This window comes from Seriola lalandi, unplaced genomic scaffold (genome assembly GCF_002814215.2).
Source record: "Seriola lalandi dorsalis isolate HSWRI2012SDOR001 ecotype SW California unplaced genomic scaffold, Sedor1 jcf7180002054945, whole genome shotgun sequence".
NCBI classification, from domain to species: Eukaryota; Metazoa; Chordata; class Actinopteri; order Carangiformes; family Carangidae; genus Seriola; species Seriola lalandi.
The window spans coordinates 3,619,876-3,691,541 of NW_019525496.1; the positions used below are offsets into that span (position 1 = coordinate 3,619,876).

Below are 71,666 nucleotides of genomic sequence, written 5' to 3' on the forward strand. Positions count from 1 at the left end.
TAGACAATCAAAGTCATATCACACTGAGATGGGAAGCCGAATGAGAGGATCAAGCTGCTGAATGAAGCTGTTTACCTCCTGTCCTCACACGCAGCAGCAAGTGGCTGATATCAACAGGCGACATGAACAATTAAGTACATTTCATAAATTAGTCAGTGATTGATTATGTTATTTTGAGGGGGGAAAAAAAGAGAAAAGCTTAACATTCAACAAACCTTATTCAGGGTATTACATGCTTACATCTGTGGCTGACATAGCTTAGGATGTTGCTCTGAGCAAACTGCTTTGATTTTGAGTGGGACAAGTGAAGGATGTGGCGTAATTGGGTTCACACTCTGTGGTGACTGAGTGACTCCCCCCTACCCCCCCAAAGCATTGGAGAAAAAAAACCATCCAGAATAAATAATGGGCTGTTGATGAAACAGCACAAATGTCTTACACCTGACCGAGTTCACCCATTGACATGGCACGACGGGGCAGACTGAATTTAGCTGTCTTTCAACTTAATACACAGGTGTGGCTGTGTGCCCTGCAGAGTGTGGGGGGATTTATGGCTGGGAAGACTGTAGCTGTCATGTCCCTGCAGCAGCAGCACCACCACTGCTCAGCATCTCTGCCAAGGCGCAGTTTACTCTGCCAGCACTGCCCTTGCATCCCAATGAGCTGCATGCAGGAAACGGCTAATGTTACAGCCTCTCATCATGTATCCTGGGATATGAGCTCAATTAACTCAACATAAGCACTGTCAATGGGGATCAAAACAGATACAGGCCCCGTATTCAGCTGTGTCCATAATTACAGTTTATGTAACAATCTAAGCCACAAAAACCAGTATCGGATCAATGTGATTGATAGCTTTGATGCTGAATTTCTTTGTTTCACACCTCTCATTTCTGCCTGTAATCCATCTTTTAGAGTCCGTATGCTCTGGCTGGAGCATTCGGGGTGATCTCGGGAGCCAAGAATAAAACCAGAGGATGCTCCATCAATTTTAGCTTGCTACGCTGATTTACATCTCCTTGGCAGAAGGCAGTTCATTGTGGAAATCCAGCATTTTCCCCCTATTTTTCTGCATGACTGGGAATCTATCATGGCAGATCTAATCAAGAACTTCAAGAAAGGCTGCAGAAGTATCTCATTTGATCACATTTAATCAGTGGGCTTATATATGTAATCAGAAATGAATTACAATACTAAACCTGATTAAGTAACAGGAAGATATGTTGCTATTAGAGTTCGTACTGACGAATGAGGGTTAGAGGACCTTCAGCAGAAAAAGGGTTCACTGTAACTGGCAGGGATTTCACAAAGGAATTATCTCTTTAGGTTACATACAAACATCTGGCAGAAGGGAAATCCATTAGAGAGATTTGGGTTGGATGCACAGCACGTACTCATGTACCTGAGATCAGTATCATCCTAAGCTGGGCTCTGTAAAGCTTCTGTCCCTTTGAAACCAGATCCATTTTTAAGTTCTTTGTGTATTCATAACAGGTCGATGACACGTTTCATTACTCATTCATTCAAAGATGAATAATGGATTTTACAACTATTGGATATTGCCTTTGTTGGAGTATAATTTTACTGCCACATGTTAACATTATCTAGGCTGCATAACAAAGGTCAGAATAAAAGCATTTGGAATAAAGCAATTAGGAATGGATTAAGCAACCAACATTCATCGTATTTACATTACTGCTTTTGTAATACAAAAGTGTTATACACAGCAGTAGTTTTTTTTATAAATGTGTCGTCAGCCTGCAATTAATATGTTAAGCGCTGTATGTGTAGCCAGATTCCCAATATAAATAATTTTTTCATTTCAGGATGTGAGGCTGTTTTGCACCTCATTCTCCTGTTCTTATTACATTTACTCGCTAAATTAATCTACAGCTAATCTCCTGTTTATCTATTATGTTGACGAGAGTCGCACAATTAATTTAGAATCATTTAAATATATAAAAAGGATTGTAAACCCGCAAATGTGGCTGGAAATGATTGTTTTAATTGCTGTTAAGTCTAGCCATTACAGCTATTGGTTTCATATTTTTTCAGCACCAACCCAGGAATACAAATGTCATGATGTACTGCGGAGTAGAAACTAGCCTTCCTTAAAGAGACTGTTTAATGGTTGTTTTTCTCATCTGTGTTTTGGAGCCTTTAAATGCTGGAGCATGATGTTCGTGTGTAAAGCCCAGGAGCTTCAAGTGTTCTGCAATGAACTGATTTATTGAATTGTTTGCCTCACAGCAGCCACAAATATCCCCCATATTACAGGGGAGCAGGAGACTGGTGTGATGACTGGTGCATCAGTGCCCCAAAATGATAAATCACATTAAGAGCAGCCAAGTGAGAACATGCACAATCTCTGACAGACGAACAGAAGAACTTGAATTCATGCAAGTACTCTTACATAATAGGACTTTAAGAGTTTCCTGTCAGTTAAAAGGGAAATGAATGATAAAAGGACATGTAAGTTGCAAGTGAAAGGTGATTTTTTATTCTTCATATCCGACATCTTTGGTGTCAGATGTACTTACTGTAGCTTCTGATATTTTCTGTTTTTGTGCTCAGGATGTAAATTGATACCCTCCAGATGTCGACCAAAACTTACATCAGTTCACGTTCACACATGTGAGCACCGTTAATGATGACGACTGACATTATTTCACCGCTTGACAGTATATCACTCTACATCTTTAATGGTGCTGTGAAGTGATGGCCTAAAATATTATTATACTTCTACTCCACTAGAAGTCAGAGGGAAATATTGCACCATGTAATTTGACAGCTTTAGTTACTTGTTATTTATTAGTTACAGATTTCGCATAACTAATGGGATGAGTCTTCAAAATATGATGGACTGTTGTAGATTATAGACTAGTACAAATTAGCTCCACATCCACCAGCTACAACAGAAGTAAAGTGCTATTTACACACTTATGTAGCAGTTATAATAATCCAATGATATAGTATATAACAGTATAGCAAACATAAAGGCTTTTTTTTTTTTTGTGACATTTTGCTAATAACTTATCCACTTGTACTAATGTGGCATTTTCACATTCACAGTGGAGTGTTTTGATATTGGTGCGTACTGTCACTGTTCAATGATAATGTTAATGAAAGGCTGTGGAAAATATTGATTAAATTAACATTAGGCAAATTAATTGATCATCTCTATTCAGCCAAGGACCCTCTCTGAATAAATTAAAAAGAAGAATGAAAAACAAATACACAAATAGTCATTTCTTAAAAGAGCTTTATATACACACATATATATATATATATATATATATATATATATATATATATATATATATATATATGCATTAGCTACAGTATGTGGGAAGAAGAACTGTGACGCAGCCATATGTTGGTCTTCTTTTTTGAAAAGGAAAAGGACACAAACATCTGTTTTTGATTCATCCCTCTTTCACAGGTTTCTGTGCTGCTGTATGTGAAATGCAGAAATATGGATTCTCTCATTGTGTCCCAGTTCCATACTACATACAAAATGTGTGCAGTATACAATATATACTAAGTGTCTTAGTATATATTGTTTTTGCAGTTAAATCATCATACAACATATTTAAGTGTTTCATACTAACAGGGGAGGATACAATATGTGGGCAAATTGGACAAGCAAAATGTCTTTCTGATGATTTAGCAGTAGTTTATTTTTTTGATAATAACATTATCGTTGTCATTATTATTATTATTATCTCTGGGGTGTTTCGCAAAGCAGTTTCACATCTGAGTGTTTCTTTTTTTTTAACAAGCATCCTGACTCCTGACACACATAAAACCTGCTTCGATTTACTCTGTGGTCTGGATTTAGGAGTGTGGCTGACGCTGCCTCCAAGTGAAACTTGTGACAAGTGGTAAAGTCATCAGAACATCGCTGCTTTAGGCAATGGCAACGTTAACGCTCAAAGAGTCACAAAGGCTAACACTTTAGCAAGCTAGCAGGCGGGGAACGTAGTGCAGGAAATGCAAAGGGTTTATTTATAAGATTACAAGAAAAACAATATATGACTAAAATTAAAATATATCAACTTAATGAAACACATCACTCATAAACAAGGAGTTTTCAGAAGATGAAAGATCTGAGGTCATGACTACAACAAGAGCAGACGTTCATGTGGACCCCATTCGAAGGCAGCATGAGCTTTGGTTCTGGCATCACCACAGCTGGGACTGATTTACACTAACGAGGCATTAAATCAGAGGAACATTTAAGTTTACTGTTGGATTTGACTTTGCACTTGCTTTCCCATGTTAGTGAATATTAGCATATGTAATTATCAGTGACATTTGGATACAAAATGTAAGTTTTTTTTAACATATACAGTTGATATTTCATTGATAAAGGCCAAACATGACATTAAACTCTGATAATCTGTTGCAAAATGGGTAATACTGATAATACTTTTATACATTTATTAAAGTAAGATTTTGAATGAGTTTCACTTGGTGCAATTTTAAATTGTTGTATAGCTACTACTCCTTTGACTTAGGTTTAGGATCTAAACAGTTCTTCACCACTTTATATTATTTTAACTGGTCCTTTAACCTGTATTCACGACCTGAATCCCTTCACATTTTCATTTCCTGGTGAAGACCTGGGTCATGGGCAGCAGTAGTCTCCATCTACAGAAACTCAAGCCTGGATGTGCAATACATAAACACCAGAGAAATCAGCATCCAAGATGTCGCTAAATCTCAAGGATTACCACTGTGTGTCCATACCAATAACTGCGAAATGCTTTGATGTTTGCTCAAGTGTCTGTTAAAACACTGATCTCCTCTCCAACTGGTTGAGTTTCTCTGCCAGCGTTTAGCTAAAAAGTTGGCTGTTCAATTGAGCTTTTGCACTATACTTCAGACATTTAAAAAATATGAATAGGAAATCAAATATTTTATTTATTTGAAGTGCTTTATGCATGAGGATATTAAGTGAGAAGGGATGCTTTTACAAACAAATTTTAATAATACAGGATGTTCGCTCAGAAAATGCAGCCATTTCATCTTAAAAATGAATAGATAAATAAATAAACAAACAAATAAAACATAACAAAATTCAAATCTGTTAAGTGCACATCCACACTGGTAAGAGGCATGAATGAAGAAAAATTTAGTCTTCTTTGTAAGAAGATGAAAAATCAAAATTGTTGCTCCTCTTTGAGTGCTGTTGCATTGGATTTTCTACATAAAAAATGTACCCACAACAAGCCACACAAAACCTCTCACACCTGTCAGCTCCAGAGATCACCCACACAATCTCTGTATTTGTCTGTCTGCCCTGAGTAACAGCTCATCAGCTGCCAGGCCCTGTGGACAACTGCTATGCCCCACACACACACACACACACACACACACACACACACACACTCCCACACTCCCACACAGATTCACCGCCTCCGTGCCACCCAGACCTATGCACATCCATCATAATTATGCACAGCAGGATTTCAAATAGCTCTTCGTACTTCAGAGCAGAGGAACATTGCACCAATTTTCCTCCGCATTATACAGCACAAACAAAACAAGGAATATAAAAATCTATTTTGGTTATTTTTGTTTACTGACTATGACATTGGAGATGCTTCACTTAATTCGGCAGAAATCTGGAAAAAAAAAATCTATTTGTGCTTTCTATGGTTCCTTTATCCACCTTACAAACATCGCACCAAAAAAAAGTTGCTGCACAAAACATTTCGAATACTTGCGGGTGATAGTGAGTTACTATGCAAACCCTTCTCCACCATGTTTCATAACCTGTGTTTCTATGACGTTTGTCAGTCAGGGAAGGAACGGCGTCAAGCTGCGCTTCCCTGCCAGCGTCATATCCACTTTCTCAATTGCATCTGAGACTGAGTTGACCCATGGGCAGTATACATAAATCTGCAGCAGGCCCCTCTCCCGGTGTGTGTTATGAGGCTAAAAGGTAAAGATAAAGGAGAGACAGATAAAGAAAAAAAAAAAAAGCGAATGAGACAAGAGGAAGAAATGGTGGATCAGCATTGCTGTGCAGAAAAACAGGCTGCTCTCTCTCTCTCTCTCTCTCTCTCTCTCTCTCTCTCTCTCTCTCTGCTGAAGCCAGCAAGTCTGTTTTTGTTGAACAATTTCATTTCTTTTACAATCCATTTATTTAATTATATACCCCTAAAGTAATATCGTTTGGGATGAAAATTAACAAATGATTTGATTTACAGGCTCCACAGACCACCCTTTCCAGTTCTTTTAGGACCCTTGAGGTTTGTGGGCTGTTGTGTGTATGTTTATATTTTATGTGTGTTGTACATGGCCTCTGAATATCCAGCACTGTTTAGTGCAGGGGATAACAGGATCAGTCTAGTGTAGACTAAATGCAGCTCTGTAAAATTAAATCAGGATTGTGCTGTTTATGTGTGGAGTTTGGCTACTGCAACCACAGTTCTGTCTTCAAGTCTTAGGGTGACGTACTCGGTCATGGGGCACAAAAAGACCAAGTGATGGAAAAAAATGGGATTATTTTTCTTGAAGATGGGATTATGTTCAATCTAATTTACAGCTAATCCATTTTGATTATTCTTTTATACTGCACGAGAAAATTGAAAAATTTAATAATGACGAATATGTTTGTGTTTAGACTGGGTCATCTGCTTCTGTGTTGCAGCAAGTTTGTGTATTAGGAAAATGCTCACTTAATGTCACCTCGGGGACAGGGAAGGAAATGGGGAGGAAGGAAAGATGAGAATCGTAAACGTGAATCACAAATCATAAAGTTTTAACTCCTTGAAAGTGGAAGGTTGGATGAAACTCGGGGGAGATTAAGTGAGATTAAAAATTCTTAATACCTGGCAGCTCATCATTGGGCAGCTTTCCATGAAGCAGTGACATGAAAGGTGACTTTGACACAAAGAGTAGAACTGTGGATGACACTGTCATGTGGGAGCAGGGATTTTTTTTTTTCTTTAAATAAACTGTAAAAGCTGTGGTCACTGGGTTGTTTTTGTATCCCTAAAATCTTTGGTGATTTATTTGGTTTGTGAAAACCGCTCTATATACAACCTGTGATGTAATTTTAAAGGATACTAAAAGACCAGTATATCTTATTGTCCTTTTAGGCTCCTGTTATTAACACCACTTAAAATAGTATTTATTAAAACTACGTGAACCGAGTTTTTTTTTCTTTATTCTTAGTTCTCTTGTGAATGTCCACTGGAACCTATAATACCAGCTATACATTAAAAGTGTCACTGATCACAGTGGGTCGGTCAGTGCCTCCACACACTGTAAATGTTGGCTCTATATCTTAGGGTTTCATTGACTTGAGTGCAGCCAGTCCATGTTCAATTTCCTCCCACAGTAATGTTCCCCTGAATTAAATGGGTTTCTGAAATTGGGAATATAGGAAACCATTTTGGAGAGATAAAATTATTTTTCTTACAGTGAGAGCAAAGTGTATATCCTCCTCTAAGTGATTTCAGGGGTACAAAAATCAATAGCTCTCTAGTTGCATTTCTGCCAAGTTGATGGAGGTGGTTGAGTACAGGTGCAAAGATAGATCAAGTTGGAAATCAATCAAATCCGAAACATTCCATTTGAAAGGCGAGAAATGTAGGGCACTGAAGTGAGCAGGAGTCAATTTCAGAGCACTAGAGGTTCATTCATGTTGGAGAAGCATACGCCACCTTGTCGAGGAGGATGGGGAGGTTAGTGCTAAAACATTACGGGTTAAATTAGACTAAAAAAAGTGTAATCGGCCGTGTTATTCCTTAAACTCAGCAAAATGTTTCTGTCGTCTAATCTTTGGATTACGTGCCCCTTGGAAAAATATGAAATTAAAGCACTTTTAAAACATTAATGCATTTAATCTACCTTAATCTACTTAACTGGTGGGGAAGCTAGTGCTTCAGGAGTGTGCGATTTAACATGCCCAGCACTTAAACTGTCTCAAGTGGAAATGGAAGTGTTTCAGTTTTTTTTTTTTCAGCCTCAAGTGACAAGACAGATTTTCTCTCCTGCCCCCCCCCCCCCCCCCCCCTTTGTTTTGAGATATTTCTGCAAAGAGTAATGCCTTACACTGTGCTGATTTCCTTTATCACTGGATGTGACCTTTTGGTGGGTTCAGAAAAAGACCAACACTTACCTGTGAAATGTCACAACACTCCCCTGGATATCTCTGTAATTGTATTTTTTGGGAAGAAAAAAAAGAAAAAAGAAAGGAATGAAAATGTGGTGGGGACAGAGGTGGTATCTTGCAAGGTGACAGGAAATCATCCTATCATGTGTGTGTCCAAGTGCACCGACTTACACTCACTTACAGCACATTTTCTGTTAATACCTGCAAATACACAGTTGAGCTGATGAATGACCCTAAAATTACATTCAAATTTGAATAAATTATACCTAGTTAACACAGAGTCTGTGGAGTTTACATTCATGCCTACTCTATATTTGTGTCTCCTTTATGTTATCCTAAACAAATTATGAGAGAAATACACACAATATTTTGTGTATTGAGCTTACAGCACATTTCTTTGTTTTACAGGACACTGTCAACAAATGTTTGTTTTACATGACATTGTAAAAAAAAATAAAAATAAAGTAAAAAGTAGCAATAGACTTTCAGTTTTCTTTTGGGTTTTTTCAAATCAATGCACCTCAAAGATTTACAGAGGTTATTTAACTATAAATAATAGAATGTCATTTAGATTAAATGATCCTATATTTTTTAAATGTGACATTTTTTTGCCTCCCCACCAAATGATAATCCTATACTAAGTATGAAATAAATATACACAGCATGAAAGGACCAAATTTGTTGAGGAAACATTTGGCAGCAGTAATGAACTATTATCTGCTTTATGGTGTGGATGTATAACAATAAAACATAGCAATTAGCCATATCATAGTAAATAGACATCTGCAGTCATGTAAATAGTTTATCAGATTAACTTCAATCACATCTTCAAACACTAATTACACGATCAAGAATTTAAAATTACCATATCCACTGTTGGTTGTCATTGGTGAACACTGATGAGAAAAGGCAAGATTTTTTAAAATGAGGCTTTAACTGATGCTGTTCATCTCAAAAAAATATCACACAATGACTCAACTCATTAGATACCACATTTAGTAAAAATGGAAAAGACAGTAATTGCAGGTGGAGAAAATGCTAACACTAAAAACAAATACCAGCTGGTAGCAATCCCAGTTAGGCTAAACAGTAAAAACAGGAGGTAAACATGCACCTCGAAGTACTGTTTATATGAAAATTTAAATTAGTGACTTCAAATTGAATGATTCAAAGTGTGTGGAAGGTTTTTCTTAAACTTTCTTAAAATAAGGGAAGAAATCTGACAGCATTTTGCGACTATGCCCCCATGTCTGTGCCAGATGTCAAGCATCACCACTTAGCTCCCGAGGTCAGAGAAATTGAGCAGGTATGTACATGACAAGTACGAATAGCTGTTTGTGAGAGTAGCCATAATTGCGCCGATAGGAACCATTACCTGTCCTTCCCAGGTGAGATTATCAAGTCAATGGTCTTGAACTAATGACCAGAACATTGAGCCCAGATCTCTGCGCGCTGTTCAGTGCCTGAGTGGCAAAGAGGAAATCTGTCTGAGATGAAGCATCAATCAGCCTTTTCCACAGCTTCTGGTTGGAAACTTATTGACAAATGAATGGCACCTATAACAACTGATAGTGAACAGCCAGTCCCTATAGTCAGAAGAGTAATGATTCACAGTTACACTTTGAACCGTTTAATTAAATATTGCTGATGAAAGAAATCTAATAATCTGCACAGGTCCACAGTTAAAAAATGTTGATAGAAATAAACAAATCAAAATGTTCACTTAGATGATCTAATCAACATGTCACGTTAACAATTAAGCTAATTTGTTTTGGTTTTTCAACCTGCAGCTTTAATGTTTTTGTTCGGTGTCACAGCTCTCATACATAACAGGCAACAAAAGAAGCTCTAAGGACACATTGGACTTGTAAATGTAGTTTAGCATTTTAGCTAAAGACATTTACAAACAACATTTTTTCCAGATCTTCTCCAAACATATGATTTCTGTAAACTCAGCAAAGTCAACCTGAAGATACTGTATTAATTAGCACTATTTTGCATGTTTGCATCTTTTCACAGAAATATAGAAGACTCATGTTTCCTATTCAGATGAGCCCGTACCGTAACTACAGCGATCACTGTATCGCTGCTCAGATCAGTTGTTTGGCTAAGCGTAGCTGCACTTGTGTGAAGGAATATGTTAGTTCAACAACTGACAAAAATGTAGTTCCAAAGGAAAGCGTTGTTTGACACTGAAAATATTCAAAATAGAGCAAACACTTGAACTGATATTAGCTTTTTTCTGTTGCCATTTTTAAGAGTGCCTAAAACACGTTTTTGAGGATGGTGTACTTTTTCAAGGTCACCTATTGTGCTTTTCCTCATTTTCTGCCATATATACAGTATATATATATATAATGTGACAATGTTGGATGTCCATATTAAATGTGACCAAACTTTCAAATAATACGGTAATACGGTACAGTAATCCCTGTCAGACAAAGCTCAGGTGTCAGACTGCTCTGAACACTAGGTCTCCAATGTTTTTTCTACTTTTGCGACGAGCTGACATCATCTCGTGACAGATTTCTTTATATGGTTATTCACTTAGGCTTATTCTGCCAAAACAGTGTACTTGAGCAGTATCATAAGTATTTAATGTAACAATGTGCAATCGTTTGGCAACAGCAGAATATTTTACGAGCAAAGGTAGCTTTGTTATTCCCGGACAGCAGACGTTTCCCACTTCAGTCGGCATATTAGCGCATTTCCTTACGTACAACTAGTAACAGGGACGTATATTGAAAAATCTTTATCTACGGATTGTGATTGAAAGAATAAATCCATTGTTATGTCACACCATACGCAGGTAATGGCCGTAAAATTTATCGAACAGAGACGTCCGGCTGTATTCTCATATTCCGGACTGGAGTTGGTCTTGAACATGTACAGATGGATTTGAGAAATTGCTATTTCCAATCAATCACGTTACGTTACTTTGTAGTTTCACAGTTTGCTATGAGGCGCACTGGGTTAGCCAATCAGAAGAAAGTAGAGGAAGGGGGCCTAAAGAGCCCAGAGAGCCTGTTTCAGTCAGAGGCTTATAACAGGCAGTGCCAGATAAATATGGATCTGTTTTTGAACTGTGAATCATGCAAAGCTTCTCTAGTGGAGTCCCAGTATAAAAATATAGAGCTGGAAATGAGCGTAATAAGTCCCTTTTAAGATCCATCTCAACAAAGCCGTCATCCCAGCTGCCAGAGTCCTAGACGTGATACGATGGATGATAAGAATGATACAAAAGAGCAGCTTGTGCATCTGGTAGGGCTTTAATAGCACCACATCTGCTCACCTCAAAATAAGAACAAACCATAATCTCACAGCTGCTGCTGGCTTTCTCTCAACTGCACTGGCAGATAAATCTCATGGACTGGCACACCAATGCATGCACACACACACACACACACACACACACCCAAACTGTCGGTGTGAATCCAAACATCTGAGGCCAAACATCTGGAACTAATGCTCAAGGAAAGGCTCTCTGGTTTTATTGAGTTACTCTCCTTCTGAGAAGAACTGTATTTGGTAGACACTTTACAGCGGGGGAAACTCAACTCGACATCTGCAGTACATTGCCCCGAAGCAGCAGTACATGAAGTGTGGCTTTCCTGTTTTTGAGGACTAAAATTAATATTATGTTTCCAAGGCAATCCTGTTAGCAAATGTCTAATCCGACTCAGATTGGCAGACTTGAAGACTGGTCTCAGAGGCAGTTTGAGGATTACCCAGCTTGAGTCTTATAGACACCACACATGCTGGTCTTTGCTATGTTTTGGCCGGGCTGAGGATCGTATATTCAGAAAGGAAAAACATGTCAATCAGTGTAAGAAGCAAAACCACAACTGTGGTCATTGACACATTCAAACTAAAAACCTCTGTTGCTCTCACCACACACATTGAGAGCTGATATGATGAAAGAATGGGGATGAATAACAGCAACCGAGAGCTCAACACAGCACGAGCAGCATGTGCCATCCAATTGTAGTCAACACTCTGGGGGCCCGCAGTCTCACATGGCTTCTGAAGGCTGTCGGTGTTTGATATTAACCAGTATGTTTACATCTGTTCCTCTTGTCTGTGAGGGTATAAGAAGTTTTAATGCAGCAGCTTGAGTTTCACTTTTCATCTACCTGGCATTGCCAACGTGTCTTTCTGTCCAGCTCTCTGTCCATTACACCGCCCAGAGGGAGAACAGCAAGTCTCTCAGACAACACTCTATATTGTCTCTATACTGTCCGAGGTTTAGGTTGACATTAAATGAAAATATAAATAAATAAAAACAATAAAAGTTGGTCTTCCAGCACTGCTGAACGTCGCACATTTAAGTCACTATAGGTAAAATGCAGCAGATAAATTACTTTTCCCTCATTCACTTACACAGCATTCATCACAGAGCAGAATACATCAAAGCTAATTGAGCGTTTTTGCCATTTGGGCTGTATTAATTGAAAAGCCATCACTGCCAGCCATGCACCAAATGACCACATTAACTGTCAACATTATGTTTGACATCCTCCTAGATGAAGTAGTGCTTGGGGAGTCCTCAGTGGGCTCTTAGAAACATCAGACAAGAGAGGGAAGAGCCATGCTAAGCTTGTGTGTAGGTGGTCAGGCCTAAAGTCAAAGAACAAATTGCCGTCTCTTTGCGTCACTGGTGCTAATCACCGCTGGATGGATTTGCCATGTCATCCAGGATTTGTGTCTGCCGGGATGAAACAGCACAAACTTTCATGGTGTCTTGTAGGTTCAGACGGCAATGAAACAGAAAATAGAAAATGATCCCCTTAGTCTATTTAGAGACGAGCGCTTCTAAGCTGTTTTCCTGTGTTTGCACCACATTTCTGTTTTGCACCGCATCTATCATATCATTTCTTACGCCTGCAAGATATTTTCACCCGTGTTGCTCTCCGGGTCTCACCCTGTTTGAGTATCTGAGCTTGTGTTTCAGAATAGGTAGCCTAGGGACTAAAATGCAGATTCCTGTCTCCTTTGGTACTCTATGCACTCACTCATGCGCAACCCTGTGCAGTGTGTTGCTTGTAAGATGACAGCAGTGCTTAATTTTAACATAAAGGTATATGCCACATCCCTCTAGATATTCTTTGACTTGTATATTTACTCAAGGATTATGTGGCATTGTGCTATGTAGTGTGTACTGGAGGCAAAAATAGCTGAAACATTACATTTAAAATTGCTTACGTCTAAAATTTAAAAAAAAACAAATCAACATGAATAAGAACCCAAACAAGATTTTAGTGACATAGACAGACAAACAGGGCATTCAGAATGAAATTATTACCTATCACTCATACTACAAGATAATACAAGAGCACCCCCAGTCAGGATGTGATGATATTAAACGAATAGGCCAATACAGCAGAATGAGGGTTATATAATAATCAGTGCTATCATAATGAGACTGACAGACAAGAAAGCCTTTCATTTGTTAACATTTCTCTTCTCATGTTGACACCAAAATACTGCAATAAAGTATCTGAGACAGTTAAATGCATCTGAAGGTAATTTATGAAATGCTAGATAGCGTTAGTCTTATATTCATATTCATAAGTGTGGATGTGTCCGTGGTGTGAAAAAAAGAAGTTTGACTTAATCCCACTCGAGGACATTCCTGAAGCTGCCAAATGTCTCCAGGGAGCCCTTCATCTGAATATGCCTTGGAGACTTGAGTTTGTGCCTCTGATGAGACTTTTTCTACTCAATCTCATTTCCATGTTGGCTTCACTGGTAATGGTGGATAGTAACAGGGAAAGAGACAGATGGTGCTAATATGGTGAAGCGAGGTGCAGGGCGCACAGTGTGCTGTGCGTGGTTAGTGCATTTTTGGTATTTTTGTGGGTGGAGCACATGAAAAACAGGTTAGGAAGAATTCATTATCATATATTATGAGTAGGTAAGTTACTGGAAAAAAATTAAAGCCAATCTTCTCATCCACTTACAGTTTTGTAACAGGGTGGAGAGTCCAGATGAATGTCTCCCAAGAGGAAACGTGGGTGAAGTTATCATGTCTCCATTTAAACTCTGGGTATAAAGTTCAGCATTCACCATGTTTTCATGTGCAGTTATAACGACACTATAGTGCAATACAGTTTCAAAAATGTGATGAAGTATTTTGCGAGCTGTCTCTACTTTTTTAAAGCTACACTATTCAAAAATTGTAAATCAGCACTGGATCAAGTGACCATGTGTAATGTGAAGCAGGTCGCATGTTATAATGAACATACAGAGAACCCGCCTCTGGAGTTCCCGAGGTCTACGCAGCATTTTAGAGTTTTTCAGCTCTCTGTTTTGGTTTTCTGGCCCATAATTTTAATATTGTCTTTGGATCTCACTAGCGTCATTAGTCTAATTTCCAGACAGAGCAATCAGCTGTTTTTAACCAAGAAGCTCTAAAAAAAAAAAAACAATAAAAACAATCTGAACTGCTCAGAACCCAAACAGCACACAGTCAAAGTTAGAAACTAGAAACTTAGTGAAAAAATACCGGAGCATTTACCAGCAACTGAGCTGGAACAAAGTTTAGCTTCTAAATGCTTCAACTTCAAATGACCAAGCTCATTTTTGGGTGGATATTCCAAATCAATAACCTCTGAATAGTTACTTTACTGATCAGGATCATACCTGACCTTAGCAGTAAATCCTCGCTCATGCTAAGTGGTTGACGTACATGAAATGATGTGTATTTAAATGTCAGATGAAGTCGTAGAATAAAAAACATAAAGATGCCATCATGGGCTAATAGACCTGCTCAAGCCTTCAGAAGCACAGAGGTCCACAGACAATTTTCCAACAGCCAGATTGTAATCCTATTATATCAGGCACTCTGCTCAGACAAATGAAATCATCTGCTGCAACTGGAGGGAGGCCAAGTTTACATAAATAAATTAAGAAACAGATTCAGTTCCACCTCCTTCAGTGATTGCACCTGGATTCTCTAAACAGAAAAACAGCATAATTTAACTGATAAGGGCCTCTAAATAAATTGCTCTCAAATCGTATTTAATTCATATGGGTCTTTGTGTTTTGGCTTTTTAAAATTTATAAAGTATTGGTCATTGTATGCAGACTCTTTATTCCTTGTAAGTAAATGCAGTGAAAAGTGTGTGTGTGTGTGCGGGGTGCTTTTCAAACCTAATCTAGGACAAATCTGTAGATTGTGTGAGCTCAAATTACTCCCAGTAGCCTCATTGTTGAGATAAGATCTTTGCTTTAACATTACTTTCACACATACAGTATAGTAGATATTGACAGACTACATTAAGGCCCTTCTCATTGTTTAAATCAGTGACTCCCAGGGCACTTCTTGCCTCAGGTGCCTACAGTTGCCAGGAGGCACATGGGAAGGTTGTGGAGTAGCTCAAGTAATGTATAGTTCTCTGAGGTGCTTGGAGCAACCTGCTACAACCCATGCAGCGCTGAAAAACTGTGAGCAAGTGTGCTGAGGAGAACTGATGTTGCTGTAAAGGCAAAGAGTGGGCACACCAAATATTGATTCAGGTTTTTTCTGTTTACAGCACTTGAGCACCTATAACACCTGAGAAATGTGTGTTGTGACTGAAATGAATCAAATTTAGTTGGCAAGCTAGAGGGATGGTCTAAATAGTTAGCTAAAAGTATAGCTTAAATATTGAGAGAATACGAAGTTTGTATAGTTATCTAACAGTAATGGATAAACAGTTGATATAGCTAAAAGTAATACAGTTGAAATAGTTAGCTAATAGTAAAGAATACATGGTGAAATAGTTCAAAAAAATTATTGAAACAATTAGCTGCTCAGAGGACGTATTTTAACTTCTTGTAAACACAACGAAGGCCGAAGCTCTTGTCAAGCACCAATCATCACCACCGCAGAGAAAACTCACAAATAGCCCCTTTAAAGTAATAGATAAATGGTTGAATTAGCTAAAAGTAACTGAAAAACAGCTGAAATAGTTGGCTAGTAAGTGATACAGTTACTACACAGTGGGAATTTATAGCTAAGAAAATTGATAAATGACCGGTTAGCTAAAAGTAATGGATAAATAGATGAAAAAGATAGCTTGAAGTAAATGATAGTAGATAAATGGTTTAATCAGATAGCTTAGATTAATGGATAAATGGTTAAAATGTCATCCTTCTTTTACTACTTCAAGTGGTAGAAGTACAAATGTAAATTTGACCAAACTAACCTAAACACTTAACATCCAGCTGTTTGAAGAAATTATTGCTACAGCATCCACTTGGCAACCACAGCTCACTGAAGAGGGCTGAAGCAGTACATTAGACAAAAAAGCTTGGCAACCATGGAAATTATGCAAAACAGACCCCGATTGATAGCGTGGTGTGAACATGTGCTCACACACTTGCAAAATATCAAAGATGGAGTACGTAACAGTGTCTGAAAGAGTTAATGAGCTTGAGCTTCAAGGTAACAGCCTGTTTCAACAGGGAGCTGCAGGAGCTGAGATTCTGTAAGTGTGGATGGATGGGACTGTTTGATCGCTTGTTATCCAGGTGCGCTGCTCCAAGGTCATTGTGTTATTGCATCTTGCCTAATTATGTTAAGTCAAAACCAAAGTCTTATCACATCTGAATTCATTTGGCTTGGCAACCACACTCCCCCACTGCTACAGTCACTAAGGCTACACTATGAAAATGCTAGGACTTTATTAAAACCACTATCCAACCATCCTCCAGTGGAGCTTTGTTCAAAGGCATCGTACGTCAGTCAATGTCCCTTAATGGCAGGGTATCCACAGTGGAAACAAAACAAACTTTATTCTGTCAGTTTTGTTGAGACTCAAGCAAGTGCTGCTCAAAACAAGGCTGAAGCCACCATACTTATTTATCTCTTTCAGCGTGTGTCTGTGCGCACATGTAGGTGTGTTGATGATAGCCTTTGTTTCCTAAAATAGTCAGTTTCATTTCCCGAATAAGCTAAGATAGATGAATGTAATTTTAATTTAAAATCGCTAAAAAAGGAAGAAATATTGTGGCAAACATTCCATTATCCTTGCCCTGAAGAAATTATATGATGAATTAAAAACAGGAATTGAAATGAGGGCTTCAGTGACACTGTGAGAATTCCCATTAGTGGCCAAGAAAATGAAAGATCTTTCATCAAAGCCTGAGATGACAGCACTGTATCAGTCACTCCTAGCAGCTGGATGTGTCTTTTCTCTGCACAAAACCTCAGATTAATTCATATCTGTAGTTCTACAATGTAATACTTGAGTTCTCTCCCTCTATTTAATATGATTATTTAGTGCACCTGTGGAGAGCAATTTCCAACAATGAATAGGAAAAACACAACTCCCTTTAAAGTCACTTATTCCACGAGAGAGATAGTTTTCCTGATTTTGAAAGTGGATAAAATCACAAGGGTAAACACTGTTGTAACTGAAGCACTTGTTTTCTTTCTTTGTCCAGCAACACGCAGCTATATCAAATGTGAAGTAATGATCCCAAGTGTATTACATTTTAATGGTGTTATTACAGCATACGAGTACAATTAGTTCATCAGCAGAAAGAGGAGATAATTTCCAGTGGCTCGGCTCCATTTAATGGCAGTCCCAGGGATGCTGGCGCAGCAGAATAAGACCGTGTAGCAGAGGACTGCAACACTGGATGACATTTAGAACCATAAACAGCTACTTATAAGTTGTGATTGTGTAGGCAGTTTACCTGAAGAGCCACTGCACTAAAATTTGGTGTGAAAAAGGCTTAAACAAAAGAGCAGGAGAGAGAAACTTATCTGTGCTGGACAATTATTTAAAAATCGAATACACTTCTTTATTCATTTAAAATATGTTAAAATCACTCTTGAATTTAATTTACATTTATCAACATAATTTGCAATTACAGCAGGCATTTCTGTAGACAGGCTTAGTTCAGATGCTGCTTCTTTATTATATCCTGTAATGTACTATCATAAAAAAGGTAAGTTGGTAGAGATCAGATGATGTATAGCATCACTAACACCCATCCCATGACATCAATTATTCTTTGACAGTTTCACGGTTGTCAGGCCACCCATAATGATATCCGATGGGTCAACTTGAAATTGGACAGGTGAGACGGTATGTCATCCTGACATAAGGACAATGGGAGCAGCATGAGTGTTGATGGCTAGAAAAATTGATTTAGGGGCATTTTGCCCCTAAACATTTTTAGCAGGCGTGAAGATCATCCTTACATATTTCCACTGAAGCAATATTCAGAGGTTATAGATTTCTACAGAGTGTGAAAGACAATGTTGTTGACTGTGATGTTTGTATAATAGAAGAACCTTCACATTTGAATATAAAATTGTACAAAAGTTAGATTTGCTATTAATATAATGCTGTCAGTTCAGTTCAAAGTAAAGCCAGCCAAACTATGAGGAGCTTGACAAAGCCTCAGTCACTTTGAAAACAGTCATACACATTCCTGAAAGAGATTACCGTCAATGCCTGAGTTGCCATGGCTGCATAGCAAGAATCCCTGATGTTTATCCCCCCCCCGCTTTTAAAACTGTAAGACAGGAGATACTAATCAGACTCAAAGTTCTTTTATTACCATGAAGAATCGTGTAGCCTTTGCTGCTGCTGCCTTGTTGTTGTCACTCCTTTTAAAATGATAAATGATTTTGCTATGTATTAACTAAATTCCCGATGAGTATGGTGAGACAAGGAGAGTGCAGAACTGTGGGTGGAAGCCGGATAAAGGTGTCCTTGAGGTATTTCATGCAAGAAAAATTCACAGCGGATTTAAACAAACTAGACTATTGCAAACAGCTCTGTTTTGTGGAGCTGAAAAAGCTTCTTGTGATTTGCCTGCAGTATTTCTCAAAGCTCAGTTCCAGTATGTTCTACAGATACTTCTCTATGACTAATGCTTTTCCACCATTTACTGTAGACAGTTCCTCTAACTGTAATGTATTATTGATGAAAGGTGATAATCATTTCATTGTCCAATTGATATTTTATGTATCATGGCTCTAGAAATTCATAAAGATATTTTGATGGAGAGATAACAAACACAATCTACAAAAACAAATAGGCATGACATGTGTTAAAGATTTAACTGAATTAAATCAAAGGTTCAGTTATGAGCCTTCGTAAGGCTTCAAATTAAAAAATATAAAAAATACCTTTATACTCTATGGATTTTGACATGTTTTGCCTCGTTTTAGGGTTATTTAATCAATTATTCATGATAAATTGTGCAAGGTGTCTGAGATTCGTCTCTTTTCATTGTTTTGATTGTTTGTTGTAGGCTGTGGCTCTAGTATAAAGATGTTTTGTACTGTGAATTCAATGCCTGACAAAGCTGCATGATCTCTAATAAACCCAGTGCTTACAGTGAGCAGGAATACAACCTTTTCATTAACATTTTCAGTTTCCTACACACCTATGTGAGACTGTCCACCTTAAAAAGAGAAAACCACCATGTAGGTCATCTGTGCCAGCAGTTTATCAACCTTAGTCATTGCTGTTTCTTTTATCCATGAACTGTATGTTTATTATTGTAACCATGACAATCAGGTGCCCTCTTACCTTACGGAAGTACTTATTTCAAACCAAACGACAACCAAACCGTGACTGTACCATAAGCTTAACCACATGTTCATTATTGTTTGTTATTCATTTCAGGAGACACTCCTATTGGACATGTCATAGGGTCAAAGTCCTTATAAGCAAGTCTCGCCACTCAGCAGCCATCTTGGCAACACCCTCGGGCAGTTAACTTAGTTTCAATGGTCACTGGGACATAAAAACAGCATCTATAGAATCACCGGTTATTTGTAACATATGAGATTTTACAATGTGAACGATAAAGTAAAGTTTTCCTGCATTCCCCAGCTGAAGAAGACGTGTTAGCAGAACTTTTCCTCTTAATAATGAACCACAGATTTCTAATTCACCAGGACTTCCTCACTTTTGTTGAAACAATTCTCGTGCTCTTAGGTGATGATACTTGTACAGAACAATGTTTGAGGATCTGTGCATTTTTTGATTAAGTAATAAGGCACACCTAATTGGCCAACAAAAATCAAACCATTTTCACAGTTCAACACCCCCCGCCCCCCAAAACAAAAAGAAAAAAAAAAAAAGTAACATCTTTAATGGAAGTTGAAAACTTTTTCAGTGTATTGTTAAGGCTTTTTTGGTTTATGGCTCTGTCACGAACAGTAGCAACTGTTACAAGATATTTTTGTGTTATAAAAACACCCACTCGCACACATACGCACACACGCACAGATACACAAACAAGCACAAATAACCAGGCTCAACAAAGCAAACACATTTTCCAGGGAAGAAAATCCACAAACACACACAAACAACTGACGTGTTTCTCTCTCTGGATACCTGATGTGATGAAATAGGTCCAAATGCACTGTCACAGACTTCACTCCATTCCTCAAGCCTATACTGTGATAAATATGGGCAGTACTTCAGCACCATGGATAGAGGAAGTCAAGGCTTTATTCAAGGTCCATTCAAAGAGAGAGTCTCTGCAAAGAGAATGAAATGGGGAGTTATTACATACATAGAGAGGTGGGTGTCACTTATGGTCCAACGAGCTGTGTGTCCTCTCACTTAAGGTCAATGAGCTTCTGGTCAGTGTCTCTGCCCAAATCCATTAAGTCCTCAATATTCTCCTGTGCTTCTTTTATAGTCTTATCTGGCTTTGGGTTTGGTGGAAACCACACAATCTGATGCAAACCTGCCAAGATGTAAAAATAGGCTTGGAAATCAATAAATGTAGCGGTAGTTTTAATTTTTCTACCTCACATATGCTACTAACTGCAGTTGAAAAAAAACATAATAGTTGCTCAGGAATTGATGGAATATATTTTTATTCACTCTCCTCAATGTGTTATTAATGTACGAGTGAAATACCCTCAAGGAATCATAGAGGGCATGACCATATCTTAGATGAGAAAGGAGAGAGAGACAAAGTTGCAATAAAACCGAAGTAAATCCCTCAGATACCATTTGGCAGACGGTTGCTTGATATACCTCAGGCTGGATATTAAAAATCTCAGATGGGCTGTCCAACTGACAACTTAATCCATTTAGAGACACTGAGTAAGCAGCAGGAAGCTGAGTCAGGGTCAATGTACACAGAGGTCTGTCATTTCTCACACGAGGGACAATAAGTTTATCTCTGGTAATCTATTCCACACGCTTAAGAAACAGACAAAAACAGCAGAGAGGCAGGAGCAAAAATGCAGTCATCTTGTTTTGATACCATGATGATTAAAAGGCACCATAACATGAGAGCCTACTCAAACTGAGGTTACACAAGTGCTCGAAAAGAAGAAAATGCGTGGTATATGTTCTGTCATTTCCAAAGACTGTAAGAACATCACTGGCTAGATGTGTAAATATGTTATGCAAAATCCTTGAGTTGTTAAGGGTCGACAAAAATGACTTTTTGAAAATGGAAGAGTTCAATATGTTAATTAATTAAGCCATGTTCCAAGGTAGCGAAAGATTGGCTGGGTGCACAGCGGTCTCAGTGACCTTCCTTTTAACATGCCCAGAAAAATACGGAGTACAGCTTTGTGGCTGTATTTTAAATATAATATTTAAAAATAATACAGGAACAACATGCATTATTAAAGAGAGAAGATAGTGAAGAGCACAGCTATGCATATACAATAATATGTCATTGGTTATCGCATCTAAATGATGGCAATGATGGGTTTTCAGCCATTAGAGAAAATACAAAACCACCTGTATCCTCACAATTTCTCAATAAATGTTCTTCAGTTTAATTTAATTTTAAAAAGGTGATATATAGTATAGCTACATGTAATAGGAATAGTCCATGAGAAACAATATTTTGTTCATACATATGTACATAAAACATACAAATAACAATAAAACCTTGAACCTTGAATCTTACCTGAGGGCATTAGCTGATAGCAACACAGAAATGTTCCATCTGATTAGCTTATCATGCCATTGAGCTCCTCCATAATACTGACACTGTGTATGTTCATTCCTGAATGTACTGTGTATTTGACTAACTTTCTCTTTAGATGCTAAATAAACATTTGTTTTATATTTTGAGAAAGACACATATTTGCTACCACTCTCATGTCTGTGCGTTAGCTCAAATATGTGAACCAGCAGCCAGTTAGTTGGACTTCGAAATGTGAAACATCTACTCTGGCTCTGTCCAGAGGCAACCAAATCTTTCTACCAGCCCTTCTAATGCTCCATATGTCATATTAACTCTTCAGTTTTTGTATGTATTATATTAATGAGAAATAGCATATTAACAAGTGAGCTGTAGGTGCTGGTAGCTATTTCTCCTGTTTCCAGCCTTTATGCTCAGCTAAGCTGACCGGACCTTGTTTTGCAGCTGTTAGAGGGGTGTGAATCAGCGGGACATGAGGGTATTTTCCAGGGTATTTCTGTAAAGAGAATCCAGAGAAATGACTCCTGTTAAACAATTGTGACTGATGATGTGCCAACTGGTAATCAAAGCATTTATATTTACTCAAAAAAAAAACATTTTTATTTTTTTTCATGATTGTAACAAAGTTTTTTCCATTCAGGACAAAGAGGGGCAGATTCAATAACTCAATATCCTCTGTTGAAGAAGTGACACATTCTGAAATAATGGTGGGTAATTGTTTTGTTGTGTTTTGTTTTGTTTTGTTTTGTTTTGTTTTCTTTTCTTTTCTTTTCTTTTATTTTCTTTTCTTTTCTTTTCTTTTCTTTTCTTTTGCAACTGTAAGAATAAATAGGGATATTTTTTTTCCTGATATGATTTTTCTACTTAATGTTTGGACTTATTATTATATTATTATAGATAGATAGATAGATAGATAGATAGATAGATAGATAGATAGATAGATAGATAGATAGATAGATAGATAGATAGATAGATAGATAGATAGATAGATAGATAGATAGATAGATAGATAAAAAGTCAAACTCTCGTTATCCAATGGTCATGAAACCTGGAGGCTAATGACGGTTTTTCAGCCGAATAAGACTCAAGACACGACTCACAAGTTTGTTTGTGCCGATCCTTTGCATATCTAATCCTACAAACTGTGCAGTCATACAGTTGGTAATGTTAGCTTACAATGACTCATGTATTGACAGAGGCATTTACAGTCAATTCATTTAAGCTTTTCAAAAATATAAACTCTGACAGGTGTCACTGTGCACCGTCTCCTGACTTTACATTAATATGAGAGAGAGAGACAGAGGAGATGGAGATGGGGGGTGGGGATTGGGGGGCACATTGATTGTACTGTCTCTCCTCCCTCTCACACTGGTTTCTGATGAGAGGAAATTTTGAACCAGACTGAATGAGCTGGTATTTCAACAGTGCCATCTCCTGGATAAAGTTGTGTATTGTACTGTCATTAAACTTCTTCGGGGATCATGCCCCAACAAATTTTCATATACAGGTATCGGTACATGGTTATGTTCTTGGTCTGTTTTCACCTTTCAGGCTTCAGTATGTCAGTCAAATTTACTCTTCCTATGCCATTCTTTTATTCACATTCCAAGTTCATCCAATAATGACACTTTTCTCCCTAACCTAAGACTAAGAACAAACACATTACTGATAAGAACAATTTAAGGGTGGATGAAAGCTATGTATTTCTATGACAGGAGTGGATTTATCTAATTTATCCTTCATTCCTGTTGAACACATTAAACGCATCTCCCATTATAGTGCCACAATAAGGGGGAGCATGTTTATGAATGCTGATGAAATTACAATGTAAATGACATTCAATGTTGGAAATCTAACTATTTCCCTGGTAATGAATGTTGTCAAATGACAACAATAAAACCTTGAACCTTGAGTCTTACCTGAGGGCATTAGCTAACAGCAACACAGAAATGTTCCATCTGATTAGCTTGTCGTGCTACTGAGCTCCTCCATCATACTGATACTGTGCATATTTATTAATAGATTTTCTGTAAATTTGAATAACTTCCTGTTATGATGTTGAGCAGCCAGTTAGCTGAACTGGCTCTGTCTGGAGGTAACAAAATCTTCCTACCAGCCCCTCTAAAGGTAAATACTAGCACTGTTTGAGTAGTGAGGTAATTGTATGGCCACACCAAAATGACGAGTGCAAACTATGAGAGGTAAGTAGATAAATATGGTGAAATACTATGTGGATAAAAATCAGGTTTTGCAGCTTTGTTGTTCTGTTGTAATGTGACCAGGTGACATCAGTCTTTGTGTTTGAAGTCACATACTATAATGGATACTGGAGGAAAATACAGGGGTTACCTTTACACATTCCAGTTTAGCAGGAGTCGTGCAGAGCTGCGATCTGATTGACTGAAGTCTGAGGCTCTGTATTAATTAATGTAAGATAACTGAATGTCTCCGGTGTTTGAACTGGGTTTGTTTTTTTATTTTAAAATGTCAGTATGGAGATAATATTGTTTAGGCAGTGTATCACGGTGCACCATGCATATGTCAATTTCTCGCACTTCAGATTAGCAGCTACAACAAGCTTTTTAAATGATTTGTAAATGAATCAAGATTTATAGATCATTTGGAACAGATAAGAAAAAACTAAAAAAAAGCAACTTTTTACTGCGTGTAGAATGTGAGGGAAAAGTGAAAACTGTGAGCTACATATTTGTTCATGATAAATAATTAACACTAGATTTTACTGGCTACAACCTCAACTAAGAAGCAGTACAGAACAGCAATGTTTGGGTGATGAATATGTATGAAATAATGTGTAGATTTTAATCCATTTGCATCTTGTATACAATGGACATTGTACATTACAATAATGCCTTTAGATCCATAGATCTTTGTGAAGTTGTAAAGGTATAAGAACATCCCTTTTTTACATAAATAAACATAAGTGAACCTAAACTAAAATGATCCCACTTTGTAGCTTTATGGCCGCTTGTTTATGACTGTTAGACACCAGAGGTTGAGGATTCAACTCTCACTGAGAGCACTGCCGGTTGAAAAGTCTTTGCCTACTGTATAGTCTGACTGAAAAATCCAGATATTGTAAGATGATTGTCACTTATTTACATGTTTACCTCAACAGATGTGCCAAATGTCTTCGTGAGGCTGTTTTGGAGTTTTTTATCCACAGAGACACCTGGGGTCCTCCTTGAAGTCTCCAGAGTTACAGCACTCATCTAAATAAGAGGAGAACAGGCGAGAGATGATCAGAATAAACAAGAAAGGCATAAGCAGACATAGTAGATGTTATGCAGCTAGTAGTAGTTGTTGTAGCAGTAGTGTTACAGATGTAGAGGTAATAGTGGAGGCAGCAGCTTCAGACATAGCTGAAAACTCTGTTTTGATTTGTATAGCTACTAATCGTTTCCTAAAATCCCAGTATTACATGTTTGATGATTAAAACATAAATTTTGAAATGGGAGCACACTTTGGGTTTTAGATGAACCTCTAGCACTAAAACAACATTATGAAGTGTGTATTTAACTTAATATAAGTTGAACTCTTCTCACTCACCAGTGGGACCAGCTGAGCTATCTGCTGTGCCACCAGGTATCCAACACATTCCTGAAGGATGTGTGAAGAAACAGACAGGACTCTCTCCAGCACAGCTCTGGGACCGAGAGCCTCTTCCAGTGTTCCCAGGACTGTCAGCCATCTGCTAAATGAGACAACTTCCATAATATTATGGGAACATGTTAAACTGATGCATTTAAAACTGCTTATACTGGGCTTTCACAAAACCTGCAAAAGTTTTTGGTTAATTTGCTATATAGGCTATATTCACGATGCGTAACTCCATCCTTAAGATGAAGAAATAGTCATTATCAATATAGTCACTTGCTGAACTCTTAGATAAAAGGTTTCATTTGAGGTAGAGCCCTGCGCTGTTTTAGTATTAAAGCCACAAACTATTCATTATCTATTTTATCCATATTCAATCATGTGTTAAATGTTAAAATTACTATAATCTTTCATTATTTGACAAATCAAAAAGTTTGTTTTTTAAATGTCTGGTGATGGAGGATGATGTGTCAACCTTGATACCATAGATACTTGATAGAATTGGTGGATGATTTTATTGTATGCTGCCATCTGGTGGTCACAGTGTTGAACTATGAACTACAGCTCTGCTTGTAATGGTGAGCACTGTCAAAATAAAATGTAGAACAATTCATAGATATAGTTACGCATTGTGGCCATTGGAGGCAATTAATTTTATAAGATGGCAGCCATCAAATCCACTTCAGCACAGGGCTTCCATGGTCAAGGCAGACGCAATAGCACTTCCGGTGAAGACCTTCAAAATAAAGTTGACCTTGGGAATATGGTGTTTAAATCTGACTACTACACGCCGCAAAGTATCAGCCTTTGAAAGCAGAAAATCGTCACTTGGACATCATCGTTTTCATTTCCCAGTCTTTGTTGTTGTTGTTGTTGTTGTTGTCCCAGCCTTGCTATGAACCAGAGTCCAAGTTTGAAATGTGCAAATAAAGTTTAATGAAAAAAAAATGCACTGCCTCTTTATGACGTATTTTTAAGGGGACAGAGGGAGGGCGGTTTGAAAGGAAAAATGAACATTTTATCAACATGTTTACAATTAACCAAATTACCCGATAAATGTGGAAGTGACTGGTCGCTGTCAGTAAGATGCCTCATCTGCAAGTTAGTTGAGACTAAACGTTGACTTGTTTTCGGCTTCTGCGCAGGACTTAGCTGATGTTCAGTGAACTTGGTACGTTAGCTAGCTCGCTGCTGCTTGTTTGACTGCTGCCTGTCTTAACTTTCCTCTCCGTTAAACGTTGACCCAGTGTACCGTAAAACTGGTGTCTTTCTTCGCCGTAGCCTAGTAGTAGTAGTTGTAGCAACCGTAGTTAACCTACTGAAGATGGCGAGTGTACATGAAAGTTTGTATTTCAACCCAATGATGACGAATGGAGTGGTCCATGCTAACGTGTTTGGCATCAAAGACTGGGTGACTCCGTATAAAATCTCCGTGCTGGCGCTGCTGTATGAGATGACCGCATCCAAAATCACTCTACCGGAAAGAAGACGACTGAACAAGCTGATTCTGCCCCTGCAGCAGGTTTGTTTTGTTGAATCAGTTGTCTTGCACGCAACTGTATTGAAGCAGGTGTCTCATAGCTGTATCTTCTGTTTCATGTGGGGTTTATCAGGGTCCAGATCTGACTCTTGGCCAGTTCCTGCAGACAGTGGAGGAGTGTTGCCCTCAGACTGCATATGCTGTGAAACTCAGGTGCTTGGGCTTGATACACACCGACTAGATTTAATTGCTTTGTACCCATACAGTCTTGTAGTTACAGTATGTTAAAAATCAATATTAGGCTCAGACTACTGGGGCTTTCATGGTCTCCATAAGTTGTATCACCTCATAATAATATAGCTTTTAGCAAAGGAAAGACGATACATGATACTTAGAACCCAAACAATATGATATCACAATAATGTTTAAATATTGACATTTCTAGTTGCTGAGGTTATTGTTTTTCCATCAGGCTGCATGAAATGGCAGATGGAGAGCTGAAAGACATGGAGTACTTCTTTTCCACTCTTCCCACTCCCTTCACCGCTTTTGATTCCGAGGCTTATAAAACCAGTGTTGTGGGTGAGTAGTGCACATGATTTGTCTGTATTATTCTCATTAAAAAGACATTAAGCTGTGTCTCACCTGTTTGTTTTTTTTAGGTCTTTTTATGAGACACATGCTCCTGGCCTACAACAAGCTGTCCTTCAGTCAGGTCTACAAACTCTACAAGTCCCTGCAGCACTACTACCACAGTCACTATGCCAAGCCGACTGATGGGCAGGTGGGTTTGCCAGCGCTGGTCGCCGACGACTCTGATATGGACCTCACCAGCACTGAGGACAATGTAGGAGACAGAATGGACAAAGAGGACTTGGACACACCATTGCATGAGTCAGAGCTTCGGTAAGTGATGCTGTTGTTGCATAATTATATAAAGTGTGCTACTATCATTGGGCAAACACGTATATGTCATCCCTACCTTGATTGTGTGAAAAATATCTAAATCATGGTAAATGTAAACTTGTTTTGATGTTAATGTGATTTGGATGATTTTTACAGCAAAGTCTTGTGTACTATTTTGGTTCTAGAAATGACAATGCTCCAAGCAGAGGTCCCCTCTCACAAAAACAAGCAGAGTACTTTCTTGCAAGACAGGTGAGTGTTTAAATCAAGGCTGCAGTGAACACAAATGTATTAGTGCCATCTTGTTTAAACCAGTATATTTGACGAAATAGGACAAATTTTAACCATCAACATCCTGTCAAACCTAGATGTGCTATTGTGGCACTCAAAGGCCCTTACCTTTTTTTTTTTAAAACATCTGTCACCAGGCATATCTTCTGAAGAATGATGAGAACAAAGCTCTAAAGCCCGCTGCACTGCAGGAAGAGCTTAACAACATGCTGAAGTTTAACCCCGATTTTGCTGAGGCGGTGAGACTCATCACCCCGACTCATTATAATTTTTATGTTTTATGTCCATTCATAATTTACCAGAGAGAATCCCTGGGGAGGGGGTATGTCCTTCATCAGCTATATGGTCATTTCTCTCTCCTCAGCATTACCTGAACTACTTGAACAGCATGAGAGTCCAGGACATCTTCCTCTCCGCCCACAGTCTCTTACATTATTTTGACCGCCTCATCTTGTCCGGAAGTGAGGGAAAGAGCAACGGGGATGAGGGCTATGGTCGAAGTCTCCGCTATGCTGCTCTTAACTTGGCAAGCCTGCACTGTCGCTTTGGTCACTAGTAAGTACACGTGCTGGGGCAATTCTGAGTAGAAGGACAAGTTCATAAACAAAGAATAAATGCCTTAATTATATAGATGTTTTTCCTTTCCTGTCCCTTCAGTCAGCAGGCGGATCTGGCTCTACAGGAGGCTATCCGCATTGCCCAGGAGTCTAATGACCATGTGTGCTTGCAGCACTGTCTGGTAAGATACTTTTTTCTACTGTTATTATTATTATTATTATTTTACTTCCTGTTACTGTTGTGTCACCACTGTTGACACCATGATTCATTATGCCTGAATTTAATGAGTGTGCCTTAGTTGTCATCTCTCCCTGTCTCTTTGTGTCTTATACCAGAGTTGGCTCTACACACTGGAACAGATGAAGGGATCTGACAGCACAGTGTTAACTGAGGATTCAGTGAAAATGGCTGCCCATTTCTGCCTGCCAGTGAGTTTTGCATAAGCTCTTAAATAAGTATGCATATATTAAACTGGCTGTGGTTGTTCATTATTTTTTAATTGCTTTGGCTCAATTTTTATAACAGCTTCAATTTGCATGACGTACAACAAAATGCGATACCTCAAATTTTTGCATAGCACACAGACATTTCTAGCACACAAAATAAAAACAATTGTATCAAATTACGTAAAACATTAGCATCTATCCAAATCCTACTTCCATACAAGGTAAACAATGATTGTGACTGTACTAACCCTTCACTGCATCAGTTCACTGTATCTGTTTGGTGACGACCACAAAGTTTTATTTTATTCCAGACACCAAAGCTTAAATAATTCAATCCACAGTAGGTTTAATATTGTAAAATACAACAAACTTCAGTAACATCAAAATGAATTAAGGCATAAAACATTAAACTACAATTTACACTATTGTAATTCTCACTAAATACTTTGCAACATTTTGATGGAAATCAAAACAAGTTATATCTCTTTTCCATTTTTTACACTACTGTGATACATTTAGTTGTGATGAAGTGGTCGAGGTTATATTAAGATAAAGGAGAAATACTTTCAAACACATGTTGCATTTCTTCACTGATCTTAGCACTTAGTAATGAGGATTTGATCTTGTGCAAATATTAGGTGTTGCTATTCTGGGGACTGAGGTAGAGTTAGTGTTTTGCCACTTTGTCTTCAAGGACAGAATTTTGTGAGAGAAGCAGAGAATTTCATACATCAGTTTGGATCTTTGCAGCAGGTGTTTTGCACATTGTAACTGGTGAAAAGTCAAAGAAATAGTAAAATACTGTAAGAGATGTTCTTTATGTAATTATACTGCATGTTTTATGCTTTAAAATATTATGTTTTAATAACATAATAATAACCTACAGAGACTAAAAGAACATTTAATGAGTGCAAATGAAATAGTAAATTAAAACATTAAGCGAAACAACACAGAATGCATCATTTACCACGTGTCTTGGCTAAACCTTGTTATATTTGATCCTTCACATGCGTTATGCACCACACTGACTGATATCCTCTCTGTTGTAGTACCTGGCATCTCTGGGCATTCAGTCTTTGGTCCAGCAGGGGGCGACACAGGGTAAGACAGCACACAAACTGATGGACGCACTGAAGGACACAGACATCCTGCACTGGAAGCACAGTCTGTCGGAGCTGATCGAGATCAGCCTGGCTCAGACTACGTCCATATGGAGGATGTACGGCAAGAGGTCAGGCTCATCACCTTGCCACCCCACCACACAGTTGTCACTTCACTTCACTGTTACTGTCAGTTGGCTGCATGCTAGCTCACAGCCTTCTCCCGACTCAAATTAAATCTGCCCTGTGAAACACGACTGAAATATCTAATATTTTTATGCATGGGTATAAAATTTTCTGAACATCTTCTGCACAAGTCAGGCTTCGCAAAAGCATAAATACAGCAGCCATAGAAAAGGCATTAATGTGGCTCCCTTTGTCTGGTGCAGCACCATGGCTCTGCAGCAGGCCCAGCTGCTTCTCAACATGAGCAGTCTGGAGCCAGTCAACTTCAGCGTCCAGCAGAACAACACAGAGGCGTTCACCGTGGCTCTCTGCCACCTGGCCGAGCTGCACGCTGAGCAGGTAACACATTTGATTTGATCTTGTCTGTCTGCTTTCTGCCCCGCTGTTGCATATCCATTAGTTCATTGGCCCAGTGTTGCGGGAAGGTAATAAACATTGATCAGGTCTGTTTTCCAGCTATTAAATCTTTTGTCTCCTTTTGTACCTTTGTTCTGTCGCAGGGCCTGTACAATGCAGTTTCAGAGATTCTTCGGCATCTGAAAGAGCAGTTTCCTCCCCACTCGCAGCATGCCAAGGTGTGCTCTCTAAATTGTATTATTCATTGCTGCCCTACAAAGGCTATGACTGCAGAAAGAGTGAAGTTGAGGAAAAATGTGCAAGCTCACTAGTAAACACTATAACGGATGAGAAAGTTGTTTTGCCTTCAGTTTTTAACCAAATAAATAAATCATTACCATAGAACTTACATATTACAATACCGCAGTCTGCCTTTAGATAATGATAAAACAAAGTACTAGTAGAAAATGCAGTATCTACCAGAATGTCCTCTTTGGTGTCCAATTCTCTGACATTATTTACAGTGCTAAGTGTCTATCTGTCTATTAATATTTATATTTAAATCAATATAATGAATTAATTTATATTTTAGTATATTGACATATGTGATTTAAATGTAGGTAAACAACGAATTCTACTGGCATAGAGTCAATAGTTGAGATGGCAGTTGCTGCTATTCCGCTAAGCTAACGTGGTTGGCAGGAGTTTAGCTCAAGTTTTTTTTTTCTTCATCATGAGTAGATTTAACTACTGCCTCATTTAATTAAGTGGGATAGCAAATAAAAGTGCCAACATCTATATGTTGTTATGTTTCTATATGTTATGTTTGTGTATGTTTAGGTAAAACACATGTCAAAAAGTCATAGTTAATGAGAGGAAATGTAAAAAGAAAAAAAAGATGTTAATTGTTTTTTTTATTGACCTTTCAATCTCTGATTCAGCTCTGGATGCTGTGCGATCTTAAGATCCAGTTTGAGAGACATATGAACGAAGGAAAATACCACTTAGCGGAGCTGCTAGTCACAGCCATCTCTGCCTTAAACAAAACAGAAGGTCTCTACAGGTAACGCCAAGGCACAGATCTTCAGTTCTAATCTTTACAATGGCTGACTCATTCAGGTGTAAATTGTGCCGTGGCAGTAATGATGTGTTTATTGACAGGAAAGCTCAAGTTCTGAAGGCTCTCAACCGCAGCACCGAGGCGTACAGCATCTTACAACAACTGCAGGTTCGCTGTGAGAAGACTAAATGTACAGAGATGGTCATCAGGTAGACGGCCACTTATGTTGTTACAATTACACATTATAATGACATTTTCTGATAACATGATGAACTGTTTGCTGGAGTGTAGAGGAGAGTGAACACACCTTAACTTAATCTAGCTTAGTTTTTGTGGAACTGAATTGACTCATCTTTTTTAGGGCTGTCATGAATATTTAATGTACGATGTTCACATTATGCATCATCTTAAGAAGCACTAAGTGTTGTGGTATAAAAAGACTGAATAAAAAATAAATGCCTTTTCCAAAAAATTTTTTTTTTTTTTTTTCAGGGATCAGACCAAGTCATGTTTTTATTCTTGTCTGTTTATATCTCACACAGAGTGATGCTCTCCACTGCTGAGCTTCACTGGGAGTCGTCTGGCTTCTCCACAGCTCTCCCTCTGCTCCTGCAGGCCTTGGCTTTGGCCAGACAGCACCACCTACAATCCCTGGCCTCAGAGACCATCCTTCACCTGGCCTTTACTCAGGTAATCCACAACAGAGAAACAGTCTTCACTCAGATTCTGTTACAGCTGTCATATATGCAAATCACCACAGACGTTATGTGCGGTGGGACAGCTGTAAATGCTAAATAAAAGCAGGACAGGCGTGCACGCATGGTTTATTTATTGTCTTTTTTGTCTCTCCTCTCTTCAGCTCATGCTGGGGGTTCCTGAGCAGGCTCTGAGTGTCCTGCATGAAGCCATTGAGCCTGTCCTGGCCCACGGAGCAGTCATGGACAAGGGCCGAGCCCTGCTGCTGACAGCCCGCTGTCAGATGGCGGTGGCTGGGTTCAGGCCAAACGGACAAGGGCAAGCAGGTAACAGCTTCAGCCCCCCTGCTGGACACTGATCTCTATGTCACAGAGTCATGTGGTTGTTCAATTACATTTATACACTGCTGCTTATTGTATCCCTGCAGATTTGCATTTGGCAGTGTTGGCTGTTGACACGCTAAACGAGGCTGCTGCCTATTTTTCAAAACTGAACTGTAAGGAGCGGCTGCGTGACGTCCACTATCTGCAGGCTCAGCTCCACCGTTCTCTGGGACAAACTTCACAGTGCAACAAAAGTGCCATGCTCTTCCGGCTGCTGGACCAGGAGCTGCAGTCACCAGCACCACCAGTCTCCATGCGACTCTAACTGCTCCTTTTTCAACAACAAACTCGATTTCTTTTTTTTTTTTTTTGTGCTGTTGAGAAGGACACAACACCTCCTCTACCTGCTGAGCTGAGTCATTTCAGCTCACCACTAGATGGTGGTGAACCTCTGTTCTGCTCTCTCTCAGCTCTAAAGGATTTCTTTTATAAATATGAAGTGGAGGTAATTGTGGAACTCTTTGCACGCACTGCCAGGATAATAATTAAATAGGACAATGTCCACAGAGATAAATAAGGCTGAGTTCCCAGTAGATTAAGAATGGGTCTATTGTCTCTTCACTTGTGGTCTGTTACAGATTGAATGATAGCCTGTTAATGAACACATGTTTTTAAAAGCTTGTGCCACAGCAACAGTCCAGTTTTGTCTGACAAACATACATGCTAGGCAACGGCACCACAGAAACAATGAAAGTTTATCAGGAGCTGTCACAGCAGCGCTGATTTACCCACCGCTACTTGATGAATGAGGGTAATATCACAGTTAGCTACAAGATGAATGTGTTTCAGTGGCCTGGATGATTCATATTCCACCAGAAGAATACTGATGAAGCTGGAATCCAGAGGAAAGAAATCGTGATCACATTTATAATGTAATAGACTTGCGATGACAGAACAGCAGATACTGTATCTGTATTCCACTTATGTCTGACACGATTTGTGAGAACCATTTTTGGCTGATAACATTACATTTGTTCTGACGGAACCATAATCCATTACTGAAAGCACTTCTTTCAAAAAAATAAACGACTTGTTTCTTCTAATTTAGTTTTCAGTTAATCTGACACAAGTATAGGAATAATTGCAATAGGAATATGTCTGCATTTGGAATATCTGTGTGGTACAGGATAGGTAAAGTTTCAGCAGGGTTTAAAGTTACTAGTTTTGTTTGTCTTGGTGCACAAGCATCTCTGAGGTTGGTGGTTGAATGATTGGAGCTGTCCGGCCTTGTTGACAGGAAATTTCTTTCCCATTTACATCCTGTGCCGGCCCCCTGAAGGTTCCTGTGGAATCAATTTAAGTGCCATGTTTGACTTTATGTCATTTGCTGCTTAAAAAGCAGAAGGTAAACAGTAGGTAGAGTATGTGAGCCAGGTCACAGGGTTAGTTTAGGATAAACTAACGCTTTTCCGTGTTTACATAGTGCAGAGCTGAACATTCAGTTTATACTTTTAACCCAGAGAGAATGCAGGTATGGTGGTGGTGCTGCAGTGGGAGTTAAACCACTAATCATTATCCATCAAGTTTGGCAGAACCATTTACAGCAGAAAGCTTCCTATTTGTATTTGACGCTGCTGGTTACAAAAGGCTTTCAGTGCAGCAGAGCAATTTCCATGAGTTCAGAGAATTCTTCCATCAGTGACGAGATTTAAAAAAACAGCAACTAAAAAGATTTTTTTTTTTTTTTAAGCTCTGAAAATTTATGGATGACAAAAAGCTGACATTTTTGAGGTTGAAGTTTTTACCTAAAGGCAGTGAAGCATTCCCATTGTTGCTGGTACTTGGTTTTTTATTTGCTCAAAGAGCGCACAGATATTTACTGAATACTGATTGAAATTCACTGAAGAGTGAAAGTAAAAAGGGGTCAGACTCTTCAGGGGTCCTGAGTCCTCCACAGCTTCTGTTTATCTCTTCTGACCATAATTGAACCCATTATGTCCTAAAAAATGTTTTCACTGTATTTTTTTTAGTGCTGAAATGGTGAGTCAATCAACAAAATCAATGGAATCAAATCCAATTTTTGCTTTTCTCTGTGTTAGCCATGCTACTGACATGGCTGTTGGTCTATTGGTCCACCACTTTGCTCTTGACTGAAATGTCGTAACCACTATCTGTGGATGGCCATGAATCATAATGACCTTGGTGCTAGCCTGACTTCTCCTCTAGTGTCATCATCAGGTTAACACTTTTGGTTTGTAGTGAAATTTCTTAACAGCTATTGGATGACTTCCCATGAAATCTGGCACGGACATGATCATCATTCATGATCCTCCTCAGGATGAATTTAATGGAGATCGGGCATCCCTTGACTTTTAATCCAGCACCTTCATCAGATCAAAATTTAGATCTGTCCAGTTCTTTGGTTTGTGACCCGCAGTATTAAAGACATTTCCATCAGCCTCTGCTGTGCTCGGTGTTAAGTGCTAATTAGCTAATGTTGACATGCTAACATGCATGTCATAACATAACATAACTGTACTGCTCAAAGTACAGTCTCCTTGAGTTTTGAGAGCTAACATTATGTTTTACAAGGATGTTTGCATGCTTGTGTTAGCATTTAGCTCAAAGTACAGCCTCCTTGAGTTATGACAGCTTGTCAAACAAACAAGAGATTTGAACATGTCACTTTGAGCTTACGAAAATGTTTTCATGGAACTTTTTTGTGGAAATGTTTCAAATTAATTAGTATTAAACAATTAATGGATAATGGAAATAATTGTTGGTTGTAGTTCTTGTGAACATCTGATTAACTGTCCTGACTCACCATATGTGCCCTGGATTAAATGTATTTACCACAATACATGAGGTTCTGCACTAACACTGTAGAAAAAAACTTACTCAACACAAACTAAAAGATAAGATATGGTGATTTCATGGACCGGCATTCCCGCACAGAAACAGCACAGTGTCTATGGTAAAATATAACATCTTTGTTCAAAATGTTTAATAACAAGCATGGCAACAAACATGGCATAGGAACAATGCATGTTTAGAAAAATATATCTGCAAATGTATTTTTCAGAATACACTATACATTCACTTAACCTCTACTCGATATTAAACATTTACAATTCAAAAAGTAATAGTTTCACTATAGAGTCACGGTAGAAAACAACACGGTAAGTTTCTGCTAAATAATGTTCGTTGCAGGATCGACTTACATCAGGAGAAAGATGTAGGTAGACATTTTGGTAAAACAGGCAAACAACCTGAGGTGTTCTTATATTTAAGTGATGTACCTGCTTGCTGGTCATGTTTTTAATTCATGGTTTTTCACCAGTTTGACATGAAACCCAACCCCTCTCCCCCGCCCCACTCCTCCCCTCTCAGACAAACTGTCCAGTTATTGACAATAGTTTTTCCTTAGACAATAAAAGAAATAAAAAGAAAATACTACATGGACAACCTACAACCACTCAGATTCTTACCTAAAACATAGTGAAGAAACCTAAGAACTTTTCTTATTATGACATTATAATTTGCCTAATATTTGGTACTTACTTGTTTTTAATATGTTGGATACTGTATCATGCAGGGTTATTATATAAAGCAGATGTGTTTCGGTCTTTCGTAAAACATCTCCTTCCTGACCAGTATCCAGTAGTGATGATACGGGAGTCAAACTAGGTGAAACCTCTTATTTTACTTCAAAACACAAAAATAATGCCAAAGTAAAAAGTAATGCTGAATCGTTGAGTTGGAGTAAAAGAGGTATTGAAATGGAGTCATGTTCCATGTTTGAGTAAAAGAAATTCATCTCAGAGAAGGATTGGTGGCTGTGTCTCCGTAGCTTAAACACTGCTTGAGTCTTCAGTGCAGGCACCTTTTGTGTATAGTGGCTCTGTCCAAGTGTCTTTGAGGAGACGTTCCAGGCTGACAGGTCAGAGGAGGCCCTGAAGTCACGCTCAGTATCCTGCTGGATAGCCTCCTTTCCTGGGGTCGGACTCTGCACAGAGACGCTCCCCCTGCCGCACCACCGCCTGGACCACAGAGTCTGGAGTCCTCAGCAGTTGTGTTACGTGGTTCTTCTGGGCCAGACCCTCCAGGACACTCTGCCATGGTATGATCACACAAACACACAAACATGTAGATTCTTGTGCAGGAGGTTAAGGTATTACTGGTCTGTGATAGAGGTCAATAACAGGATCTAAAAGGAATATATTCTCCATCATGTCACATTAATATCCTTGATTATTGTTTTCTAATGTCACACATCTGTGGAATGATTTCCCACCTTTCTAGCACCCAGTACACTATGAAAATCAACTTCCATAAACCTCAAACTTGGTTGAGATGGGTCATCTATCGGAGGAAACACTTGGTCACCTTTTCTTTGTTATTCTTGCCAGTTAGATTTGGTTATTTCATGATGTCCAGAGGATGAATCCCAGTGAGTTCAGTGAGACCCTGACCTTCCCTCTGTTCTCTAGTTCTGTACCATGACATTGACATTTGTGGTTTTCAGTAAGATCTTCCAACAAATATGACATTTGGTGCAGACATTCACGCCCCCCTCAGGATTATTTGTAGTGACTTTGCTGATCCCATCACTTCTCATCTAGCGCCACCATCAGGTCAAAATTGTAATATCTCCAAAACCACATTTGATAACTGTAAAACGAATGACAATCTCATCGTACTTTGTGTTTACCGCTACTTAGAAAATGTTAGCATGCTAACACAATAGCGTGGCTATAGTGTCTTAGGACTGCTTACGTTTTATTTATTATTCATAATTATGGTTGTCGTCCTGTGATGATGCAGGTGACAGATGGGATTGTTTTTAAACGTTTTTTGTTGGTGAATTTAGATGATTGATACAATCTCAAATACCTAACCGAATTTAATATTATCCCAAGTTTCAAGCCTTTGCAAGTTGATTTTCATACTGTCGTGAGCTGAAATAAATGGTTGTCTGAACTGTAGACAATCAATCAAAAAAGGCATGGTATGCTTTGCAAAAAACTCTAAGTTTGTAGCCACATTAGTATGTAATGAGTAATGCTTCTTTAATCAGCAACACCAGAGGCTGCTTAGTGATATCATATATTCCATGATGTTGTTTTGCATCATAAGTCTCTACCCACCTTTTCAAAGCCCTGCTCCACCACTGTCATATTTGGGTTGAGCTGATTGTGGACTCGTGGCTCCGTCACGGCTTTCTTTAGGTCATAGTTAAAGAACAGGGAGTTCAGGATTACCTGTTTTGGCCAGAAAATGCAAGACGTTAAATAATTAAGTGTGTGTGAGTCTGTGGGATGAGGAAGCATGTGAATGAATCAGACTTACTAAGGCGGTGGCTGTGGTGATTTTTGTGCCCCCGGACGCTCCTACAACCATTTTCACTCTGTTGTCTTTGTCAAAGATGATAGTGGGACACATGGAAGACAGCGGCCTCTTCCCTACAACAGATAAACAGAAGGCTGCTACGACTGCTTAATGGAGAATTGTTTACTTTTTACCTTGTGGTTTCATGGTCCCCACGCAGCATTTTAATACCTAAAGCTGCCGCATTAATCTGCCACATATTTAAAATGACTGCAAACAAACCAAAGAGCAGCAGTGAGCCGCAGTTTGAGTGTGGAAATGAGCTTATAGCTCTAAAAGTGGAGAAGGATGACTCTGTTTGTGAGCTCCTGACAGTGACAGATGCAGGGACAAACTAAAGGCTGCTGGAAACATCACCTCTGCATCATCCTCACTAGAGAAAGGGTCAAGTCACATCCTCTTTGTGACTGAATTTAGAAACACTACCATCCACCAAAACAGACGTGTCCAAAATGTATAACCTAAACTGGGGGTTGGAGTAATACAGGTGTGACAATTCAGTTCAGCCACACCTGGTTGGATGAAGTTGTTGGGCGAGGGAGGGATTCCAAACCCATTTGTCATGTATGGAGAGCTGAAGTCGTCCATTTCATCGTTGAAAATGATTCCAGTTGATCGAGACATGACTTTGGAACCAAAGCTGGGGAAATAAAACAGCTTTTTAATGAGTGATTCACTCAAAGTCACAGATCATATCTATATAGCAAAACAAAGGAAAGGCTATATATTTCAAATTCTCTGACTTCTTACTATAGATTAATAGTGCTGGTGGCGGCCACGGCGCTTCCATCCTCAGCTATGACCGACAGGTGAGCTGTCCCATGGTTGTCTGGGACAAAATAGTCTGGCTCGTAGTAGCTGTCTGGGTGAGTGGTGTCATCTGTAATTTTACTTCTTATGCCATCAGCAAAGTAGTCTGAAGTCATGTTTTGGATGAGCTGAGAGAACAAAACAAGTCAGTTGCAGAGCTGTTTGTCATGAATGCTAAACTAAAGCAGAGCACTCGTTCTGGCCATTGTAACAACACAGAAGACACTACCTGGATTTTTAAAATCAAGGCTAAATAAATGATCATACTGCCCTCAGGCAATGCATTTCACACACTATAGAAATGCTTCAAAATAAAGGTCTGAAGGATAATAACAATAACATTAAGGCTCACATCAGTAATATTGAGATAACGTGGGTCCCCGAGTCTGCTCCTCTTAGCATAAGCAAAACGAAAAGCCTCCACGATGCGATGGTATGTCAGAGTCTTTTTCTCTGCTGTAGAGACACTTGTGTCTGTGAAGTTGTACCCTGCAAAATATCCACAGGAAAAAATCATGTCTGGAGCAAATGAAGAATTACATTTTCTTGGCCCACTCAGGTAATGAGGCTTCTCCATCATTGTGCTAAAAGCCCATTTCAGTCCATGGCAGGTCATTAAAGTCTAAGTCAAATAACAACACGAGCCCTTCCAGCAGATCTGGAATCTAGTGGGGACACGTTTCTCCAGAGTCATATATGAACACATTAAATCTTACCCCTCATTTAAAACTAATGATGCCACGTTTTATTTAAAGCATGACTAAAGATTCTCTGTCTGAACAGATGGGGTGTTGATGGTGAATTCAACTTGGCAAGCAGAACCGAGCAGCAGCTCTGTTTTCTGCTTCCAGACCGGGCGGAGAAACATTTCAGGGACGACCTGGGGAAACCTGACATCCTTTCTTCTGCATGGCTGCACAAGCACTTGGCCAAGCTGCTCACCATCCACTATGTTGAGTATGAGTGCCAGCACAGGGCCACTGGAGGGGGCGTCTGGGACATACATGGTGTATTCCCCAATGTTCAGCTTCAGAGGGTTCTCATTCAGCACAGGCTGGTACTCCAACAAATCATCTAGGGTGATAACGCCACCTGGAACGTGCACAGAAATGAACAGAGTGAAATTTAAAATGAGGAATAAAGTTCTAATCGCTGATTGCCGTATTTCTGTAAAGCCTTGGTTTGAGTTCTGAGCCTAGTGACAACATTTGTTCATTCATGTATCTCTAAAGATAAAAATAAACGGGAGAATAAGACCTGCCGCCTGGATGTCCTCCACGATGCTCTGGGCCATTGACCCGTTATAAAACACGTCAGGTCCTTCTTCTGCTATTCGTTGGTACGTGTCGGCCAGCTTTGGAAATCTAACGATATCATTTTCCTTCAGGATGTTTTTTTGAGAATCACAAAACACCTCACTGGAAAATGAGAAGAAAAATATGAAAATAAGTTGTTGTTTTTTTTTTTTTTAAATGTATGCTAAAGCTGTTATGACTCAAATTTGAAAATGTCTGACTTCACAGTGATGAGAAGATTAATACATATCTGTTCATTAAACCTGAAGCTACTGTGGATGCATTAATATGGTTACAGCCACATGCCAATTTGTTTCAGTGGCCACTCTCTCTGCAACAAAAAAAAAACCCTGCAGGCCTAAAAAGCCTTGTTCTCATAGACTACCATTATAAAAGAGATGCCTGTAAACCTATAGACAGGACAACTGCAACTTCAAACAGGGTTAATTATTACTCTTTTTTTAAACCATTAAGATTTTAGATTTGAAAACCTAAAAAAAAGGTTCTGGAAAAACCTTTCCAGAACCTAGAAAAGTTATTTATTATATGTGTGGCGTCATCCCAGTGTAAAGTTTACAGGCCCAACAGGATTGAGCAGGTAGGGCCATGAAAGCAAAACACAAATTTGCATGTACAGTGTGCCACACAAGGCAGGAGCCAACCAGGAAGCAGGAAAACTTTTTTTTTTTGCCTCATGCACTGGGTGAGTAATTTGCATTAAACTGAATGGGGCGTCATCTTGGAGTCGAGTGTCCCTTTCTTCTAATACATCCACAGAAGCTAGAGAGGTTGGAAGCTGGGGAGAAACGGCCGGCCTGACACAGTCCTAAGTAAAATAAATGTAGCTACCAGTACTTCTAAAGAACACAAATTGTACCTTTATCCACAAGTTTTATCTTGTTCGTTTAATATGTACAAAAAGCTTAGTGTAAAAACAATAAGCTATAAGCCAGTCCTTTAAGTTTCCAGCACAGATTCTTGGACTATATTCAAATTACTTTATGATTTATATTAATTTCATTCATGCAAATTAGAAAAAGCAGCAGAGTTAGCAGAGCCATTGTTGCTGCCCTTCAAGTGTGTGTGTATTTAATGCTTCATGCTCACCACATGTTGGCGTCTCTTTGAATTGACTCTTTGCTCTTGAAGATGGCATGAGCCAAAGCTTTTCCTATAGGGAAGCCATCGCGAGCCAAGGCAATGCTGGGCTCAAACAGCTCCCTCCATGGCAGCTTGCCATGCCTCTTGTGTGCCATCTCGTAACCACGGATCTCCCCGGGAATGGCTATGGACAATCCACCTGTCAGGTGGAAACAGCAATAGCACTATTTTTGAATTTCACAAGCTTTGTCTCTGTCCCTTGTCCGTGTGGAGGTGCAGCATACTAAGAGACACAAAGACACCCTCTGACATCTATAGATACAGTGTGCAGCACATCCAGATTCGGTATTTCATTTTCATGTAACCACCAACAGGTGCAAGGGAAGATAGAGAAAGATTAAGTGTGATAGAACATCCGAGAGGAGCCGGACGAATATTCATCTTCTCTAAATCCTTCTCTAGCCTCTGATACATGGGAGTCCTGTTCCAGTAGCTTCAGTGTCACCAAAACTCAATGAAGCCAGATGTGCTTTGAGTGACTCTCTCTTCTCTCTGCACCAGGGAAATACTCCAACAGCTCACAGCTAGTCCCTACCTGTACGAGAGAGCCTGGTGTTGTTGCCAAACATGTCTTCGGTGGCGTTCATGGGCGCAGTCTCTCTCGCATCAATGGTTTCTACCTTCCCTGTTGAGCAGAAAATGAGGACAGATTGAGGATTTTTGCTTAGTTAACTTTGTTGGCAAGTTGACACTAACGATGCGCACTCACCTGTGGAGGCGTTGTAGATGACAAAGAAGAGCCCTCCTCCGACGCCCATGCTGTGAGCGTTCAAAAGGCCGACGCATAGCAAGGCAGCGATGGAAGCGTCCACGGCCGAACCATTTTTCTTCAAAATGTCCCTGAAAACACCGACAATGTGATACCAGTGAATGTCACATCTGGAAATCAAAAGTCTAGAGCATCAGAGTCGTCTTACCTCCCCACTTCTGAACACTTCCCAGCATCTGCAGCCACAGCAGCCTTTGAGTAGAAGTAGTCAGAGGGGGGAGGCGTGTTTTTCTTCCCCAGCCCCATGAAGACCCCCAGGAACAGGCTCACTGCAGCCACCAGAAGGACCACCAGGCCAGCAATCAGGGACTTCCCAACCATTTTCCTGCCCGGGGAAAATCAACACACCTCACAGTCAAGACAGGATCCAGCTCAGCTCAGAAACAAGTGTCCTCTCCTCCAGACATCACCCATCATTTTCATCGTGGTAGCAGAACCTTTACATGAATAACAACGTGGGAGGGAGAAAAAAAGCACATTTTGTTTTTGTTTTTTGGAGAGCAGAAAGTTCACTCACCTTGAGTTGTTCTTGCACAGATAGATGTCAAATACAGGACAAAAAGAAGACAGAAGAAGGGAGCTGTCCATTCAGCTAACTCTCAGTGTGTGCCATGCTGATGATGGAACATCATGTGTCATCTTTGGTTTTCAGGTGTCATTGTAATGTTGCTGAGCAAAGCCTTGTGGATAATAAGCATGTGTACGTTTTTGAAAGTTACAGGCAAAAAAACAGATGCATGGAGACAGACAGGGACGTAGAGGAAGACGGAAGTGGGAGGTCAAGGTCATGAAAGCTTTCTTCTGTAGCGACTGTGTGTTTGAGCTCCATATTAGCAATAAAGCAATGAGGTTTTAAACTCTGACAGCAAACTGCACTTTCAATTCTTCACAAAAAACTGATTTTGTTGTGGTCTAATGGATCATTTTTTAAAGAGTAGACAGCACTTTTCAAATGATGGATGCCCCCCTTTTCCTCACATTGGGGTGAAGCTCTTGAGTGTGTCTTTCTAGTCTTCTATAACCTTCCATTTCACTCTGATATCAATCTGGCAGGCTTGCCAAAGTGAAGGTGAGAGTGATCTGTTTACAGATGCAGGCGGTATTCAGCCCCAACTCGGGGATCCGTGTGATTGGCTCAGCCAGCAGCGTTGCCATGCTCAGTAGCTGTGTCACACTCTATTTGGCTTGCAGGCATCCTCAGACTGATTGAGATGCCTGAGCCTTCATCCCAACGACACAGGTCCAAGCTGGCAACGTCTGTGACAGGAGCTTCTCAACAGCAAACTACCCCTCTGTGGTACCTCAGCTAATCCAGCGTTCACTCCTGTTGCTGGGCCACACTGATAAAGCACTGTCAAAGGAGCCTGTGGGCTGCTGCTGCTACTGCTGTGGCTGTGATTGTGTCTAAATCTAATCACTACTATCCTGTTCTGGATCTCCCAGGTTCAGAGCAACCCTAAGGATTGGAGTTTATTTAATGGACAGAGATGATTTATAGCGGAAGAGGACAATTACATATCTGTTTGTCGCAGATCACAAAAGCCTTCCTTCAGCTTTTGTGTGTGCATCAGTCACTGGATGAGGGGGGTTGCTTTTATGAAATATCAGCTGGAAATCGGTTATATTTTCATCCCTGAGCAAGAGGCTTATAGGTTTCATTTTGACTTTGCTGGGAGGGATACACTCCTACCCGTCCAGGTTTCGCTCCGATTGTTTTTGCACAACAGAGGGGATGGCTTGTCTATACTTATATAGTCAGTAGCAAATCAAATCACACACTGCTGTTGTTCCTAAGGGACAGAAACGCAGCCTGCAGAAACACAGCAGAGCGATGGCCACAATAGAAAAGGAGGTGATGTCATGTGTTTTTATGTGTGACTGCAGTCCTTTAATGATAGGGACTCCACAGACAGACACCGGGTCGTGTTTGCTGCAATTATAAGCTGGAAATTCAGCTTCTTTCTAAGCAGTGATGGAAAAATATGTATTTAGAGGCTTGTATACTGTGGAAAGCAAGAACAGCTCACACACGTCCTCTATCCCAGAGGTTCCCAAACTTATTTGCTTGTGTGGTTGTACATGCTTATAACGCTATAATTCATGCAGTAATGTTTTTTAAGTATTTTTGATGCTTATGTGCCTTTATTTGATCGTCAACAATCAAGACGTGCAACAGAGGTCCCTCAGCAGACGCGACCCCTATAGGAGCACGCCAGTTGCATTAATGTTATGCTACTTTGTGTCACCCAGCATGTTTGTGTGCCGTCATTAGAAGGTTGAATTTGTTTCCATTGTTGTCATATCAGTCATATCTTCCTGCCCTATTATATTAATACAATGCTTGGTTTAAGAATATCTTGCCAAAGGACTACAGTAGAATATTAGCTAGCTAACATTGGCACATTTACAGGATAAAGGAGCTATAAGCATTTTATTCTCTGCCGCTGAATGTGGTTTCTTGCCAGGAGCGGGTGGTGGCCATTGTCGTTTGACCAGAGGTTATAATTTGCCCTCTCAGCAATGCTACGTCTTCAGGGCAGACTGGAGGCTACAGTGAGTCGCTATCAGAAAGAGACGAGACGAGACGGGGCTAGCTGGTTAGCATCCTAACTTCAGTAGAAGAAAAGACGTAACGAGACAAGAATTGAGACATTGCCGTTGTTTTCCACCATTGGAGACAGCTCTTGTTGAGTAGAGGAATAAAGTTTCATGGTGAACTCGCATCATTTCTTCTGGTAAATAAACAGCTGTTAATGGTAACACGGGGTATGCAGCGATAGCAAAACGTATAGCTCCTTTAATGTGTGTTATCATTGTAAATAAAGAAAATGCTTTAAACTTTTTTAATGTAGTGTAAGATTCAAAGAGGTCAAATTATTGCGTAATTAAAAAATTACATTTGTGCATTTTGTGCAGCATAAAAGTATTTTCCTGTTTATCTGTTGTGTTCATGAGATACTCCAAAGTTAGGAAGAAACAAAATAATGAACTGAGACCAGCTTAGATTTTTTGACTTTTGTTTTCTACTATCGGTCCTAAAAGCCTGGTTCATACAACTCCCATAATGCTATTAGTAATTAGTCCCCCTCTGGTCCTAAATGACCATGTCTTTAAAATCCCACAGCGCCAGCTTTCTGTTAAAAGCGGTAAGTCTCAGGCTGAGATGACATCAGGGTTAGACATTACACAGCTGTTTTTAGAAGCTGACCGGCGCATTTCGTGACGAGTAAACTGAACTTCATCTGTGAAAATTGGCTGCCACCTTAATCATTTCACAACTCCTCAGACCCGTCCAAACATTGTGAACACTCACGGGATCCCGACCCTTTGTTTATTTGTTTTCTCCCTTATCTGAAGAAATGTCACTTTATATACATTTCAAAATCTAAAAATGCAAGAGCAGGAGGGACAGTTATGTTTAGCACATGATGAATAAATGAGTTTCATCAGCATTGCTTGGAGAGACAAAGCTCTGACAAAACAAATGAGTAGCATGGTGATGATACATTAAATTAAGGGCACAAGTCAGTCATAATTACAACCTCAAGGAAAACATGCAGCAGGCTGAGTCCGGGGAGAGTGTAGTGCAGCCAGGGGGAATGTTTATTAGAGATCAACCCTCCTGCTCCACTCAACAAGGCTGAATCATACCAGAAAACAAGGTCAAATCAGGATCAAAGTCCCTAAAGCCACAGTGATGGGCAGTAAGGCCGGGATCCTCCTAGTGGCACAGGCAGGTAGTGGCACCTCAGTGGCAGCCTGTGGCTCTCTATTGGCAGGTAAAGACACACTGTCAACTAGGACAGGGCCAAATTTCCTTGTTTGTCTTCAGGACAGGTCAGCAGCCATGGGTCTGTCTTAGGATGGTGGTTGAGCTGCCATGTTCCACTTTTTACTTGTTCATCCATTTTATGTAATAACTTCCACCAAGAGGGTTATGATTTTGCCCATTTTGAAATAAAAGGGATCAAAAAAATATATATAAACTATTCACTAATCCTCCATGTTTTTTATTGCAATTGTGGTATGTAAACATAATTTCATAAACACACAGTATGTAATTTTCTGCCACTAAGGGTCTCTCAATCAAAACAATAACAAAAGACCACATTTGTTGACATCATGAAGTAGCATGGGATCACGGGGGCTCTTGTCACTATTGTTGTCACTATTGTTGTCATTTCTGTCAATCGGTCGTTCAGGAGCTTTTTACCAGGAGCCAAAGTCTCCTCATCGTCTCCAAAACAAACAGACCAGGTGACTAAAACCTGTAAAAACACTAAATGATGCAGTTTTACGTTTAAATTGTGCCAGAGAGGCTGTGAGCTGAACATTTGCTCAGTTTGTTTCTCTGATAACTTTCAGACATCTGATGAATATCCTCTGGTCAAAATGTATAATTAAAAACAACCAAGATCTGTAAAGTATGTTGTAAACACGTGGCAAGAAAACTGCGTAAAGAGTCAATTTTGACCACTTCTGGCAAACAGCCACAAGCTAACGCATGCGCAGAGAGGATATGTCGTCATTGACAGGCGACTAAATGAAACCGACCGTTACCTTGATTAAAATGAGATTTCTCTGGGTTTGAAAATTGCTGGAAACATTTGAGATAATGTAAGTTCACAACTCAACAAAATATATAGGCTAACATAGGTCTGGTCATTTTTTATACATTTTTCATGCATACAAGTTAGCTTTAAACATAACTGAGCAAAGTTGGGTTTAGTAATATATAGGCTACTTAAAAAATAAAAATAAAATTCTGTTGTTTTCATAATTTTATTCACAAACTTGTTAATTTTGATAGTGAATAAATGGAGTAAACATTAATATATTTTCATGTACATATATATGTGACCTCCATGTTACTAAACGTAGCCTATGTTTGCTCAATTATTTTAAAACCAGTGTTTACGCTATTATCTTTACATAACACAATTCCACTCTTAGAAATAATAAAACGGGGGATTATGTTTACATAACACTAGTTACTTCACTCTTGTGATGATAACACAGAGGATTAAGCACATTGTCCCGGTGCCACTAGTAAAAAGTAACAGACTTGACCTGAAAACAAACCAGGAGACCACAGAGCCACCGGCTGCCACCGAGGAGCCACCAGGCGGATCCTGGCCTCTCTCATGATGGGTCTACAAATAGATCCACACTGCATCACAAGCCACCATTTGATAAGATTGGATCCAAGGCAATCTGCAAAAGCTACATTTATGTTTGCGGTAATTTAATCTCCTGTAGTGCAGGTGTTGGGGGCTGTGTAATGTCTTAACTGAGAACTGAATGCACCCATGAGTCCCCTTTCAGTCCGCCCTGTGGGTCTCTGAGCAAGATACTGATCCACATGACAGAAAGGTGCACTGGGACATGGTTGTTCTTCAAAGGATGACAGTGGTTTAGTGGAGTTATGACAGATGCAAACAGGATCTGACAGCTCGTGCAATGGCTGTCTGACAGCAAGATTGCCAGCAGAGAAATTCATATTTATTCAGGGCCAATGGCAAAGCACGTAGGCAACTGGAGAAAAAAAGAAAAACTAAATAAAAAACAGACTGAAATTTGAGTTTCTTTAAATTCTCTAATTATTTAGAAGACTTCTTGCAGCACAGTTGCCTAAAATATTAAAAACAACATTGACATCCTTGGCTCTTTTATTCTCCCTTGTAGCTACACAGAGGGAGGGAGGGGGGCAAGCCTTGGAGGAGAGACGCGCAGCGGGCACCAGATGCTGGGATTGGTCGGACGCTCCACGTTGCACGAACCTAAACAGCAGCGTAAAGCAGAGACGGTCGGAGGATGAAGCAGCCGGAGCATCTTCATCATCCGAGCCAGGCGCACGTATTTGCCGCGGTGGGTGAGAAAGTCAAAATAGCAGTGTGTGACCGGTGCATGAGAGAATGGTGATAAATTAGACTGTCTTGGGATATTGTGTTGTTCCGCACCGGATCAGTCTGCTTGACAGCCAGGCGGTAACGCAGCGCCAGACAGCACGGCGCTGTTTTCTACCTTCCACTGAGGAGCATCCGCTGGCTGAAAATCTGGGATCTGATCATGGGGTTTTCCTTCTAGTAATATTGTCTGAGCTGCAACACGAACGTCGCCTGCGTCTAGAAAAAATCAAACCATGGGTTCCAGACTGAGCAGGCAGAGCAGCCTGGACAATGAGAATTTCTCCAAAAAGCGACGCAAGCTTCTGGATGGCACCGGAGAGAGCGACAGGGGCAGTCGGGGCGGCGGGGACTTTCTGTTTGCACTGATGCTGAAATCAGACAAACTGCCTGGGATGCTGCGGAGGACCAACCACAGCCCGTACATGAGGCGAGTGGCGTGGATCAAAGAGATACAGAAGCTGCTCCGTGACCGCAGGATAGAGCAGGCAACCGACGTGCTCAAATTACTGAGGAAGGTAAGCAGAACCTGCACACAGCTGCACACAGCTGCACACAGCACCCGGTAAAGTCAGACCCGTTTACATACACTACGTGCGCCACAGCTGTGAGCCTGCTCTGATGCTGATGCAGCCACGCATCCCCCACATTACTCCCCAAGCAACAGATGGAGAGCAGGCAGGTGCTCCTCATGTGCGTGAATGCAGTTTGATGTGTCCACAGGTGCCTCCATCAACCCCTGCCCTCTGACCTCTGACCCCCACCCCCAGCCCAGACCACCTCTCCCCTCGGCCACTTCCTCCAGAAGCATTTGTTTTTGTAGAAAGTAGGCCACTGGCAGAGCAGTGTACCTGTGACACATTGTTTCAGTGGCAGACGCAGCATGTGACTCAACAGTGTTCTCTCTGGCTGTGGGGCTGACATGCAGCATGTTGACGTTTGATTTGAAGGGATAACCTGCAGTCTAAATAAGGAAATGGTCAAACTGCGTGCCGTGTGTCATCGCTTCAACACAAATTTCATTGTCCTCAGATGTGATCTGGGTATTACCACGAACAAACGCACTCCACCATCCCCTCTGCATCTGTCTTTGTTTCCCGCACTGTGGCCAGAGTCTCACCTCTCCTCCTTAGGCTGTTCTAATACTCCCATTAGAGCGACCTGCCCCCTCCATCCCTCTCCACTCCTAATGTCTCTCTCTGTGTGTGTAATGGCCTGTGCTCCAGCAGCAACAATGTAAGCCCTGGAGTCCTGTGTTCCACAATACAAAATATTATTCTTCTCCAAAAGGTTTTATTAACTCTTAGTCAGAGGAAAAAGGTCACAGAAATGAAAATCTTACCAGCGGCTCGTTCATACTTTGTTGTGCTCCATGTGATTCTCATAGAATATTACTTGTTTTTCCCCTGAGATTAGATATTTTTTTAGCTTCTTTGGCTGATGAAAATCTTTAAAACCCACCGGATCAGATCAAAAATGCACAAAAACATCAGTTTTTATTGTTTTCTTTAAAAAAAAACAACTGACATTTGTTGCAGTATGTTTGATGCAATTTTCACTTGACCAAGATAATAGTTATAAATAGATGTAGTCGTGACCTAGAGTATATCCAGCTCCACTATACTGAGTGAAGCGGCTTGTTTTCAAAGTCTCACCTGCTGTGGGATATGTAGCATTGAAAGGTGTAAAAGAATATGTAGGTGCATTGAATATGTGACAGCAGCCTCTGTGATCTCATTTGTTTGCTTTCCCTCAGGCCTTCCTCTGTCTTTTAGCTGTCGGCCAATCTAGCATTAATTACTCTGAAGCCTTGACACGGGAGAGAGTGGAACATCCTTAATCAAGCCGATGAGATAAACTAGCCAGCCAAGGCTCCATGACAGCCACATCACAGGGGACATGGGCTCGCTTCCTCTAAATGAGCTCCACTTTTATTAAATAAGCCTTACTTTATCTTTACTCGCAGCGTCGCAACCAGGCAGAGAGAGATTTCTGAGAGATTCCTGTTCTCTGGATTTAAAAGGAGTTTGTGGTAGAGTTAATTGGTGTGTAACAGTGAGCTCTGCTTCAGATATGAAAAAGATCTGAGCTCTGCTGCGGATACGGGAAGGATTCGTGGCTTCATGCTGCGCTTGCACATGACAATTGATCGTGTCTAAACTCAGATGGGGAGATATTTTTATACCTTGTTTCTCAGAAGGGCAGAAGCAGCTTCTCTCCCGCCTTGGGTTCAGTCTGTGTTTACTGTTGCCCTTGTTAAAAGGGGAGCTAATAATGTTGAGCTGCCAACCTCCCACTCAAACTGTCTGTTATAATCAATGCCGATTGTGCTCGTGAGAGAAAAAAAAGTGCGTGTGCTCAGGTGTGTCGACGCTGTATGTCTCAAAGGCTTGCCTCTCTCATTAAAGTTGCATGGACTGCACAAGTGCTCGTCGTCGTAGTCTGCCTCCTTAGCACCTTGAGGATGGACATGTTGATGAAGGCAGATTGTACAGTTCAGAACACGCAGCTGCACTGCTGACTGTTGCTTGTCTCATCACACTCAAAAGGTCATCGGAAATCTGCTCGTTTTAGTCGCTTTGATTTGTTTTTACTGCAGATGCTTCTGGATTTGTCATATTTATGAGTAAGCTTACTTGACAGCTGTCAGCTTTGACCTCTTTAGAAATGTATTCATATCCTGTTCAAATGTATTCAAAATCATTTTCAGGTGCCACTGACATATTTTTTTGCGGTGAAAAGAATGATGAAGTAAGAGAAATACCTTAAACGTGTTTAGAAAGTTGCATACAGATTGTAAACAGCATGCAGGGAAGGGTTTTACATTCTTCCAAGGAGCGTTTTGAATGATCAAGGAGAGCAGAGCAAGCATAGTTCTTAAAGTGGTTTTGTTTATGCAAACAGTACGTGCTATGGCATGTCGGGATATGCACTGTGGCTCGGCGCCATGGAGGTGTGATAATTTATGTGTCTCCCTCTAGATCTCACTCTCCTGCTGTAGATGAAAAAGCTTCTGTCTCTGTTAATGAATATTTAAAACAAAACATTTCTTTTATCTTTCCATTTCAAGTCACATTGCCCTTGACATAGCAAAGGCTCCATCTCCATCACTAATGCATTTTATTCTCCTCAGCTCCAAAGACACTTTAATTGTAATTGCCTTGAAAGTGCCTGATTTTTTTTTATTTTTTTACAATTTCATCTTGCTGTGATTTTGATTTTCTCATGTTTCTTTTTCTGTTTTGGTAGGATCTGGGTTTGGAAGGCACCTCCCTCAACGACATCTTGTACAAAAACGCTGCCTTCCTCAACCTGGTGGACCCCATCTCACACGAGCTGCTGCTCAGCCTGGCTCGAGAGATGCAGTGTCCTAAGAAGGTCAGCTTTTACTGCGTTCTCCTTCCCATAACACTCACAGCGTATCCAGGAAAAAAAAAAAAATCAAAGCTTGATGTTAGTATTCTGCAAAAGAAAGCATTCTCTTAAACATATTCCCCTGATGGTTTCCTTTTTGTTAAGTTATCCAGATCAATGCAAATCCAATCTGAGGATATTATCTACTTTCATTTGACAGACGGTTGAAGGGAATTCTGCAGACGCATGTTACTTTTGAGGAGCTAGAAATAGGACGAGCTGTTCAGTATGAATCCCAGATCCCAGTTTGTTGAATTGTTCTCAATCTCATACCTGAAAACTCATAAACCTGAACAACCTGTGAATATCTGCAAAGTGATAACCTTGAAGGAATCAACTGAACGAACACGCTGAATAAAAATGGTTGTTTTGTGCACAGACATGAATTCATAACTCCGTATGTCTCGACCTTCTACAGTGAATATTGAATTATTTGGATGTAAGCCACGACATGGTTAATGAGCTGAAATTACCAGTGTTTGCCAGTGGCTGTGTCAAATCTCACCTCTCCTGTGTACTTCCTGTGTTTTCCCCCTCGATGCATGCTGTATGTGATTAGATTTTCTTCCTCCAGCAAGGCAGCAAAATTGTGTTTTGTTCAGGAGCAGCTGAAGGTATCTCGAATTATAACAAACCTTTTTTTTTATTTTGTTCATATGAAACTTCACAACAGTTTGTCTCTTTCCTGTCTCTTTTTTATCTGCTTCCTACCACAGGATGCAGACACCATAAAGTCTTCTGATAAGATTTGCAGACAGCTGATCTACCACCTAACCCCGCACTCAAAGTGGCTGAGGCAGAGCATGTCCAGACGGAAATCCCAGGCCTGGTAAGGCCTTTCTGTCCAGACATCCAGTCTGTAATAAATCTGCAGCTACGCACAACTGAGAACAGGGCTCTGCTGCATGTCGAGCTGTAGAGATTTCCATCTTTGTAGCTGACATTGAACTAGGGCAGAGCTGGCCACGGGCTGACCTGACGGGAACACCATGGTAACCACAGCTGTCAATCATCTATCTTTTTTAAGTGGTCAGGTCTGCGCAGTGGATGCGCGTTGCCATTGGCCTTTCTCTCTTGAAAAGTGGCACAGCCGCAAATTTGTCCATCTGTTTGCTGAAGAAAAGCTGGGAGGGTATTTTTTTTAAAATACAATTGTATCGTCTTGATGAAAAGATGGAATTGCTTTTGATGTGCAAATGATGATGAGAGAATTAGCTTGTGCACAAATAGGTTTTTTGTGCGCCTAGGTATTGCTTGGTAATCCTATTCATGAATAGAAACAGGCTATCATAATTCTCGCTCGTGTAATTGCTTATTCTACAGCTGGTTAGACGCTGCACATAATGTGTTCATTTTCTGGAGATGAAAATAATCTCAGGATTGACAAGGAGACAATGCAAACACGGTGAGATGAGGCAGGTCCATTATGAGTCAGTCAGAGGTATCAACACGCACAATCTGAGGAGAGGCGAAGACATATTCACAGGGATCTGGCAGGATCAGACCCTTCACTGTCGAGCTGCACTTGCAGGGCTTTGTTGTGCTCGTGGACGTTTAGCTCAGCTCGGAAGAGGAAAGACGCAGGAATTAACTGACTCTGACAGCATCTCTGAAAATGTGCAGATACATACGATTTCTAAATTCCTAGAGCTGAGGGGCCTTCTTTTTCTTTTCTTTTTTTTTTTTTTACTTAGTCATATTGTAGGCTTCACAAACCTGTAGAGAGAGAGACAGAGTCTGGCACCGACTGAGACAGCAGGAGCGACATGAATCATTAAAACAGAAATCCACCCTAAAACAGAATATTAATACAGTGGAAGCTGTGTGCTCTGACAGCTTCGCCTGCCGCCGTGTTCATGAACAAACACCTGTCAAAGCTAGAGAGAGACGAGACCCGGCCAGCCTGCTGCTGCATGTGAAAAGGAAATTCACCTCACACACACTCGATTTCTGGTTTGTCTGGTTTAACACTTTTATAAAAGCAACTGTGTGATAATTCCCCGGGAGCACAGTTACTTTTCCATTTAGTGTTTTTACAGGAAGCAGCTGAGCTCAGGCTGTAGTGTGTTGTACTGTCATGTGGTTCTGTTGGGAGGGGAAGGTTCAGGGGTTGTTTGTGTAAAGGTTTCGGGGAGTAGGCTACACTTGTTCGCTTTCTTAGATGAGAATATTGATACCACTCTCATGTCTGGATGCTTAATCTGAAGCTACAGCCAGCAGACGGTTGGTTTAGCTTAGCATAAAGACTGGAAACCGGAGGAAATAGCTTGCTTAGCTTTGCACACACACAAAACTGTAAAAATGTTTGCAATCTTTTGGCTTGCAAAACTACATCTTGGCATTTTTACACCTTGGTTTTTGAACAGGTTGAGAAACTTTTTCTTCTATTTTTTCTATTTCCTACTTTCAGACAGAGCCAAGCTAACTGGTTCCCCCATTTCCAGTATTTATGCTTAACTCAGCTATCTGCGTCCCAGCTGTAGCTTCATACTTAGCGTAAAGATATGAGAGTGGTATCAATCTTCCCATCTAAGTCTCTGCAGAAGAGATGATCAAATGTATTTTCCAACATGTTGAACAATTCCTTTATTAAGTAGGATTTCCCTGTCCACATTAACAAGAAAAGAGAATGACCTTAGGGTGGATTTTACCTCCTTTTCACTTCCATCTTTGTCCAGCTGCAGGCAAACTGCCCTCATCTGTGAAAATATGCAACAGCCTCGCCTCTGAGGTTTCTCTGTACTCAGAGGAAACAGAAACAGCTCAGTGCTTAATGCCACCGGCTTCTTCATCCCTTCATTATCCAGCATTAGCACTGCACACCGGCTGCTCTAAATACTTTACACACATTTCTGACTGGAATGCCACACTGAATTAATGTCTGAATCTCACTAATCCTGTTAATCTATCTAACTAGTTTATTTGATTTTTTTTTTTTTTTACATTTGAATGAAAGAGCTCCACAACAGGTTTGATGGAGGCAGTGACCCAGAAATGCTGCCGAGGCGCTCCCACCTTAAGGGTAATTTCATGTGAGCGGAAAAATTGCCAACACTTTGGTGACCTTTTTTAGCTTCGGTTTTCACACCGCTGTCTTCCTGCTCCATCAGGCTTACTTAACCTCATAATTATCTTCCTCCTTTGTCACCCGAATGCTCAGAAACAAGAAATACAAAATAAGCATTTAGTGGGCTCTGTCTTTGTAGTTCCCACATTGCTCATCTTCATCCACTGCATAATAAATCGTCCGTTTTTTCACCTCAAATTCACTAATATACATTATATTGCGCATTGTAGCTTACCATGCACATTAAAGCTTTCTCAGGGGCACATCAATCATTTTAACTGATTGTTTTAGCTTCAATTCCTTTGCCAGGAAAATACGACGTGCTCACAGCAGCTCTCCAGATCCAGATTTTTACCAAAACATCCACCACACAGAAAGATATGGAGGTGGTATTTGCTTGCAGGTGCTGTGTTATTGATATGGGCTGTTGACTGTGAGGTTGGACTCCCTGTATCATGAAGGACAATGCAGTGGTTTCAGTGTGAGTGTGTGTGCACTCTCACACTCTCCTTTGAACAGTTTCTTGTATATAGTACAGCAGAAAATGAATTGAAAATGTAAGTGAAATGCCGGGGAGCAGATGTGGTTTGACTCATCTCATCTCATGTCTCTCTCGTACAGATTTCAGTCTTCAGCCATCAGAGGATTGAAGTGACTAACAAAGCAAAGCTTGAACATAAAATGACTCTGCAAAAAAAAAAAAATCCAATGCAATAATAGCCGAGGGGAGAGCTGAGGAGGAAATTAACTCCTGGAAAATACTTTAATACTTTGAGATAAAATGGATTTTTTATAACTTCTGTCATTATCCACCCACTTGTTAACACAGGCATTTTAACTGTTTCAAACAGTGTCCTTATTTGTTTAAATAGCATTTCCCCTCGTCACAATTAGCTTCACCTAACCCCGCAGATATGAATATTTATAAATGACAAGAGTGATTTGATTTACGCTGACTGAATTCAAACGCTGCCTCATTATATTAAATCACTGACACACAAAGACTGACGAGCCACACATGAAGACAAGCGACGCACTCTGCTTCTTCAGTATTTAACTGGGAACACCAAGTAGATGACTTCATTATTCAATGTAAATTGAATTGATTACTTAATAATGGAAGGGATATTTATTAGATTACGTAATTGTGAATTTAGTTTGGTAAGCACTATTACTAAAACGGTGATGCCATTTGTGTTATTACTGGCTTCAATTCATTGTTAGTGCAGGAGGGGATTATTCTCTCACTGTCTGCTGCTGTGAACATCTCTACTTAGCGACATGCATCGAATGTGATTTGATTCATAGCGGAGAACGCCGCACCTCTGCACCACTTCTTTTTTCATCTTTTTTAATCACTTAACCTATAAACTAGTTTTGTCATTTAACCTGAGCCCTGTTGTCTGTGTTCTCATGGATGTAAAGACCACAAAAAAAGCTGTCCTCTCAAAGTTATAAGCGACACTCTTGTTTCCTGGTGTCAAATTAATCCGGAGGAAGGATGGAAGAGGCTTTCTGAGAGGACGCCGCAGACGTCCATTTTTCATGCTTCCTGAGCTCGAAAAGACGAGTCTGTCTGAAAAGGAGGGAGTTGTGTGATCAAAACCCATTCGCACCTGCAGGGGAGCCGCTGCCAGGCCGTGGCCATTAGGACTTTTGTGCCTCTGGTGAAGATGAGGTTTCTGGCAATTATAAAAGGCTGGCAGGGCCAGACAATGGGTGGGTGAGGGGGTGGGAGCGGCTCACAAGACTTTGCTAAAGATGCAGCAGCCTTGACAAATGTCTTTATCTGACAGATTCTGTTCTCCAAAGCTGATTAAACTCCACTTTATCCTGGCTTCACCAGCAGGTTTTATACTTTCTTTTTTTTCCTTTTTTTTTTTTTTGTTGCAATTAATTTAAACTTAAATTTAAACGTGCTCATTAGCCCACCATCTGCTTTTAAAATGAAGCTGTGGATGCTGCTGAGGGCACATCCATCTTCGATGTGACCAAAAAACACTTTAAAGCATCACAAGTGACAGGTACTGCAGTGAATGTCACAGAAAGTCACTGGGCGCTGGAGGATGTTATAATTCACTCTGACACCGAATCAGCGTTACAGGCCACTTCAGTAACAGCTCGAGTTAAACACACCGCATCCTCACGAAGGGGGAAGTACTGACTGGAAACAAAAGAGCAAGGAAGGGTGTAAATAATGCACTAATATTTTCATCTGCGGTGTAAAGCAATAACTAATGCTACAGAAAAGTATCACTTATATTCAGTCAAATCCTTGCTCTGCAAATGACCCTCAAAGCGCTTTAAGGTTTTCAGACGTTTGTGCTGTGTGTGTGAGCCAAAAAACACGTCCTGAGTTCTCCTTACTCCCACATCAAATATCGCTTCCCTCAATGACTGACATTCATTTTATGAATCAATATAGTGTCTCAAACGCACAGAAAAATCACCCAGACAAAACTAGAAAGCAGCTGGAGCGAGCAGACCTCAGCTACAGTTACATAATCCTTTAAATGTCTGATTTTAATAATGGAAATGCTTCTAAATTTTTAATCTGCATTAAAATATTCACTGATAGTGACAAGTGACACATTTTAATAAGGGCACAAAACATATGCTTAAGTACTGATTAGCTTGATTCATGATGATTTAATGCAAGGATGTATCATGAATTCCTGTTGCTGACACTAACATGTTATGAGTTTATGTGATCTCTACTGAATCATCAATTAGTGAAACATACATTCATTAATATGCCACCAAATTAGGCCCGTTAAATGTATGAGTCTGAAATGCACTTTCCTATGTAACTGGATTCAGCTAATTTTCATGGTATAGACTATGAATTTATGTATGAAGTAGCTGTGATTCAACAGTCCTTAACTGATGATCCATTAAGTGTTAACTAATCACATAAAGTCATAGTGACTTGATAATTTTCTTCAGCATATGTTTTGTACCCTTATCAGAAAGTGTTACCTGATTGTCAGATTAAAAATTTTGAAACGTGTTCCATTATAAAATTGTAAATGTGGTGCTGATGCATGAGGAATTAACTGTGCTTTACTTAAACATATGTCTTGTACCCTTGTTATAAAGTGTCAATGATGATCATACGTGTGAGAAAATCATGAAAATGCCCCATTTAGCAAATCTTTGATCTGTGTTCTTTGGCCTCATTTTGACCAAACTTCACGGGAGACATCTTGCTATCGAACAAAGAAACAAAACATAAAACAACTTTTTTTGGTGGCAATAATAACAACAACTTATAGGCAGCATTTTGTGATGTATTTCCAAAAAAAATAAAATCTCTCCTGTCCTAAAAATAAAGTGGCCAAGCATCTTCTATTCAAGTTTCATCTTTTTGTAAAACACATCATGGTTTATCTTTTAAGTAGTAAACTGTTTTGGCTCTGTGCTGTAAGGAGCTCTGTGCTCCTGGCCTTCAGAGCTTTCGGCTCAAGCTCCTGGCTCACTCGGATGTTTTGGCTCCTCTGTTTACACTAGTAAATCCCCATGCTGGAGTCTCTGTGTCAGCCTTCCGCTCCAAACCAGCCCAGTCACCCCCTCCTCTATACAACACAGGAAACACAACATAAAACCAGGGCCTTGTCCCCAAGTCACAGATAGGGGAATCATTCTAAGATCCTTTCAGCCCCTCAGCTCAAAGTTAATCTGTAATGTGCTTTTTCGTGTCTAAGAGTCATCTAAGTAATCCCACTTTCTCTCTCCTTATGTTCCCCAACAGTCTCAAGACAACCCTACAGAAAAAGCTGTCCAGTGACTCAGTCGACTTGTCCGGCATCCCTCTGTCCACTCGTGACGTCCGTCAAGTCGCCTTCTACCTCCAAACCAACAGAGACAGTGTGGTGGCTGTGGACATCAGCTTCACCGAACTCCAGGACGAGAACTTGAAGCTTCTCCTGCCTCTTCTCGCTTCTCTGCCCAAACTCAGCACCCTGGCTCTCAACGGTAACCGCCTCACCCTGGCTATCCTCAAAGACCTCACCGAGATGCTCAAAGACCCCAAGATGTTCTCCAGCCTGGCCTGGATCGACCTGGGCAACAACGTGGATATTTTCACCATGCCCCAGCCGCTGCTGGTCGCGTTGCGTCGGCGCTGTAGCCTGAAGAGCAGTTTACCAACCATCTACGAGTACACAGAGGGCCAACCCTACTGCTACCACCTGGAGACTTCTATCGAGGAGCCCAGCCTTTACGAGGAAGAAGAGGAGGACGAGGAGGAGGCGGAAGACGACGAGGATGACATGGGGAACAAATTTGAGCTGGAGCCGTGGGGTTTAGGGCAGAAGCAGCTCTCCAAAGACTTCACCCTTCACTACTGTGAGAGGTGATGAGGTATTTTCTCTCTGAGGCTCTTTCCACTGTGGATGAAATGTCGTCCCACAGCACTCCGTTACTTCCTTCGTCCTCTCGCCCTCACACCACGAGCCCAGTCACCCTTCGAGGCACGAGGGAGACCAGTGCCCACATTGTGAACTTCTCGTCGCGACACAGCTATCAAGCAATTCCTAACCATCTCTGAGTTAACCCACACAAGATAGTGACAGTCACAACGGCGGACTTACTGTGTTGGTGGATGGTGCTCTTGGGAACAAGGTGCGGTTTCATTGGAGGGGGGCTGGAAGAGTTAATGAACCGGTGCTCGCTCTCTCTCTCTCTCTCTTTCTCTTTCTCTCTCTCTCTTTCTCTCTCTTTCTCTTTCTCTTACTCTCTCTCTCTATCCCTCTCCCTCTCTCTCTCTCTCTCTCTCTCTCTCTCTCAGTGATAGTGGAAGCTGAGGAGCCAGTCCCAAGGAGGTTTGGATCAGTTGGTTGGATGGAGGAGCAGCATCCCTGCGGTAGCTGAAGTGGAACTGGAGTTAGTTTGGAAACAGTGGGTCCCTCTGGGTTCTCTACCAGGACTGAGACTATCTCTGGCAGGCAGGGCCTAGCTCCACATTGTGTGTTCTCTGTTAATCTCTCAACAAAAGCTATGACACAAGTTCAACAGACTATACAGCCGACGACCTGTCACGTGACGCCGGCAAAACTGCTAGGTCAAGACTTTTTGCGTTTTCCCCCCCTTTCCAAATGTCCACTTGTGAATACCCACGCAGCCCTTGTGTAGATGTAAATGAGGACACAAAACATGGCTCTGTTGTGTTTCCACAGGCTATTTTTGTGCACTTTTGGTGAACAAAGCAATCTTAGAAGACAACAGGTAGGACTCAACAATGGATAGCTGTCACTGATTGTTTTTTGTACTTGCCTAAATGCTGATATTCACCTCTTTGTAATTATTGCTCCGTTGTAGTCACCACCACAGTGTTTCAGCGCATTAATGACACCACAGCCAACTGTAATATGGGCCACTGAGTCTGTGTCCTTCCAACTGCCGTGTGTCTCTACAGATATGTTGCCATTTCCATGTGTTGAAATTCAGCGGCCCTGTGTTTGCGATGAGACGCAGCCATGACTGTTATCTGTTGGTTATAGTCCGTCTACGGTAGCACATGATGATTAAGTTAGACTGACCGAAACACTGCAATGCACTTTAAGGCACTATATTCTATTTATATTTCCGTTTCTCCATAGCATATACTCTGTGTACACTGTTTATAACTGACTGAGATATTTACAAAGCAGCAGCTGAAAGCATACCTCTCCAAGGTGAAATGACCAAATGGCTCATGATTGTTAGAAGGATCATTGAAAACACCATCACCATATATATAATAAATGTTTAAGTGTGTGTTATGTGTGTTTGTAACAGTAAAACGTCTGATTACTGCTGTAATTATTTGTGTTATTGTTATTGTTTTTGTGTTTTGTCTTTTGTCCGACTCGGTAATTATAATAATGACTCTAATGAAACTGAGCCCAGTGACCTCCTGCTGTAAGCTCGAACAGTAAACAAAAGGGGGACGTGGCTGATAGGATTGCACAGCAAAACAGAAAACAGTTCAGTAAATGTGATTTTCAGTCAGGGCAGACACCTCTTATGTCGAATGTTTAATCTGAATAACGGAGCGCACTGTCCACTCGGTTTGTAGTTTTTGTTTCGTGTGTCGACGTCAAACTCTTCCTTGTTGTAGCCTGTGTGTATTTGTCTCATGCCAAACACTGACTGCCAATAAAAGATCCGATCCAAACTGAGAAGTGATTTGTTTTATTTTGAAAAAAAAAAAAAAGAAAGGAAAGGAGTGTGCTGGTGGCAATATCTGTGTCACGAGCAGAACCTGCAGCTGCTCACAGAAACAAACAGAGGATTTATTTATGCAGATTAGCCTGCAAATAGGGCAATAAAAGAAATGAGCTCAGACCGAGCTGTTTGGGATTGGCTGGGGGAGCAGTGTACTTGTTTCAGAGCCAGCAGATCATCTGTGGCGCTGTGTGCTGTCAGGGAAACGCCTGAGCTGCCACCGTTTACCAGGGAAAGGCAGGGTGGTCATCACATGAGGCCCTACCCATGATCCTCTCCTGGCAACCTTTTGTTCCTGCTGCCAGACATGGTAATGTGGCATTTGCAACAGGTGGCTCCTATAAGGTCAGGGCACAGTGTGACTGTCACACCCCCCAAGGTCCAAATACCATGAGACAGGGCAACGGAGCCCACCCCCAAAAATCTCCAGGATCTTATTACCTGACCTTTTCCCTTCAGGATTGATTTATTTCCCTGGATTTTGAGAAAAATAAGAAAAGGAAGACATTTATTATATTTATTGTGAGAATTGAAAATATGGCTCATGTGGGACAGACAGAGAGAGAGTGCATCATATTTCTTCACAAACTTTCTCTGAAACTGCTCTCCTGTTTGTCTGAGTCACTATTTGATGCGATTATCTTGCTCCAGCTGCAGCATGCGCCATCACAGAAATGAGAAATAATTTATGGAAAACAGCACAGAGAAGTCACGCACATTGTTCAGAATACATTATGGCACAAAGAAACAGATCCACAGAGCAGATTTCAATAGCTGTGACCTCGGGTTAAAGAGACTGAACAGCCAGCTGAGGGCCACTCTGGCACATCCAAAAAAAAAAAAAGCACTTGCCATTATTAGTTGCTTGTCATAGACTGCAACCAGGATTTGTCTTTTTTTTTTTGTCCTTTCATAGTCGGTTTTAATCTTTTTATGTATTTAAGTCTTCATCCACTTGTTCTGTTGTGAAAAACATATGAAGTCAATGTCAAGCACTTTTTCTTCTCACTGTGCTGAACTCAGTAAATGCAATTTAAGAATGACACAGATGTGTTTCTATAAAATGCATTTTCTATATGCAAAAGTCAAATTTGAACAAACAACTGGTTTTAGTCAATTTGTGATAACTACCCTTCAAAGTGTGGACGGTTAACATTTTTCTTTCAAGACCTTTTCTTTTTTTTTTTACACTGAAAAGCAGCTTGTTCCAGATGTTTCAACGCAGTATTCATTATAGCATACAACATGTGAGAGTGTGAATTCCACATAATACCAGATATGAACAAGTTATTAACCAGAGGTGGGAGTAAGTCACACATGTGCAAGTCTCAAGCAAGTCACAAGTCATGTTATATAAAAATGTCATTTTGTCAAATTACTCTCAACATTAACAAAAACTGTTGCAGCTGCTTACACCTTATAAGTCTGACTGATAGTTGACATTTTGTGGTCATGTAGAGTCTGGAACTGTGACTGCAGCCGCCCACTGCTACAATTATTATTATTAGTCTTATTATTACCTCAGCTGAAGGAGGTTATGTTTTCATCTGTGTCTGTTTATTTTTACAAAACGTTCTGAACCAATTTGCACCAAACTTGGTGGAGGGATGGGGCATGAGCCGGGGGGGAGAACCCATTGAATGTTGGTGCAGATCTGGTTAAAGGGACGGATCCAGGAGTTTCTTTATCATTTTCTTTAGTGTGTAGGACTGTTTGGCCTTGGCGAAGGTATGCGCTCTACTGAGTGCCAATCCTAGTTATTACTATTACTATATATCTTTAAGTGGAACCTGCAATGTGCTACGTTTTCTTTCCTCCTGCAATCCTATTTTTGGACTCAGCCCCTCCCCATCGGAGCTGGTTTTGTGTGTTGGCCTCGGCTCAGTCTGCCACGTCCAAGTAGGTTGTCAGGTTTGTGGGCATCGCATTAGAAATCACCCAAGCATAATGTAACACCTCAACCCTAACCCTAAAAAAAAGTCAAGTCCTTTCGAGTCATCTGTCTCAAGTCTAATGAAAACCAAATTTAAATCAAGTCGAGTCTTTTATCAGTGTTGCTCAAGCAAATCTCAAGAGCTCAAATTTGTGACTTGTCTGACTTGAGTAATGTCATGTGACTGAAGCCCCACCTCTGTTATTAACATAGTGAGACTGTCTAATAGCCTGCTATGTATTTCATGTCTCAGATATTAACATGGATCTGTACTACAAAGTCACACCATGATGTGAAAAATGGAAGAAATGAACTGGATCAGCGTTGTAATCAGTTTTCACACAGAAACACGTCAGAAATGGCATGAGAAAAAAAACATGTGCACAATCAAGAGGAAGAGTCACAGGAGGTCAGATACAATCACAGGTGAAGGCAGCAGTTTCTTCTTTGCACAGTAAAAAGTCAGAGGCCTCGTGTTTAACTGCTACATGTTGCTGTAAGTGTTCAGCTGAAGAAGCCTGTTATTCAGGGCCTTATACAATGATTCTCCAAGCAGGACGGACGCCACCTGTTGCAGCCTTTTGAAGGTCTCAGTGACCTTCAGGCCATCCTGCATAACCAGCATCCCCCGACTCCCGGTCTCAGTAACCAGCTGCTTGGCCCAGTTTCCTGGCATCAGACACTGCACAGATACAGCCGTCCTCCTTCTCCACAGCGTTGACTACGTTGTAGAAATTGCTGGCCGTTTCTTGATGGTGTCCCAAAGCTTTCAGAGCCTCGATGACATTCTGCAGTGAAAAGAGAGGAGAGAGGGAGACTCGGGTGGCACGAAGACGGTGTCATGTGTTGCTCTATCAAACAAAGGCATCGAATGTTTTACCTTGTCAAAGTTGGGTTCAAACTTCAATGCATTTTGAGAGTCGACAAAAACAACCGGAGAGGCGATCGCCTCCTTAAGGCTCTTTCCAAACCAAAGGTGGTTCATGAGCGTCTAGAAGAGAGGCAGAACAATGCACTGTAGTCTGGCAGATGGGAAAGTGATGATTACAGAATGGATTATGGACACGGTGAAGACACTCGTGAAGGCAGCTCTTGCTATGACAACAGTAAGGAGCATTAGTCTGCATCAATTTATCTTAATGGCACTTAGTGTGATTGCCATGGACACGTTACCGAGGCAATCCCAGTCGTGATCATGCTCCCACCGGTCGATCCAATCACCAGCGTCTTTGACTGAGACTTCAGCACAGTGGGGGCCATGGAGGAGGGAGGCTGCTCCCCTGCGAACACAGCAAACGCCTTGACTGACAGGACACGCAGCTACAATTCAGACTCATCAGTGTGAGAGGAACAAGAAGAAAATGATTATAAATGCAATCAGCAGAGTGCTTTTGAATAACGGAGGGTGAAGGGCATTTATTCAACCCTCACATGTGACTTTACCTTTGTTCAACAGCTGACACCTGACAGTAGAGGAGGCTGAGGCCACATGGATGTTTCTCCCTCTCTATACATATCATCACCTCTTCTTAACATGCTGCATATTTTTAATAAAACAGGCCAAATGCTCAATAAATTGCTTCATCAACAAGTGAAAATCTAAACTTCTGAGACTATTTATTTTGTATGATTGCGTTTCTATAGTTTAGAGACATTAATACAGATTGAGTATTTTTTCATCATTTTTGAACAACTGAGGAACAAGCAGCTGGTAAACACAGACCCCACACAAACCACTGCTGTATGTGTCAATCAACCCATCTCACTCTTCACTTCGCTGACCTTGTTAAAACCCAAAATAAAATACAAAATACAGAAAGTACCATTAAGAATTTGTTATTATTACTCCAATTAAGAAAACACTCCCTGTATATTCCTTTTGTTTTTCCATATATGTCACCTGTAAGGGGATATTATTATTATATATTAGAATCACACATATACATCCTCTGGATATATGAAGATATAAGTTTATAACACATGAAATATACACAGTAAAATTTGTAATTTGTTGAGAATATTTATGTGATGAATTTTTCTACGGCATAACATGTTGCAACCATATATGTTAACAATATGTTTAATTTATATAGGCAAGTTTACTAAACTGAGATAGGCCCACATATAAAAATCCTATATGCCTAAACATGTTTTTCTTATTTATTTTAAACATGTCTATCTTTCCTTTCTGGGAAAGTGGTCTCAGACTTTTGGAGCCTACTGTATATACAGTAATATCAACATATACTGACAGGCATTTGGGATGGGTAAATATTTATGTAACATATGACACTGACATATGTACAATGTAAGCATACATAAACATATATTTGTATGGGCTGGACATATATGTCAATGCATGAAATTGTTCTAATTTCTAATAGGTTTCATATATAATTTTTACACATATGTTTTTATTTTATATGTAAATATATTTGATATGTGGATATTATTATGTATTATTATGTACATATAAAACATTTGCATATGTGTGAAAAGTTTTACTCCATTGTGACGTTTGGGGTCAGGCAGCTCATAGAGAGGGTTGAGTCCTTGTTACACACCCACAGACATCATGGACTTATTTTAGTAATGGGAGGGTGGTGCTGCCTAAGAAGTGATTTCAACACTAATCACGGATATAGAGCACGAGAAAATCCATTGTTCTTAACCATGTTTTACAGCTGACAGGTTAACATAATCAGTTTAGAAGCAATTCTTATAAAATTAGGAAAAGAGTATCAAACTGACAGAACAATGTGGAGTTTGAATTGTTAAAAGTCTCTCCAGGAGCCCAAGCAGAACAGTAAATGTGTCATAAGAAGTTACATTATATAAGGATCTTTGTTTGTTATCATGAACAATATCTGCTGCAAATTCTACTGATGGAGCTGCTCACTGGAGCCTTAGGAATTTCTACGTCTATGTTGTGTTCAATCCTTAGAAATCCTGGTTAAACAAGGAACAAAAAGTTACTCCGTGAATATAAAATTTTGTGTTACTATTGTGTTACTTGTTTTTAATGATTAATGAAAGTCATGCTGATGTGATTACCAGGAAAGATGTCGTCGACTCTTCCACAGAAGTCGGACAGCTCGTTGTTGAGGATGACTCCGGTGTTCGGAGAGAAGACCTTTGAGCCAAATCTGTGAAGGAAATACATTAAATAAACTGGATCGTGATGCTATGACACGGCAAAACCAACATTATTATTGTATGGTTAGTTTCTCACACTTTTCAGCTACTGACATGTGGTTGATGGTGCTGGTGACAGACACGGCAGAGCCGTCCTCAGCCAGCACAGACACGTGCGTGGTGCCCATGCTGTCCAGATACGGGGTGATGTTGTAGTACTGAGGATCGTGAGCCTTGTCGCTGCTGATCAAGCTCCGTATGTGGTCGGCGAAGCTGTCCTCTGTGAATTTCCTTGCCTTCCGCAAGAAGTGCAGAGCATTTAAAAAAACACACACATCACAAGAAAAAAAACAAACTTCAAAGGTAAAATTATGATCGTATTTACAAAGCAGAACTAAATTTGAAAAAGAATTGAATTCCATTTGAAATCTCTGAGTCCTTATTTTTGTACTCTCTGATTTGATTCAAACGTAGCGCTTATTCTTTTTCAAAATAACCAGGCCAATAGAAAGATGAAGAAAACAGAACAGTCGTCCAATAACCGGAGGGATTTCACAGGCTCTGGATGTAACTTACCTAACTATGGGCTTACAACACAAACACAACCATTTAATAAAACAGTGCAACAAGACACTGCTCAAAGTTACCTGCTGGCTTTTCAAACCTAATATACTGGTCAACACTCGTACCTTCCCCCACTCCAGGAGAGAGACACGCAAGCTAACATGATGCACACATGTCTCTTGGATCACCATGACAACACGGGGAGGGTTTACAGGAGGTGTTAGCTCATAAGGACTGTTGATGTGTTGATTGACACAGAGACACACCAGTCAGTGGGCGGAGGGTCTGCTTCACTGGGGCTGAGGATTAAACACTGAACAGTTCTTCGACTGTTATTAGCAACAGACTCGACTAAAAGCATTCGCTCAAGTGTTTGAGGGATTTGCACTTCCCTTGAGTCTTTCCATTTCATGCAGCTTTATAATTTCACCTCAGAGGGAGACATTGAACCTTAAACTACTTTTACTTGAGAGCATTAGTTACTTTGCAGATTCAGATTTCTCATATTTATACGAAGTGTATGATGAACTGTAGATCGAACCTCTTAACATTATACAAAGTAGATCCAGCTACAGTTATTCTGCAAAAGAAGTAGATTTATCTTTTGATGTTTTCAGTACATTTTCAAGATAAGACTTGTACTTTTATTTTATGTAACATTTTGAAAGCACTGGTTATAAGCCAGAACTAAACTTAAGTACTGAGGTAACGGTGATGTGTGCAGCAAGAGCATGTGTGAGTATGAGCACAAACGTTCAGAGCAGCGTTATATGATTCTTACTTCTTCTGAGCCGAACTGTTGATGGATGCGTTTCTTCAGTCCATTGGCAAACTTCAAAGCTTCAGCGTAGCGGTGATAAGCCAGAGTCTTTTGTTCACCTGTCAGAGACGCTGAATTCAGGCCGTATCCTGTAAATAAAAACACACTGGTTTGGTTTCTTTGCTTGTCAGTTTAGGTTAAGTGAATCCAACTTCCAAAGCTCAGCCTGGATCCTTTTCTGGCATGAAACAAAGAAACATATTCACATCGCCATTCAGTCTCCTCATGTGAGTTAACAACTCGTATATGTAATAACCAGTAAAAGCACTAATTCGGCTGTAGCCTATCTGTTGAACACATGAACACGGCTACCAAGATAGATGTGATTTGAGAGTGTAGCTGAGCAGCAGCTCTGCAGTCTGCGTTACAGCAGCAACCTTTCATGATGTTCAGGATGAGGCTGAGGATGACACCGCCTGCAGGGGGTGGAGGTATGTACATCTGGTACTCTCCCAGAGGAACAGCCCACGCATCAGTCACTGTAACTCTATACGACGCCAGGTCCTGCACCGTGAGCGTTCCTCCTGAGCACAGACATTGAAACAAATGGTCCTGCTCAGCAAAATGGAAGGAAAGCGCATCTGAGCTCCACATAATCAAGACTTTCAATGGATCCAGGCAGCTCACACCGCAGTCTGTGAGTGATCACTGCAGTGCTTCACAGACCCGATTGATTTGTTCATTTGTAATTAGATCAGTGTGCCAGGCAGAGATAGAAAATAGCTGGGAAAGAGAATATGATGAAACCCGTCTCACAATACCTGCCTCCTCTATGTCACGGATTAAATCCTCTGCTATTCTTCCCGTGTAAAAGGCGTCTGCCCCGTGATTCGCAATCATCTCAAAAGTCTCGGCCAGTTTCTCAAACTTCACTATATCACCAGTCTTCAGCAGGTTCCCCTCCTCATCCGAATACAACTTCCTAAAGGACAAATGCAGTGAGAGAAAATATAACTCAGATGTAGAAATGTGTAAATCATATAATGTTTCTGTGGGTGTGTCTCTCCCACCTTAGTGGCTGGGTCTGGTTCGTATCAATGTACGGGATGTATCGACCTTGGACTTGAGGGATAGGAAACCCTTCTCTGGCCAGCTGGATGGCCGGCTGGAAGAGGGTGGCCCACGGCAACTTCCCATAAAGCCTGTGGGCCTGTTCATAACCTCGGATTTCCCCTGGGACCCCAATCCACTGGCTTCCTGGATGGATAGGTCAGACATACATTTAATCAAGTTCTGTTTTTGAACAGTTTTGAGGTAGACTTCTTGAACTTGAGTTTTTTCCATTTTATGCAACAATATACTTTGACTACATTTCAGGAAAAAAGAAATTGTAATCTTTACTCCACTGATCTAACAGGTGAAATTGCTCGTTACATTTCAGATTAAGATTTTAAATTACAATAAAAACATACAATAAAATTTTGTGTACAAGAACTTACATTCATAATTCATTCTTAATTAACATTAATCATCTCACAACTCCCCAGATTTACCTTTGGAGGGGACCTGACCACCAAGTTGGAAACCACTGGACAAAACCGAACTGTATATAAAGCAGTTAAAACTACCTCCACCTAAAGCAACTACAGCTATAACATACTTTTTGTACATTAACTACTACTACTAAATACTACTATGTAATATTATTAATAATCTGATTATATATTTTAAATGAATTACTGCTGAAAAGATTTTCAGACTTGTGAATAATCTCTTTTAAACTGCTTTTTGTCATCTACATTGTTTCCAACAATTTATTTTATGATCAGCCTCTTTCATAACCTTATTCAATTTGGGTAAATTAGTTTATAAAAGTAACTAAATTATGTGTTAATGCAGATTGGTTTGTGTCATGAAATTCATATATATCAAGTATGTTGTATGTTTTTCTTGCTTGCTCTTGCTCTTGTGTCTGACTTTCACTTGATATGAAGTATTTTCACATTGATGTACTGGTACTTTAACTTAAGTTAAGGATCTGAGTACTTCTTTCTCCACTGAGGTAATGATGATAATGATAATAATCCTTTTATTTATGTAGCACCTTTCAAAAAAGGTGTTTTACAGTTAAAACAAATAATAAAATCCAGAACAAAAAAATAAGTTAAATAATTACAACAAATACCATTAATTAGATAAACGTGAGTTTCAAGAAAGAGACGCTGAGTTCCACCGCTGAGGTGTGTAGGTATAGTAGATAGGTAGATAGAAAGATAATGACTCTCATTATTTTTAGCTCTTGTTTGACTGGTTCTGTGTGTGTGTGTGTGTGTGTGTGTGTGTGTGTGTGTGTGTGTGTGTGTGTGTGTGTGGTCTTGGCTCAGAGTCAAAGTAGAAACAAAGATATTTGCATATCCAAGAAGGGACTGGTGGTATCTACAGCCCTGGACCTGACATAAATCTTTCAACTTTGTGCCCTTATATGGTAAGTGCAGCTCTCCGTGCTGAATACCTGGAAGGAAGGAGTCTGATATGAAGAGAAAAATGTTTGTCCCTGCTTCCTCATCATGCCCGAGCATAGTAACCCAGTAACCTAAAATCTAACACAACAGCCAGAGCAAGAGAAACGAGCAAGGCTCCCCACAAAGGAATCAAGAAGTGATCTTTATGTCAGAGCAGTCTGACCTGACACCAGCTGGAAGGTCTTGGGACAAGACTTCAGCAGGTCAGATTTAAACTTCCTGGGTACGGTCTCTCTGGAGTTGATGATTTTCACTTTACCTTTGAAAAAGGGGAGATGTTATCATTTAACTTTATTGGCAAATCTGGACACCGCAGCATTATTAGAGGGATGAATGAACGTGTCTGTTACCAGAATTGTCCATCACTGTGAATATGGACCCCCCTCCGATGCCCATACTCTGTGGGTTCATGACGGAGGTGCACAGCAGTGCAGCAATGGCGCCATCTACCGCTGAGCCTCCTCTCTGAAGGATGTCCCTAGAAGATGTCACACGTTAATCATAAACAAAACTCTACTTTGATTCCGAGTTGAAAGGTGTTACAACCAGTAAAAGGAGCGTGATACAATAAACTGTACTCTTCTTATAGTTTTGTAAGTGCAGACAAACAACAATACAAACAGCTGATTTATAGCGTTTTGAATTTGAAGGTAAGGTTGCTCTAAGAAATAAAATAAAAAAGTTTAAGTCCAAAAGTTGTCTCCCTGAAAACAGACCGTGCTGGTTGTGCGTAATGTGCGTAATTCACAACCATCTTACAGACCTGAACAAAGTGAATGATCCATGCCATGCCATTAGAAAAGTGTCACTCACCGTCCAATCTCTGAACATTTTCCAGAGTCTGCGGCCACTGCAGCACTAGAGAAAGTATCAGCTGGACACTTGCGCCTCACAAGCAAAGCGACACACAAAATTACAGCAACCACGCAGAGCAGCGTCAGCGCGCAACAGGTGTACACCCGCGCCTTTGACCTCGCCATGGATGTATCTGCCAGATGTTTCTGCGGGGATCATTAAAAGTTCATCTCACTTTTATAGTTTGTCTCTTCTGAAATATCTCAACTTCACTGAATGACTGACTGACTGACTGAGTGGGGGCCCGGTTGCCCCGTCAAAAGGGGCGTGCACCAGACAGCCTGGCTCCGCCCTCCGCCCGTAGCGAGATAAGAGAGGAATGAAACTTGTGGCGCATCTGTTTAGTCATGAGTGTTAACCTCAAAACATGCCTCTGCAATCAAAGACGACCGACTGTACACTTGTTGCGCACTCACGCTGCTCTGCTTGGTTGCTATGACTGTGTATTGCTGAACTCAGGTAACAGCTGGCAGGTGTGAGTTGTAGGCAAGCTCCACGGATCAGATCAAGTGTAAATGTGCTATAAGCGATCCAGATGAAAAGTCTCCACCTTTACTGTGAGTGTTCATCATCTCCGAAATTGGTCTTTGAATCCACTGACAAACTTATTTATGTTTTTCAGGGGTGTGATCCAAAAATGAAATTGGATCACTTAGCTGGGGAAAACATGTTTTTACATAATTTCCAGGCTCCAGATTTGAGGAGAATTTGTTGTTTTTTTCTCCTCAGCAAAGCTCCAGATTACTCCGTTAAAATCAGATTCTTGTAACAGAGCCGGCATGAGGGAGCAAACCTTACCTTTTCATCATTCCTCATTTATGGTTAAGAATATGAATAT

The 71,666-nt window shown here is 40.3% G+C and overlaps 4 protein-coding genes across 4 annotated transcripts; 2 read left to right on the plus strand and 2 right to left on the minus strand.

Moving 5' to 3' along the window:
* The first annotated feature begins 26,630 nt into the window (after positions 1-26,630).
* On the plus strand, positions 26,631-35,818 carry anapc5 (anaphase promoting complex subunit 5). Its single transcript, XM_023393845.2, has 17 exons — positions 26,631-27,182; positions 27,274-27,353; positions 27,613-27,722; positions 27,803-28,046; positions 28,232-28,298; positions 28,475-28,576; positions 28,702-28,892; positions 28,995-29,076; positions 29,231-29,323; positions 30,391-30,572; positions 30,831-30,966; positions 31,128-31,202; positions 31,905-32,026; positions 32,125-32,232; positions 32,566-32,713; positions 32,883-33,045; positions 33,147-35,818. The coding sequence occupies exons 1-17, from the start codon at positions 26,985-26,987 to the stop codon at positions 33,365-33,367; spliced, it is 2,322 nt and encodes a 773-aa protein (XP_023249613.1). The 5' UTR covers positions 26,631-26,984; the 3' UTR covers positions 33,368-35,818.
* A 554-nt stretch (positions 35,819-36,372) lies between these two features.
* On the minus strand, positions 36,373-43,128 carry ggt1a (gamma-glutamyltransferase 1a). The gene is made up of 12 exons (XM_087170381.1): positions 42,614-43,128; positions 42,406-42,536; positions 42,232-42,321; positions 41,643-41,835; positions 40,498-40,658; positions 40,183-40,332; positions 39,593-39,729; positions 39,181-39,368; positions 38,943-39,070; positions 38,392-38,504; positions 38,190-38,303; positions 36,373-37,154 (listed from the first exon to the last, which is right to left on the minus strand). The coding sequence occupies exons 1-12, from the start codon at positions 42,784-42,786 to the stop codon at positions 37,008-37,010; spliced, it is 1,725 nt and encodes a 574-aa protein (XP_087026507.1). The 5' UTR covers positions 42,787-43,128; the 3' UTR covers positions 36,373-37,007.
* A 5,073-nt stretch (positions 43,129-48,201) lies between these two features.
* lrrc75ba (leucine rich repeat containing 75Ba) lies at positions 48,202-61,009 on the plus strand. Its single transcript, XM_023393907.2, has 4 exons — positions 48,202-48,889; positions 51,621-51,749; positions 52,502-52,614; positions 58,604-61,009. Exons 1-4 carry the CDS (start codon positions 48,608-48,610, stop codon positions 59,208-59,210), a joined length of 1,131 nt encoding a protein of 376 aa, XP_023249675.1. The 5' UTR covers positions 48,202-48,607; the 3' UTR covers positions 59,211-61,009.
* Positions 61,010-61,562: 553 nt separating this feature from the next.
* ggt5a (gamma-glutamyltransferase 5a) lies at positions 61,563-71,067 on the minus strand. Its single transcript, XM_023394168.2, has 12 exons — positions 70,787-71,067; positions 70,324-70,451; positions 70,137-70,232; positions 68,522-68,708; positions 68,273-68,433; positions 67,889-68,035; positions 67,473-67,600; positions 66,242-66,423; positions 66,047-66,138; positions 64,166-64,272; positions 63,873-63,983; positions 61,563-63,780 (listed from the first exon to the last, which is right to left on the minus strand). The coding sequence occupies exons 1-12, from the start codon at positions 70,951-70,953 to the stop codon at positions 63,634-63,636; spliced, it is 1,653 nt and encodes a 550-aa protein (XP_023249936.1). The 5' UTR covers positions 70,954-71,067; the 3' UTR covers positions 61,563-63,633.
* Between the last annotated feature and the right edge of the window lie 599 nt (positions 71,068-71,666).

Coding starts and splice junctions, on each gene's coding strand:
- lrrc75ba (XM_023393907.2), top strand. CDS start 48,608: ATGGGTTCCAGACTGAGCAGGCAGAGCAGCCTGGACAATGAGAATTTC. Junction 48,890..51,620: donor TGCTCAAATTACTGAGGAAG/GTAAGCAGAACC, acceptor CTGTTTTGGTAG/GATCTGGGTTTGGAAGGCAC. Junction 52,615..58,603: donor AGACGGAAATCCCAGGCCTG/GTAAGGCCTTTC, acceptor GTTCCCCAACAG/TCTCAAGACAACCCTACAGA.
- ggt1a (XM_087170381.1), bottom strand. CDS start 42,786: ATGGTTGGGAAGTCCCTGATTGCTGGCCTGGTGGTCCTTCTGGTGGCT. Junction 40,659..41,642: donor CAAAGAGACGCCAACATGTG/GTGAGCATGAAG, acceptor CTCATTTTCCAG/TGAGGTGTTTTGTGATTCTC. Junction 39,730..40,182: donor CATACTCAACATAGTGGATG/GTGAGCAGCTTG, acceptor GATATTTTGCAG/GGTACAACTTCACAGACACA.
- ggt5a (XM_023394168.2), bottom strand. CDS start 70,953: ATGGCGAGGTCAAAGGCGCGGGTGTACACCTGTTGCGCGCTGACGCTG. Junction 66,139..66,241: donor ACCAGCACCATCAACCACAT/GTCAGTAGCTGA, acceptor TTTCCTTCACAG/ATTTGGCTCAAAGGTCTTCT. Junction 63,781..63,872: donor TTGAACCCAACTTTGACAAG/GTAAAACATTCG, acceptor TTTTCACTGCAG/AATGTCATCGAGGCTCTGAA.
- anapc5 (XM_023393845.2), top strand. CDS start 26,985: ATGGCGAGTGTACATGAAAGTTTGTATTTCAACCCAATGATGACGAAT. Junction 27,354..27,612: donor GCATATGCTGTGAAACTCAG/GTGCTTGGGCTT, acceptor TTTTTCCATCAG/GCTGCATGAAATGGCAGATG. Junction 33,046..33,146: donor AAACGGACAAGGGCAAGCAG/GTAACAGCTTCA, acceptor GTATCCCTGCAG/ATTTGCATTTGGCAGTGTTG.